We start from the raw sequence: 72,089 nt of genomic DNA on the forward strand, positions 1-72,089 counted from the left end.
AAACTTATAAGCAATAAAAATAACAAATTTTTAATAAGGGTGACCTAATCAAACACTTATAACAAATAATCGTTTATGAATGTTATTAAATAATGGGAATAACTTGGCACATATATATCAATTAGGATAATAGTGTGTAGATGAAAAATAGCCACACATGTAATTAAAATTTATTAAAATCCTCTTTCTAACATGGCTTATAATCAATCTATTCATTAAAAGATTTTCAATGGCATAATTTGTAAATATTTAAAACAGAGTTGTTAAAGTAGATACTGTATCTAAATATAAAAATGTAGTATCTGTATCTAGATATTTTTTTAGAGGTATCTGTATCTGTTTTAGATACTTTTTAAGATACATTTTATATACCCCTTTTTTTATTATAAATAAAAATATTTGACTGTAAAATTTATTTTATTTCATCTGTTTACCACTCTTAGATGCCTTACTTAAAGGGATTGAGGATAGGTAAATTAATATTATAAATTAAAAATATTTAATAATTCTAGGTTTATTGTGACCTTATTTGAAGATGATAATATAATAGCAACCATGCTCCACCCTTTTTTTAAACTTGATTGGACATGGTTGCAAATGGAAGAAAATCTTAATAAAAAAAACAATTGATACAAAGATAAGCTGGTGAATTATCAAAGTCATCAACTGACTGCAAGCAAATAACCTGCCAAAAAAAACAAATAATTTAATTTCAGATTTTTTTCAGTACCCTACAGCAGATATAATTTCTAATAATGATTTAAATTTTGATAATCAACAAATTTTAAATAATTTTTTCAAAAATGAATGTAGAGATTTTAGCATTTTTAAAGAATACCCTGATATAAAATTGTTATTTATTAAATATAACACTACAATTCCTTCAAGCGCCCCTGTGGAAAGACTATTTAGTGTTGCTAAAAATGTCTTTACAGATAAACGAGGATGCCTAAATGATCAAAATTTTGAAAATATTTTATTACTGAAATCTAATAATTATTTATAATTATTTAATCATATATTTTCATATATTATATTAAAATCATTATTTTAGTTATATTCTGATAAATTTTATATCGCCGTCAATAAATTTTTTAGCTCATTTCATGAATTTTCACAATATAATATTAATTTAGCTTTATGCAAACCTATAAGAGCATAATAAAAAATGTATCTGTATACAGATACATTTAAAAATTGTATCTGTATCTTGATAACTTTTTAGACGCTGTATCTGTATCTAGATAACTTTTGAGACTATGTATCTGTATCTAGATCCATTTAAAAAGTATCTTTTAACAACTCTGATTTAAAATGTTCATATAAACATGTTTCTTCTATATAGCCCACTTGTCATCACTTCCAATTAATGCATTCAGCAAGGAGACCTACTTGGGCCTCTCATATTTTTCTTGATATTCATAATCTCACCAATGATCTTAAATCTGAATTCAATTGAGACTTTTTGGACTCACTCTTAAACCTTTTAAACAAAATATAACCACATTTAACTAAATTAACATAAATAAATGGAAAATTGGGATATTTTAAAACCCTACTAATCAAATGATGATGTCTAAGAACTGAAAGTTAGAAAAATATTTCTCAGAGCAATGGAAAAATCCCTAATTAGGTATTGTATCAGCCTTCCAAACTAATATTAATAGCAACCTGTTAAACTTAGCAGAAGCCAAAAAAATTAATACCTTTATATTCTCCCCAATTGCAGTGTACACAAATAAACAAGTATATTTGTTTTTTTCAAATTTAGCTCATAAAATAAAAATACAAACAGGGAATATTTAAACCTTAAGCAGAATTATATAATAACAAATTTTAAATTTAAATATTGTTCCTCTTTAGGAACCAGAGTTGTTAAAAGATACTTTTTAAATGGATCTAGATACAGATACAGATACATAGTCTCAAAAGTTATCTAGATACAGATACAGCGTCTAAAAAGTTATCAAGATACAGATACAATTTTTAAATGTATCTGTATACAGATACATTTTTTATTATGCTCTTATAGGTTTGCATAAACCTAAATTAATATTATATTGTGAAAAGGTCATGGTAAAGCAATAGAACTTGTTGTTGCTTCCTCTTTTTCATCGATATAGATCTAAATTAATATATAAACTTAAAAATTTAGTTATAAAATAAAATTTACCATTTCCATATTGTAATATTAAAATTTGTATGGTTTATTGATAAACTCGGACATAATATTTAAATTAATGAATATTTATATATATTTTTTATATATAAGTTTTAATATTTTATGTATATATAATTCTTTATTATAGTATTAATAAATATTAATATATAATATATATATATTTATTTATTTCATAAGCTCATATGAAATAAAATAAATTTTACAGTCAAATATTTTTTTTTATAATAAAAAAAGGGGTATATAACATGTATCTTAAAAAGTATCTAAAAACAGATACAGATACCTCTAAAAAATATCTAGATACAGATACCTTTCTAAAAAATCTATCTAGATACAGATACTACATTTTTATATCTAGATACAGTATCTAGATACTTGTATCTAGATACTTTAACAACTCTGTTAGGAACACTTATATTTTTCTTAAAAAAAACAATAAAATATTAATTATTTGATGGCTAACAGACTGGAATTTTTTCCTTTATTTAAAAAAATTTAAATTTTTTATTCATTTGCTAAAAAAATTGATTAGTTACATTTTTGTATAATTAAATTAATTTTGCTATGTCCAATCATAATTGATATAAAATGAGAATATCAACATTATCAATTTTCCTTTAAAAAGTATAATTTGGCTTCATTCAATTTTTTTTTATAAATAATTGTCATTTGAATGATTAAATGTAGAATTTTTTGAAATTTCTTTCACTTCATTATTGATTTTTTCAATGACCCATTCCATGGCTAATTTCCCCTTAAAATATATATAAATTTATAATAAATAAATTAAAAATTAATAATATATAGATTGGAATTTACTGAGTTAGATTTGGATACCATGGTATTTTCAATAATTTTTTCCAAATAATTTGATAGAGGGACTCCTTTTATTGTTATAGTTGATTCATTTATCATATGTGTCCTAAAATAAATATTATTTTAACTTATATTTGTTTATATTAATGACTTATTGATATCTCGTGGATGTTGAGAATAAATCAATCTTTCCTCTATAGCTATGTTTTGCACCATAGATAACTTTAAAAAAATGAATATATTATCACTTAAATATAATACATTTGTCGATTGAGAAGTCATTATTTTCTTATTGGGATCCAATTGAGATATTTCACTCACATAACAATCAGGATTTATATTGATAAACTTTAAAAAATATTTGTATATAAATTATGTAATAAATTAACTTTCTGTATCCAGGCAGGTATACGCCAAGATGTTTGAATTAATCTATGAGTAATTAAGGCACCTGAGTGAGCATCAACTGATCTGTTAATAACGTCAATTGAATGAACTGAGGTATTCATAGGATTTGGATATTTTCTCCAAGCTGCTTTTGTTACTGTGTCCCATGGATGACTAATATTAAATAGCTAAATAATTTGATTACAATCTTTTTCATACTCAAATGTATGTTCTGATTTCCATATTTTCATTGCAAAGAGATATAAAAAAAGCAAAATCTTGATGGATTTCTACTTTATCCTTTTGGAAAATAAAAACTCTCATTTCAAGGACATAAATAGAAGGTTTGTTAAAAAGCTATATAGGTCGATTTATAAAACGAACCAAATTAAATTAAGTTAAAAAAGTATTATGTAGGCCTATAAATTTTGTTCTTAAATGGCAGAAAGATTTAGATTTCTATTTACAAAATCTAATCTTGAAGCATATAAGATTAATATTTTGGCTAAAATCTTAATCGAGTAGTTTTTTAAATCAAACAAAATCATGCTTTTACCAACACTAGACTTACCAATATTATATATATAAAATTGTTTTTTAAATCACTAATGTAATAAATTAAGGGTCGTCGCTAATAAATGCTTTGAGTGCTAACGCACCTCCCTTTCAAAATAGGAACCAATTTTGAAAAATCTATTAGCGCCTTTTTTTAAATTTGCTCCCTTTATTAAAACATTTAAATAGCAATCTTACGAAGTATATAAAATAATTATTATTTTTCAATTTGTTTTATATTTTTCATCCTATCCCTTAAAAAAAATAAAATGGTAAGAAATCAAATGATATTTATAATGTGAAAAAAGATATATAATCTATTTAAAGTTATTTATTAGTTGATCTTCTATATCGAAATGAAATAAAACCCACTACATATAATACGTTGAAGTTGTTTGAATTCAAATTAGATTCATGTACAGTATTGCATATTTTCCAATTCATTTATTGTTCATTTTTAAATTAGTCTCACTTTAGTTTTGAAAAAAGGTTGGTAAAATATTTTCTTGATATTTTGCGCTATTTTAGGCCGCATTTAAAGTGGAGACGGATCTTTTTACATCCGTTCCATTAAGAATGATATATTTTGATTATCATTTTTAAAAAATTTGCCGGATCAAAAAGTCAATGTTTTGACTTAAAAATTTGTCGGATCCGTTTTTAAGACAGAAGGTATCGTAACGGACGCACTATGAACCTATATATCATTTTTAATGAGATTAACTTTTTACGGAACGGATGCAAAAAACGGATCCGTCTCCACTTTGAATGCAGCCTTAGGATTTATTTATTGGTTAAGAGAGGAAAGCATTTGATTTAGATTCCATGATATAAATCCGGCCACAGAACGGGCAAAAGCGAGCGGAAGGTCTACCCCAAAGGTGGGTATGGAGAGTGTAGCACCTCAGATATATTAAGTAAATTGATAAAAATAAATTACAACTTTATGCAACACCCAAAAAAGATACCCGGAATAAATTAAAATAATCTCCTTTATTTATTGGTAGTTTTTGAATATGGTATTTTACAAGACATCTGTTAAATGTAAGAACCTATGTACTTAGTAGTTTCACAAGTTTAACCGAAATTAAATATTCTCTACCTGCAATTATACTAGTGTTATTGAATCAGACCAATTTGGATCGATTTTAAAAATGATCCTATTAAAATCTTAGCTAAAATAATATTTTTAAGCATGGATATCTCTCATAGATGGCGGGAGAGTTTAAACTTCTATATGCCAATTCTGGAGGCTTGCATGATATTATTTTGGCTAGAATCAAAATCTGACTTATTAAATTAGTATTGTTAAATAGTCGAGTTCTCCCGACTTAGATTCCGAGTCGAAGTCGCAATAACTCGTCGAGTTTTGAGTCGATTAGTCGACTCATTTTTACAACTCGAGTTATGAACTTGAGCCGTTATCAAGTCGTGACTCGAGGTATGAATTTGAGTCGTGAACTCAACAGGTTAGCTTAAATTTTATGAAACTCGATTACTTATATTAGTATTGTTAATTGTTGATTGCCTGGCACTTGGCTCTAAAATCTAAATCAGCTATGGCATGAATCCCGAGCACAGATCCATATATTTTAAGTTATTTCTTATTGAACTTATTAAAGTATATAAATATATGGTTATTAATGGTATCAATCGATAGATAATTTTAAAAAAATTGAATAGGCAACAGGCCAAGTGCTACCTCTCGATGGGTGAAGCTATTGCTAGGGGGTGTGGGCAGGATTAATTTTATGTATCGAATAAGCCTAGTTCTACCTTAATATGGTGGATATGAGTATAACATGGTGGAGGGGGAAATGTTTAATATAATTACTCATATAACTGATCATGAAAGACGTTGCTTTAATTATAATATTTTTAAAAAAAATATATAAAAATGTAAATTTTATTAATTCAATGTTAAATAATTATAAAAATACTATAAAAACTAGGCCAAAATATTAGTGTTGTTAAACGGCTCGATTTGAGCCGATTTTTAAAACGGCTAACTCGATATTTTAGCCAGAAAAATATTGTCTAACCCTCGATATTTCGTTAATAGATGTTCAAACCTTTGTGCCACCTATGAGCAAAATCTTAAGGCATGAATAATATTTTTCCTAATAAAATATTGAATTACACTACTGTCGTATTTGTAAATACGTTTATCATATATTTTTTTTACGCGAAATGCCAATCAACCGATTAAAATAAGGTTGATTGGATATAAAATTAGATGTAATAATATATGTTGATATTATTTTATTTTTTTGATTCATTAATTAATTTTTTTTTATATAAAAATTTTTTTTTTTTGGAGAAATGAATTTTCTTTTGAATAAAATTTTTGGATTTCTATTGTAGTTTTATTTGTCTTTTGATTTGATAATTTCATATAATTCTTGACGATTCGTTTTTTAGAAAGTTTGGTTAATTTTCTAGGATTTGTTTAGGTTGATTTTAGATTTGTTTTAGTTTGTGTTTATAGGTTTTTTTTTAGTGGTGCCTTGTGACGCTGATAGTTTCCTAGGAGTTATTCGGTTTAGAAGGTAAAACAAAAAATTTTTAATTGTATAATATTTTTTTAGAATTTTTGACTGCGCCTATACGATTTAGCTAGTTAAGTTAATTTATGGTGCTGTTTTAATTTTTCTACAAATATTTAAAGTGTTTGTAATTGAGTATTAGTATTGACTAATAGATTCATGACCAAATGGTTCATTTTTTTAGGTATCATGATGATTACAGTGAGGCTGCTAAGATTTCATTATATAAGAATTTGGGTCTTAAAGTTTTGTATAAAAAGTTTGATGAGTTGGATTTAATTAAGCAGGGCATGGTAATTGGAATATTGGTAATAATTTATATATTGATCATTATGGTGAAATATTTGATAAAAAGGGGTACTGCGGTACTGGCAGGCATGTATTGCAATTGGAGGAAGGACACTGCGGTGTCAGATGTTTATAAAAAGAAAATGGCAGAAACGTATTTTAATTTAATATCGGATATTTATGGAAAGAAAATAGCAGACTTGGAAAGTAATCTAAAAGATGTTAGAGGAAATCAAGGCTGGAAATGTTGGGGAGAGGTCAGATAGGATCCTCCTGGAAATGAAAGAAGCCATCAATGCGTTGATAAAGGAGAGTAAAAGTCCGGTTAAGAGCCAGGTGGGTGATAGAAATATTAATCAGAAATTTAATGATTACGAGTAAAATAAGGAATTGTCAAGAAATAAAAGATTTGTGGAAATGATCATTTGCCATCGTTGCGGATGGCGAGGACATAAAAGGGATACCTGAGTAGTCCCAGAGCAAAGGTTTAAAGATGGATTTCCATTAAAGAGACCTGAAATGGGAAATGCTAGTGTAAAGGTGGTTCGGGTGAATGAATCTCGAAATGTTTTAAATGTAAAAGACCGGGACATGTAGCTGTGGACTGCATGGAGGTATCACGAAATTCGTGTTGACTATATGATTGCAAGGTGAATCATATAGGAGTCGAGGCTCCGAGAATTCGGAAGATTTTGTATAATAAAACATTTAATATTATTAGTCGAGATGAGGGGAATGATAGAATTAGAATAAGAAATCATTCTCGTAATTTCTCTGAGAGGGAGGTTAGTCGATTTAGGTGGGAACAATATCCGAGGAATATTGTCCGTTATTCTCTTAGAAGGGATGTTAAGAATTTTATTTGGGAAAGATATCCCACAAATCTTGTTAAAAGAAATGTAATTGTCAGTAATAAGAATTTAAATTCCGAGTTGAATTTAAGGGGCAATGAGAATGCCAATGAAATTATTATTTTAGATAAAATAAACGCTGATTCTCCGATTAAAACATATGATATTTTAATGACGGAAAAATTAGATGGACCATGTTTGTGTCCGAGGGTTAGTTTGAAGATTGATCATAGGAATATAGAAATGCTATTTGACACCGGGGCTAGTATTTCTTTAATGTCGCAGGAGAATTTTTATAAGTATTGGCCTGGGGGTAAACTGGAAAAAGAGGCTATGTGTGTCAGACAGTTTGATGGGTCGGAAGACGCTGTGTTGGGAAAGGCCAAATTGGGGGTTAATCTTGATGATACCATATTTTTCCTTGATTTATGGGTAGAAAAGGAAAATGTTGAAACTGTTATGGGGTGGTGGATTACCAAGCTTGGTCCTCCCAATAATTATAGGAATATTTTTAATACTAGCGATAATGTAATAGTGGATGTTGAAGAGAGTGGAAATTTGGATAATACCGATAATAAAATTTGTCAAATTTCGGAGGAGATGATGGAGAAATCGAGTAAGTTGAATTTTAATGATGAGATAGATGAGAAGCAAATTATGGTCGGGGGAAAAGAGGATTGGAGTAAAGTTAATCAAGCTATTCCTATTCTAGTGAGGCAGTATGGCATCATTTTTGATGAAAAATTAGGTTGTTTAAATGATTATCAAGTTGATGTTCAACTTAGGGAGGGTTTTTCACCGATCTTTTTGGCTTGTCGGCGAGTTCCTTTTAATGGAGGAAGGAGATCGATGAGGAATTAGATAGATGGGTGAAAGACGGCATTATTATTCCTGTAGGATATAGTGAATGGGCGACTCCTTTAGTGCCTGTTAAAAAGGCAAATGGTAAATTGAGACTTTGTGCTGATTTCAGGGTCACAGTAAATCGATGGGTGGTGGAGGTTAAATATCCATTGCCTAGGATTGAGGAGATTTTGGCTCAGTTGAAGGGTGCGAAATATTTTTCCAAGGTGGATTTTTCGTCGGCGTATTTGCAGTTACCTTTGAGAAAGGAAATCCGTAAATTATTGATGATAACGACTCCAAAGGGATTGTTCGCGTTTTGTAGATTACCATTTGGATTGAGCGTATCTGCTCCCATTTTTCAACGGACCATGGCGTCAGTTTTTCAAGGATTGGAAGGAGTATTTTATTATATGGATGATGTGTTAATTACTGGTGTGACGCAGCAGCATAATCAACGTTTGGAGGAAGTGTTTAGGAGAATTCGTGATAAAGGCTTGAGAGCCAGTAAGGAGAAAAGTGTTCTGGGGGTAATGGAGGTTGAATATTTGGGTCATCAAATTAATGGAATTGAGGTGAAACCTTTGGATAAAAATTTGAAGAATATATCGAATATGAAACGGCCTGACACTAAGGCTGAGTTGCAGTCTTTTTTGGGTATGGTCAATTATTACCACAGATTCGTGGAAGATTTTGCAAAGGTTGCGGCTCCGTTATATGATTTATTGAAAAAGGGAATTCATTTTGAGTGGAAGGATGTACAGCAAATTGCTTTTGAAATTTTAATGGAAAAAATTGGAAAAGAGCCGGTTTTGGTGTGTTTTGATAATGAATTGGAAATTGTTTTGGCGGTGGATGCCTCAAATAAGGTGTTGCATTATGATAATTTTTATTACAATATAAATTTTATTTTTGTTATAATCTAATTTTTATTATTTGATTTTTATTATGTGTTATAATCTAATTTTATTTTATAAACGGCGTAACCTTACTTTTTTATATTATTTTACTTTTTTATATTTCGTTTTATATTCTAATTTATATTTTAGAAAATGTATATAGAGTGTGAATCGAAATTAACTAATGGGCCAATCAACAAAGCAAGTGTCAAGTTACATTTAAGAAGGGATGCCCAACCTAAAATTATACCGCCTAGACGTATACCTTATTCAAAAATTGATCTTGTTAGTAATGAACTCAAAAAAATGGATACATGATAAAATAATTGAGCCGGTGAATGATGTCCGATGGGCAAGTCCTGTTACCGCTGTCTATAAAGAAGATGGGAGCATTAGGCTTTGCGCTGATTTTAAGGATACTGTAAACCCAGCTCTAGAAGACTTTAGATACCCTCTACCACGAATTAATGATCTAATTGCTAAACTTTCGGAAGGAAAGAAATTTACGAAGATTGACTTTAAAAATGCTTTCTTACAGATTCCAATTGATAAAAGTTGCAGAAATATTTTAACCATATCTACGCATAAGGGATATTACCAATTTACTAGACTTCCTTTTGGGCTTAAGACCTCATCTGCAATTTTTCAACAGATTATGGATCAAATCTTCGGTGACATGGATGACGTTATATTTTATATTGATGATTTACTTATAACTGGAAAAAACGATGAAGCCCACCTTAACAACATAAAAAAAGTATTTGATAGGATATCATCGTATGGGCTAATACCTAACTTTAATAAAAGTGTGTTCTTTAAAAACAAAGTGAGGTTCCTGGGTCATGATATTGACGCTAAGGGGATTCATGCTAATCACGACAAAATTGAAGCAATAATTAATATGCCAGAACCAAAATCAGCTGCTGAATTATCAACATTTCTGGGAATGGCTGGCTACTATAGAAAATTTTTGAACAATTTTGCGGAAATTGCCGATCCTCTTTATAAGATTGTCAACAAAGAAAAATGGGCTTGGAACCTAGAACACTCTAAAAGTTTTAATGATCTAAAGAAGTTAATTAGTCTTCCACCTGCTTTGACATATTTTAACCCTGAATTACCTATAGGGATAGCCACTGACCCATCAAAATGTGGTTTAGGAGCTGTACTATTTCATATTGAAAAAGATGGTAAAGAAAAACCTATAGCTTTCGCGTCGAGAACTTTATTAAAATCTGAAATGAATTATACCAATATTGAGCGTGAGGCTCTCGCTATAATGTTTGCCATAAAGAGATTCCAGGAATATTTAATCGGCACAAAATTTACAATTATTACTGACCATAAGCCTCTAGTTCACATCTTCACCAAGGGTCTTAAGGATAATAGCACCATGTCGTTAAGACTCCAGAAGTGGAATATTACATTAGGGGGATATGATTTTAATATAAAGTATAAAGCCGGTAAATATAATGTTGTTCCTGATTGCCTTTCGAGATTACCACAAGAATGTCGTGATGAAACTATTGAAAACGTAACCATTATAAATGAATATGAGGATTTACCTAATAACTTTGATCAAATTCGTGATGAAACTTTAAAAGATACGGAATTAAAACAAGTCATAAATGATATTAATAACAACAGACCTATAATGAATAATATTTATAAAAACATTGAATTGGAATTAAGTATAATTAAAGATTGACTTTACAAAAGCAATAAAATCATAATTCCGTCTAATATGAGAAAAACTATACTACAGTCATTACATGAAGGTCACTTGGGAGCAGGAAAAATCAAATCCTTAGCCAAAGATTACATGTGGTGGCCTGGCATAAATAATGATATTGTTATGGAAGTGAAAAGTTGTGACGATTGTAATATATATCACGATAATCCTATAAAGATACAAAAACCATGGGTTTCGGCAACCAAACCGTTTGAAAGGATACATATAGATTATGCGGGTCCGTTTTTCACAAAAAATTGGTTGATAATAGTCGATGCCTACAGCAAATTTTCAATTATTATTCCTGTTAAAAATATTACGACTAATGTTACTTTAAAAGAAATCTTTAAAACTATTTCGCTATACGGAATACCTGAAACTATAGTTACTGATAACGGCACTAACTTTACGAGTAACGATTTTGAAAAATTTTGCAACAATTTTGGTATTAAACATGTGCTTACATCTGCTTATCACCAGCAATCCAATGGCCAGGTTGAACGCATGGTTAGAACGTTCAAAACACATATGAAAAGGAATATTAAAATAGACCCAGATATCGCACTTAGCAAATTTTTACTTAATTACAGAAATACGCGTAATGATACTACAGGAGTTACACCATCACAGAGAATGTTTAATCGAGATATTAGAATTAAATGGGACTTATTAAAACCGATGGAGGAGAAGAAGAATAAAATAAACGTTACTTTACCACGAAGTAGAACTTTTAATGTAGGAGATTTTGTTTGGTATAAAATACAAGGTGATGATAAATGGTGCAAAGGTATGATCACACATAAAGAAAGTGATATGATGTTCCAAATTAAGACCGAGAAAGGTATTTTGAGGAGACATTTAGATCATATAAGAATTAGAAACTGTTTTAACACAATTATTAACTATGACTCTAAGGATTCTTTTAAGGAGGGAAGTATGGACAAAAATATAAAAATTACTGATAATAACGATATAACACCTATCTCTAGACCTGTGCGAATAAAAAAAAAACCTGCTTATTTAAAAGACTATGTAACTTAAAATATAAAATAAATGTTAAATTGCATAAACTAAATTAAATATTAAAACGCTTACATTAAAACGCAAAAAAAATTAGAACGCTAAAAATATAACAATCTTATTGATTTATCATTCTTCATTTATTCTTATGATGAACTATTATTTCTTATTCGCAACTTATTTATGATAATAACAATTTCGGAAAAATGATAATAACAATTGAGTACTATCAAACAAGCTATGATTAATGGAGACAATTTACGATATGGATATCAAGCTTGTGATTAAACAAACCAACGTGCAAAATCGAATTGATCAAACCAACGATTGGGACAAGCCAACGTTATGATGATTTATGATACAACTTGATTACCAAAATGATAAACCACTTGGACAACAAACTCTCTATGACTTCTCCGATGGAATTATCAGAAGAAGGAGAATGTTGCATTATGATAATTTTTATTACAATATAAATTTTATTTTTGTTATAATCTAATTTTTATTATTTGATTTTTATTATGTGTTATAATCTAATTTTATTTTATAAACGGCGTAACCTTACTTTTTTATATTATTTTGTTTTATATTCTAATTTATATTTTAGAAAATGTATATATACCTTAAGAAAAGAAATTAGTTAATGAAATATCTTTTTACTGACTCGAACCTCGCGCTATATCGTTAAGAACTTTATTCTTTTCATAAGGAAGTGGGTGGAGCGTTATTACAGGTAATAGAGGGCTTGGAGAGACCCGTATTGTTTTTCTCGCGTGTTTTTCGTGAGGTAGAGACCAGGTATTCTGTGATTGAACAGGAGGCCCTGGCTGTGATTTTCGGGTTTACAAAATGTCGTGAATATTTGATTGGTAAAAAATTTGTAATTTTTACTGATCACAAGCCGTTAATTCACTTATTTCGGAAAAACAATCGGGAGTTAATGATGTCTCCCCGATTACAACGTTGGTTGTTGTTGGTGGGCAGCTTTAATGTGGAGATCCTATATCGTCGCGGTAAAGAGAATTGTTTGCCTGATATCTTGTCCCGATTAGGATTAAATGAAGTAAATGATGAAGGGTACAAGGATAAGGTTCGAAACAGTGAAAAGGCTCTGGTTTGTTTGCTTTCGCATATGCTCAAAGGGGGTCCTACCAATTGGGAGGATCTTAAGTTGAGTACATTGAGAGATAGAGAAATGACTAGGATAAAGTTATGTGTAATGGGGAAAAAGACTTGGGAGGAGGATTGTAAAGTTTTTAAAAAGGTGGAAGAGGAATTGTCGGTGGTGGATGATTGTTTAATGAGGGGTAATCGTGCCATAATTCCGTTCAAATTACGGGGTAAAATTTTAAATTTGTTACATGCTGGACATCAAGGTCAAGGGAAGATGAAATCGTGGGCCCGTGAATATGTTTGGTGGCCGGGTATGGGAAAAGATATTGAAAATATCACAAGGAAATGTGAGCCGTGTATTTCGTGCGCGGCGATGCCCCGAAAGGAGGTGGGTCAGATATGGCCCAGGTCGAGAAAACCGTGTGGGAACGCTTACATGTTGATTTTTTCGATTTAGATAAAAGGTCGTATTTTTTAGTAGTAGATTCGTATTCGAAATTGATAGAGTACGAGGAGGTACATGGATATACCACTAAAATTGTTGTAAGGAAATTGAGGGCATTAATGGTCAGGTTCGGATTGCCGGATACCATTGTATCTGATGGAGGACCTGCCTTTGATATGGCAAATTTCAAGCAGTTTTATAAAGAGTCTAGGATTCGACACATTTTGACCCCGCCCTATCATCCCAGCTCAAATGGTCAAGTTGAGAGGATGGTAGCAATTGTTAAGAATTGGATAAGGAAAGCCGGCAATCAAGGGAATGGGGCGTGTTTGGCCCAGTTGTATTACCTCAATTTTAGGAATAAGGAGGGAGTGACACCTGCTGAATTGTTTTTGGGCCGGAGGACTAGGGTTCCCCTAGATTTTCTAAGGGCCGAGAGTCACGAGAAGGGAGTTCGGAAGGACCGAAAGATTAGGTTTGAAGTTGGAGAAAAAGTATGGACTCGTTTGTTTGACGGGAGGGGCAGGAAATGGGCCAAGGGCATTGTTGGGGAAACAGAGGTTCAAAGTTGAATTTGATTCAATTAGAAATGGGCGGCTCAGTTATGCGCCACAATGATCATACACGACCCCGTGAGTAAACCTGAGGTACCTCATATGATAATATAAATATGAAAATATATATATAAATATAATGAAGGTGCATCCCGAAGGATTAGACTCGTTTCCGAGCAGTTATATAATGTAGTCATGTGATAAATGAAGATTTGGGTAATGTAGTTTATGTGGGAATGGGAAGTTAAAGGATCAAATAGGAGAGGGGCTCATCTTAAAGTGGTAAATATATATATTTATGCAAAGTTAAAGCATAAAGGAGTAAAATGTACGTGAAGTTGGTAACCTTTTTGTTTGAGTTTATGTATTATTATATGATGGTATTAGAGTTTATTGATAGATGTTTATGTAAAAAAGTGAAATTGAATAAGGAGGTTATCTCGGTAATATTACGAGAAATTAAAGTATATGTATGTTAAACTGGTTTAATGTTCCGGCTGTCGGTAATAAACAAGGAAAAAAGATTGAAATTGTGGTAATATATGTATTGTAAATGAAGAAATGTAAAAAAATAAAAGGAAAAGAGTTAGAAAAGTTGTAATTCATTTAGTGAATACATTTTGTTCATAGCCTTATAGGATAAATCACGGCTGTTGAACATTAATATTGGTATTGGGAAGATATTTTTGTTAGAAAAAAAAAGTATTAATTAATTGAAAAGTTTTTTTTTTAAAAAGTTTTTTTTGGGTTAGATTCAAATTTTTTAAAAAATTTATTCGTTTGTTTTCTAAAAGAAGAAAAATATTACTGCTTCCCATTTAATATTTTTTTTCTGTGAAAGTTGAGTAAAAGGCCATATATATCCCTAGACAAGAATCTCCTCATAATTTCAGAGTATAATATTGGGGCAGTATCTAACGATATATTCATAAATATTCCCACGAATCCGCGAACGGTATATCCATAAATCTTTCCCCAGATCGGAGTAATGGAAACAACCTCCAAGTTAATTGATATGGGGGATTTTTATCTTCAGATCACGGTAATCAAGAAAAATAATGGTATGATTCTGAGCTCAAGGTCCAATAATGAAAATCAACCACCGATTCAGGAGACGCGACGACGTAGATGTTTTAATTGTCAAGAGGTGGGACATTTACGGCACCAGTGTTCTCGGCTATCGCGGGAGACGCGTGTACCCCTGGAGGCCATATCTGAAAATCGTATCTATCAAGGACAGAAGCGGGGACATCACGATTTGGAGGGAAGACAACCAACAGACGCAGCTCCCTCAGGGTTGGATAGGGAGATGGAGAGACCTTCCGTGGATATTCGTCGTGGGGATGTTCGAGATCAGTTTGTGAATGGAGTTCGAGGTACAGAGGGAGGAGATTTTTTGCAGAGATTAGTGACCAATACACTAACAGTTGATGCTTCGCAGACGGCACGAGCTGATGATTTCTGGGTGAATCCAATGTCTATCTAAGAAGATTATTCTTTAAATAATGTCGTAAGTTTTTTTTTGTAGATATTTTGTTTTTTTTTGCGCGTTTTTGTTTTATTTCTAATGCCACGATCCCATAAAGGGGTGGCATGTCGTATTTGTAAATACGTTTATCATATTTTTTTTTACGCGAAATGTCAATCAACCGATTAAAATAAGGTTGATTGGATATAAAATTAGATGTAATAATATATGTTTAATTTTTTTTATATAAATTTTTTTTTTTTTTGGAGAAATGAATTTTCTTTTGAATAAAATTTTTGGATTTCTATTGTAGTTTTATTTGTCTTTTGATTTGATAATTTCATATAATTCTTGAAGATTCGTTTTTTAGAAAGTTTGGTTAAGTTTCTAGGATTTGTTTAGGTAGATTTTAGATTTGTTTTAATTTGTGTTTGTAGGTTTTTTTTAGCTACAAAATATCTTCAGGTCATTATTTACCGCACCTTTGTAATATATTAAAAATATATACCCAAAAAAAAATAAGGGATTGGTTTTGTTGTTTTTATTTTATTAGAAATTTACAAAAATAAAAAGTTTCTGGAGGTATAATATTATATTTTATTTATTTTGTTATTTTTTTATAATATTTTCTATTTTTTATTTTTTATTATTAATTTAATTGTTTATATTTTTATTAATAATTCCTCAAGATAATAAAAAAAAATATTAAATAATTTAAACTATTTTTAGTTCATATATTATATTTTTCTAAATCTCTAAAATAATAAATTCTTATTCTTATAATTTGTTAACACCTAGCTGGCACCTAATTAAGGGAGTGGGGGAAATAATTTTATTTTTTTGGATATAAAATTTATTTTTTTATTTAATTTTTTTTTATACTACGTGGGGGGGGGGGGGGGGCATTTTATTTTACTTTTAAATAAAGATATTAATTTTTAGAATATACTCATGGAAAAAAATATTAATTTTTAGAATGTAGGGAAGACCATATTTTTATTTAGATTTTTTTTAATTGTAGAATTTTAATTCATGATTTATATTAAAGATCAGAACAATATTTCAGGAAAAAAATAGTTTGGGGTTCATAAATAGGATTTTTTTAAAAAAATATATATTATTAAATATCTTAATCTTCAAAATTAGCCTCGTAATTAGCTAATCGATTATGTCTAACACTATTCTTGAAGATTATAATTTTCCATATTTAAATCAGAAAAGAGCTCAGGCAATAATAAATAAGATAATTTCCATGCATAACGTTTTTTTCAAACGATTTTTGGATAATGTTACGAGGAATTCTTTATTTGCAAACAAAGGATAATAATTTTAGGAATTTCGATTAAGTTCATGTTATCAAAATTTCCGTTAAATAGAGTTTAAAATTCCTGAACTTGAATTAAACCCTAATTTGACAATCTAGCAAATATTTTTCTCTTATTATTGTACAAAAGTTAAAAATAAAATGTTAAGATCTAAACATGCCCATTAAGAGAAATGCGATGGTCAAAAATTTTATACCAGTAACCATATTTATTTTTTACCCCCGCTCCCAAGTCAAACTTATATACGCCATATTAAGGTAGAACTAGACTTATTTGATACCCATCCATCATATCAATATTTGGTGCTGATAAAATTAATCCTAACCTACGTACGTAGTAATTGTCATAGAGAAGTGGCTCTTGGTTTGTTAATTATTCAATAGTTCTAATTAGCTATCTATTGATGCCTCCAATAATCATATATTATATACCTTAATAAGGTCAAGAAAAACTTAAAATATATGGTTGTGCTTGGGGTTAGTGCTCATAGCGAGTTTAGTCGTTTTTTAGACTCAAGCCACGGATAGGAGTTTTATACAATTAATCAATAAATAACAGTTATATAAGCAATCGAGTTCATAAAATTCAATAAACTATTTATAGAGTACACGACTAAAGTTCAAAACTCGAATCGTAAAAATGTCGACTAATCGACTCAAAACTCGACTTGAGTCGTAGTTAAGCCGACTCGGCTGAGTCTTTTAACAACACTACATTAAATTAATCCAAATATCTCGCTCAAAAATCTTCAAAGAAGATCTTTTGTACAACTCTGGTTATTATTGTTTATAAATACGAAATAAATATTAAATCCTATCCTAATAAAAATATAAATCTGGCATACCTAAGTAATGAATATAATTATTAATTCCAATAATAATCTCACTAGCAAGATATTTTAATTTTATACGAATATAATATGTAATTTTTCTTCGGATATAGAATTGCTTAGATATAGATCAGTTCTTATTAATTTGCATAAGCTGGCAGGCTCTGTATAAAACAATTAAATAATTTCTCCATTTAATTTTTTTATAAATAATTCTACATTAAAGCAATAAATTTATTGATTTTTTACTATTGTATTTAGCTAAGCTATTTCAGGTAATATTATAAAAATGATTTTATATTGAAATTTATCTTTATCAGACTCAAGGGTTTAAAGAATACTTATAATAATTTGAATAGTATTGTGTATATGTATAATATATCCAATATATTTTATAAATATATTAATTAATTAGTAATTGCAAATGAATCATGTTAACATTTATTTTATTCTAGGGTTTCTTCACAATCTCGCATCGCATATGGATGGATGACAATGGAAATTAATGAGATTCGAGTTATTGGTATGAGATCTGCGAATATATAATTTAAATAATGTTGTATTTTAGTGTGCGAAGCTAAAAATCTGAAAGGAAAGAAAAAAGGTAATTTTAATGCATTTTTCTTATATATTTTGAAATTTTGCCTTTATAAATATAATAAATAATTTAAAATAATTCAATTATACGAGTTATTGGATGTCTGATCTGCTATATAAGTAACATTTATTAGCCCTGATTGTTTTCTTTTAAATCAGTCTTTTAATTAAGTTACAATGAGAGATATGGGTTATTTATTAATTAAATAGTTATAATATGATTATATATTGTTTAGAAAACTATATTTATATGCATAATAAAATTTAGTATGTACGATTTCAGCAAAAGTAATATATAATTTATTGTATATAGTAGTGTTGTTAAAAAGCCTGATTCAAGTCTACCTTCAAAAAAGGCCCAATTAAGATTTTAGCCAAAATAATACTATGTAAACCTCGAGATTTGTTTAAAAGATGTCCAAATCTTTTTGCCATTTGTGAACCAAATCTCTAGGTTTACATAATAATATTTTGGTTATGATCTTAATTGAGCTGTTTATTAAAATCCACTCGAATTGGGATTTTTAACAACAATGGTGTACAGGAATAATCCACCAGCTATTACTTTGTATAGATAATTAACATGTTACCTTTTTGAAGATTTATTATTTTATATTAAATTTTTATAAAGATTAATTGTATATTTATACCCTCATTAAATCTATCATAATGATATGCATTGGGCCTAATTTTTCAAGCCTGGCCCTGCCCGAAATTTTTTTAAAAAAGATTTGCCGGCCTGGCTCGAACCTGGAATTTTTTTAAAAAAGTTTTGCCAGCCCAACCCGAACCCGATTTTTTTTAAAAAAAAATTTACTGGTCCAGTCCGAATTGATTTAAATAAAGAAATTAATTTTTATAATTACTCAAAATTAAAGAGATATGTTATATGTCATTTAGTTTCAATAAATAAAATCAAATATTTTTATTTTACATAGGGCCGGGCCTAACTTAGCAGATCTCTAATTGTTATACCTTTTTTTTATCTCATTAATTATAGACACCTGCAACTTTTTAAAGATATGAAGGTGATTTCTTTGCATGTGATTTATATATTTGATTGATCTATATTTAGTTTTTGAACAACCAATTTATTTTAGTTATTTTGTTTAAAACCAAATGAGTGGATCCCTTAATTGGGGACTAAGATTGCAGGAAATGAATTTAAAAAAAGGAATGGAATGTTCCCTTTTGTGATTATTTTTATTTAACAATTAAAGTATTTCCTTTTGTTAGTTGTTCTTTTCAAATATACCTACAAAAATATGAATCAAAACAATAATTTACTTCATATTTTTTAAATAAAATTGCATAATTATATTTTTGAATTTTATAAATTAAAACATTATTTTATTATCGAATATTGGATTCAAAAATAGAAAAAAAAGTCATATAGTATAGATGTGGAAATAATAAAAAAATGAAAGTTCTCTGTTAAATACCCAATAATTTTGAATATTTATGATAATTTTTAATGATTTTGTCAAATACTAAATAAAAAATGATTTGACAAATAAAATATTTTCCTTATTTGAATTTTTAAATAAATAATTTTGTTATGCATATTCATTCAATTTTTATTTCATTCATCTATTCTATTATAATTTTACATTCAATTACATAATAATTAGGGATGTACTGACATTTTTTATTGGGTTGGATTGGGCCAATATGTCACCCATTTTAAAATATCGGTTATTGGCCAATAAATAAAATTGAAATACATTTTTATATTTATTTATTAATAATTAATTATTAAACATTGTGCCATATTGTTATTTTTTTATGCAACCTGTTTATAAAAGTGTGTGATAACTCTTCAGAATCAGTTTTTAGTGAAGCTGGTGATATTGATAGTCCCCAACACCACAGCCTCTGATAAATTGGAAATTTTGATATTTCTAAAAAGAAACCTTCCATATATTTATTTTAAATATTTATTTCAAATTTTATAATATATTTGTTTATTATTTATTATGTAAATAGATAAATGTTATTACTTATTATATAAATAAGTGATTTATCAATAAAAATATTTTATATACTTTTAGAATTGAATTGAATATAAACTATAACTGATCATTATAATATATTTAAATGATATATGTTATGGTATAGTTAAATTATAGATGTTATACTAATAAAAATTATATTAAAATTTAAAACCATTGATAAGATATGATATTGAATTGGTAATCAGCCGATATCAATTTAATATGGGATTGGATCAGCCACCAAAAGATGGTATCAGTACACCCCTAATAATAATTAATTTCCTTTGATAACAACAACATTTTGGGGAATTAGAAAATACTATATGAACACAACACTCAAAGGAAATCATAATGATTGAAGAATCTCATTTGGGCTAACCTTTGCGCCTAGATTTATATATAGATTATTAGCTGAAAGATTGTCAATTACTGGACTTTATAGTTTATATTAACTATGTCATCATGTAACATTTCATCAATCATAAAGCAGTTTTAAAGTTGTTACAGGGAGTAGACTTTAAAACAACACTGGATAAAATAAAAAATTTACAATATACTGTTTTGTTTTTAAGGGATATTGATATAATCAGAATTTTTCTGAGACAAGAAAAAGTCAAAGCGATTTGGAAGAATGGGCCCATACTGATAGTGATTTTTTTAAATCTCCACACTCAATGATTAATTTAACAATTGAATTGTTCAAAATTTATTAAAAATACTTTTTATCTTAAGATTTTGATATGAAGAAATTGATTATCGAGAAAAGAAGACAAACACTAACCTTAAAATTTGCAGAAGAAAAAAATACAAATCAAACCTTTTTATCCTCACATTGGCTCCAACTATCTTAAATGTGGAGCTGGGATATTTATTTTTGAAAAAATAAACATTTAATTGCTTCCCTGTTTAAACTCTACACTTCATCATTGTAATATATGATATCGAATGGGCATACCTTGTAAAGATGGTTGTCACTTGTTCCTGCAGTTTAAATTTTTTTAAAAAAATTTCGAGCCCTTGAATACCCATTTTCTTTCTAATTGCACCAGTAATTTTAAAATAATTTTTTGGAGATGAATTTGCATGGCAATATTTTGGCTCGATCTTATCTGTATATAGCAATTTAAATAAAGTGATAAAAAAAATGAAGTAAAATGTAAATTAGTGTCAGTAAAGAGTTCAATGAATCATATAAAAAAATAACTCAATATTATCCCCAAACTATTTTACAATTTATTGAAAAAAGGTATAACTTTTATGACAATAAATATAAATAGCTCTATAGTCAAAAATGGCGATTTACCCCTTCAAAAAATAGATAAAAATTTTTTGAAAATTTATATACAACCAAGCCTTATTAAAGTTAAACCGTTCTTATTTTTCAATTTCTCGTTCAAATGTCTCTACTGAGCATTTTAGGTTTTAATGAATAAATCATAAAGAAAAAATCGTTCTTAATCATTTGAATTATTTAGAATTTATTTCACACAAACGCATTATTTTAAATGTAATAACGTTTATCCCGCGTAATCCCTTTTTAATAATTTAATCTTCCGCCATAAATTTTATTGGATATATTTACTCCACATCCTTGAAGGCCTTTGGTCGACTACTTTTTGGAGGCAAATTTATTAGTGGAAGGGGGGGGGGGTTAGGATTTCGAGTTTCCGACTTTTGATTTTTACTACAATATGATTGATCAATTTATATAAAACAATTTACGAAATACAAAATGAAAGAAGTATGAAAAAACACCAAAGCTGGGATTAATTTTTTTTATAAATTTAATCCGGGCGAGGCTTGAAAATGGATTTTATCAAAAAAATCTGGGGTGGGCCTAAGAAATCGACATCGGCAGGTCTCTGATTTATCTAGTCGTCGAATGAGTATTAAAGTGTTTTATATTCCACCCATTTATAATTTCAATGAAATTACTATTTACTTGATACCATTAAATATTGACAAAGTTGTTAAGGAGCGCTCCTTATAGGGTTGGAGTGCAAATTTAATGTATAAATTACATTTTTTAAATATTACAAATCTATTTATTTGTTATTTAAATTCAATAAAAATGAAATTCTATTTTATTTAAATTTATGCTATATTAAATGTTGAGCCGAGTTTTATATTGGTTTTTCATCTAATCAATTATTAAAAATCAAGTTTTTTTTTCTTTTGATATTGAAAATTGTAAGTCATATTTATATTCATTTTATATATAATAAAAAATAGTTTTTTATATTATGAATCCAGACGAATAATTATCTATTTAAATAACTTTATTGCAGATTTTCAAGTTTTTAATGATGAAAATATCATTTCGGCTATTATCCATCCTGCATTCAAATTAAATTGGGAATGGATAAAAAATGCCCAAAATATGGAACTAAAATACAAATTAATTAATTTTTTAAGAAAACAAATTCCTGATGCAAAAATAGCTACTAGTTCACGGGAACCCTGCGATGATTTGGATGATTCTTTTGGATTCCATGAAAATGATCATCGATAATATATTGGACAAATATTTTTTTAATAATGATATTACTATTTTTGATAAATTTCCTGAATTAAAAAATATTTTTATAAAATACAATACCCCGCTTCCCTCTAGTGCTCCTGTTTAGTATTGCTAAACAGGTTTTATGGGAGAGGCGTGGATGTTTGTTGGATTCAAATTTAGAAAATATTTTACTTTTAAACGTTAATAAAAGATTATAAATATTTTGATATATTATTTAATATAAATAAAATTTTTTTGATAAAAAAATATGATTTTGTTTCGTGTACTTTCTAAAAAAGATTAAAATCAAAAGAGCGGCTATAAGGTGGACACTCTATTACTTGTAGCGTGAGCTAGCTACTTTTAAAAAGGAATGTTGACAACTCTGAATATTGATATCGATAACAATATTAATTTTTAGCATTCTAACTTAAACCGCCATTTCTATACATAAATTATATATGTTAGCGGTAATGTTTTATTTTTTCAACTTAAATCATTTTCTGAGCGGGTTTTTTTAATTTAAAAATCTGATTTTGTAGATATATTTCCATCATGTTTGAAATTCTCATCTTACGAATTGTATTTGAGTCATTTATGATTCATATAAAAAATATATAGAAAATCGAATATAAATTATATTAACAGGTTAATGACAAAATTGTCTGATTTTCATAGGGTAGGTATTCCAAACATGGTGGAAAACATTTCCGATAAAATCAGGTAAATATGATTTAAAGTTGTAAAAATAACACATTGTCGGTAAAAACACAATCACTTATATATATATTTTAAATCTAAATTTTATTTTTAAATTTGATAATGAAATCCATCTAACAAAGTTAGATTGAATTCTTTTTATATAAAATAAAATCCTTATATTTTACAATCATTAAAATGAATAAAATATTATAGTATCCGATAAGGGTTAGCCCAAAACGGTTAAACCGGTATTAACCGTTATTATTTCCCAAACTATACAAAATTTGTCATTCGAGCCTCTAAAAATGTCACGAACCGGTTTGAACCTTTGATATTTTAAGTCTTTCAGTTTTGACTAAAAAGCATTATTAATTATTTTTAGGTATTTTTCTATATTGCTATTTGACCGTGCCAGCTACCCAAGTTAGCATATAGAAGTGTATTCAGCCCTAAAATTTATTCTTCCTCCTTATAGATATAATTAGACAGATGAGAATCGTGATAATATTTTATTTCTTTATATATGATTCGTATTTTTAGAGAATAAGTGATAAATTTAAAAAATATTCTTTTTTTTGTATACATAATTCTAATACGCTTGTATGCGAAAAGGTCTGAAACTGGTTTAAAGTTACGGGAAATTATATTTTTGCGAACCGAACCTAAACTGTTATTTTTATCTGAGCCGAAGCGATATTTGTTAGTGTTATTTCTGACTTGTTTTAAATGTTAATAAATATCTTATTAATTCGAGTAAAAATAAATGTATATCAAAAAATCGATAATATATACATTTATATTTGAAAAAATTAATAAATTACTCCTATTAAATCAAAAATATTTTAAGCGATCTGTAATATCGAATTAATTTATTAAAATATATTTTTAAAAATCGCATATTCAATATTTTCAAGAGCTATAATTTTAATAGACCTGTATTTATATATATATTTATCAAAATATTCAGATCAATGTCGGGCATCTGTTATATTTGGAATTGGAAATGATAAATTTAGGACTTCAATTATCGATGAGCCATCTGGGAATATTGTTTGGAACGAAGAACAGACAATGTAAAAATAAAAAAATGTTTATTTTAATTTTTTTTCCCGTAATTTTTTCTCTTTTCATTTTACAAAATTACAGAAAAGTTGTCAATAATAATTCGCACTCTAGTAGATCGATGAAATCCCAATTAGATGGTTCTTTAAAAGGATACAAACCATTGATATTTACGGTAATGGACAAGACGCATGTTATCGGAAAAGTTTTTGTACCTTTAGCCAAATTAACGCCCACTTTGAAAAGATACACTTCTCAAATACAATTGGAAGAAAAAATGTGGTCTTCCCTCGAAGGCAGTGAAAAAATATCTGAAGATACACTGAACGCTCACAAAAATGCGCCTTTGCTCATATATGAAGCTCTGATAACCAAATATCACATCAACAGCACAAAAGCCAAAGATTTAAATCACTCACGTCACGTGGCTCTGAATGATACCAAACAACTTCCAAAGAACTTAAATAACGATCGAATTGACAAGACCAAATCTCTCAAGAGGTCGTCACCCAATGAGATGTTCCGATATAATGATATATCACTTATGTCCCATAAAGACGGGTCCGATATACCCCGGATCTCTCATTTTGAAAATGACATTAACACCGATAACACATCTTTAAAAGAGGATAATAAAGATAATCCCGAAAAGAATCCATTTAATGTTCACAACGACGATTCCAGCTTAGCCACTTTTTTAAATCCCAACAATGATAATCAAAAGAAATCAAATTCCTTAACGAGAGTTCTCGGGCAGTTAGGGTCAGTAGGAGGTCCCTTCGCTTCTAGAAGCCCTCACTCCTTTGGCGATTTTAAAGTGGACAAGAAGAAAGAATCTCACAGAAGAAATTACTCCTCTTCTAATGCATCCACTTTTTCCGTTTCCTCGTCTTCCACCACAAATAAAGAAAGCAAATTAGCCGGCATATCGTCAGCTATAGCCCATTCTTCTTTTTCCAACGTCGTGAAATCTTTCTTCACAACTGGAGAAGATAGAGATAAGGATATAGAACGTGATACTTCTATAAGCGGTAATATAAGTAAATCCGGGTTGGAGGATTTAAGTGATCATTACTTCGATGCCACAAAAATTAATGGAAATATCAAGGACCTCCAGGAATGTGATATTTCTAAAAATCCTATAATAAGTGGCGTTTCTCCGATGGAAGCTGCTATAAATGTGGAAACCAAAATAATTATAAGGGGTCAGAATTTGGGACTGTACAAAGAAGATATATTATCGGTTCATGTATGTAGTGTGGAATGCTTACGCTCTTTGCATTATTTTGCCCCTTACAAAATTTCCGTGTTACTTCATCCTGACTCGACATGTGTTGGAGTGGGGGAAATTTTGATGGTAACAAAATCTGGTGGAACTAGCCGGTGTTTAGTAAAATTTCGAATATATGACCCGGTAAATGCGGTTATGACATTTTAAAAATTGATAAAAAAAAATTTCAGCCCAATTTCTTATATATTAATATTGCAATTAATATGTTTTATACTTTTAAAAGAAGAGCGCAGCTCAAATATCTGACGAAAACGTAAATGCTGAAAAGAATATTTCCGGTTGTAATAAGCTTGTATCCAAAGATCTTGAAAATTCGCGCAACAATTTATCAGTGTGCGGTTATGGTGGATTATACTACCTCGATTTGATGAAACAAAATATGACGTATAACGATACTAACCAACAGCCTACTACATTTAGTTCCACCTTTACTCCAATTAATGCTGCACATAACAATGTCAACGAACAAGTTTTTTTTAATAAAAATAATATAATATTCGTTAACAAACCTTTATTTATATTTATTTTGAATTAAAGAATACAAGCAAATTAGAAAATATCGGACCTCAAAATAATCCTTTCAACAACATTATTAATTTTATTCGGCAAGAAAATAAAGAATGTCATTATGTCCCAGCTAAATCTATTAAACCAACTACGCTTGATTTGTATTCATTGGAAAATTGTATTTTTTTAAAAAAAACTTAAAATTGAAAATTTCATTTTACGTATTTACATTCTTAAAAGGTTCGCACGATGGCTTAATTGGCGAAATATATAATTTGAGGAAGCACATTGAAGGTTTAAAAGTCTACTTTATCCTTATCTTACATGATTCTATAACAGATTTGACAATGGAAAACAAATTAATGAGGTATTACGTTGATTCATTAGTGCTAAGGGTAATGGAGGTGTGTCCTGAACATCTAGAAAAATCTCGATTCAATCCAAAAAGACAACTTTAAAATTTTGCATTAGACAAATCAAAGAGCTACCAAATATTATCGTGCAATTTTTTAAATATAGGATTTATAGTTATATTTTAAAGTCTTCCATTTAAGACATTTACTAAAAATAATAAATAGCATTTTTAAAAATTATTAATTTTACTTTATTCTATATTTTGGTTTATATATTTATCGAAATGTGATAATAATATGGATTAATTTAGCAAATTTAACCTATTTAATTATACCTATTTAAAATATCAACCTTAAAATTAATTTATTAAACCTAATAAAATAGTAATTTATTTTTTAATTATTTGACCTTTGAATCATGCTATAATATCTAAACCAGCCATATTGTTTTCAATTTTAACTGATAACAACCATAATAATTAACCCTTATTTAAAAAATTGCCTAATTAAACCATGAGATAAGAGGAAAAAAATTTATCATAAAAAAAGAAGGAATAAAGCGGTGTTAATTCTATTTATTTATTAAAATCTTATTGCAGAATTACATTATATAAAGATAAAACAATTACGGCTAACAAGTTCAATTTGAAAGCCAATTTTATGAATTAAATAATTAGAATTATATTTTTGTGGAAATAGGGGCTTTTTTCAAACAAAATAGGTACATCTCTGATCTAAACTAACAAAACATAGTGTTTAAAAAAGTGAGCCACTGATTTTGAAAGCGTCTTTTTTATAACGACTGGGCAAAGTCGGATTTGGGCATTGATTTTAAAATTATTTCGAATCTCGACAAAATTATAAATTTGTTTTCATAAATGTTTTTTTTCTGTTAATACTAATTTCAAAAAATTTTATTATCAATCAGCATTTATAATTTTGAATTTCATTAATTTTTTTTAAATCGAACTGGCCCTAATATTGACTTAAAAAAATTTAAGGAACCTAAAACTGGAATAGTTTTTTCGCTTCTTTGAATTTATATTTTTCGATTAAAAACTTTTGGCCTGATAATAGATAAAAATTCAAGCTTGGTATAGGGCCTAAAAATAAATTTTTGTCCAACATAAGTTGAATTTGCATAGATGGCTTTAAAAAGTTCTATTCGAGCAAAGCCTTTTTTTTTAACTTAAAGTAATTTTAAATGTTTTAATTTATCTTTTCTTTATTGAGCAAGAAAACACGTAAGAAAAATAATATATAAATAAATAATCTTTATTTTCATTTTTAAATCATACATAATAATATAAACGAATACATTATTTTTTTTAAAAAAACCCGAGTTATTTATTCCAAAAAATTTATCTAAAAATCACTTTTAATAATTCATAAAAATATTATATATTATGCATATTCATATTGTATTTGCAATTTAAAAATTGTCATGTACAAAATATTTGGTATCAAATTAGCCTTAATATAATAAATATTTTTTTAATCCACGTAATTGTTGCATATAAAGTATTTATTTTGTAGGATAAAACGATAGGATTCTTCAAATGCATTATGTTATGGCTATGTAGCTATTAGTGAAAATTATTTGGCGCCAAATAAGCCCAATAAATATCTAAGTAATTGCATACATTGTTTATAAAATTTCAGGGAAAAAATAAAATGTTAGTATTTAAGCTTCTAATGTATTTTGACTATTTAATTATCACGATAATAAGGCAAAAAAATAAAGATATATCAAGCTTTTAATTCCGAATCTGATTAAGCCAAACAAGATTTCAAGGACCAAAAATTACTGAACACGAATTCATAAAAATTGGGTAAGGATTATAAAATAATCATGATTTACGGTTGTTCAAAAAAATTACCAGCCACTAAAGGTATTTCTTCGAGAATATGAGAAGGGAAAAGGGCCTTACCCTTAGTTTTACCGTTTTCCAAGATTTTACCTAGCGAATACCCATTTTTTTCGTCTCCTAATAACTCCAATTTATTACCGGCTTTTAACTTCCCGTATGGGTATACTGTTTCAATTTCATTAGGTGTTATGGGTTCCTGATCTCTGAGCGCTTTGTAATATAGTCCTCGACCGCCTCCGTAGTAATAAATATCGTCTAAGGAGTAGAAATTATCGGAAACATCTGTTTTGAAGTGCGCATTGGCAAGTTCGAAGGCTAAACGGCATACCTTATGTTTAGAATAGGAAAAAAGAATAAAAAATTAAGTCTATACTATCTAGTAACAAAATTATTAATTCTCTATAAGTTTTATAGTGTTTGAAAATAAATCGTATAATTATGAAAAAAAACTAATTTAAAAGGCCATACTTGTGAAGAAAAGGTGCAAACTAGGTAATTGCAACGAGCTAAGAAATATATGTCCAAATAGACTCCTATTAATCCACCTAAGGAATAACGAGTGGCAGTATTTGCCGACTTAGCAGCTTCACGATTCCCTAGCACAATGTAATGGGGATATCTGTGATGAATCGATCATTTATTTACAAGTTAAATATTTCGATCAATAATCTTCATGCCATTAATACAAATCGAAACTTCTTTGTACCAATAATAAAGGGTCTAGATTCAAATACTGATCATATTCGCTCAAATATTATGTTTGATATTTTTTTAAAAAATCACGTGATGTATGAAAAAATTTGAATGCGGCCAAAAAATAAAAAAAATTTCTTAATATGAAAGCAGTAAAGTTATCCAATAAAAGTAATATAGGAGTAACTTTTTAGTGGCTTCATTGAGAACGTTTATATCATCGGTAGCTATATATACGCGTCGCTGTATTTTTGAAATTTGAGTGGGTGATGAAGATAATATCGAAGAGTTATAAATTCTTTTGAGATCCAAAATATCGAAATAATCATCGACATGTTTCATATATTCGGATATATCGTGGAAACTGGCTTCTGTGCCTATTTTATCTGTTCGCCTTACGTGTATTCTGCGAATATTTTAAATTGTATAATATATAAATATCCGGAAACCGGGAATAAGGCACATTTTCATTCCAGATTTTAGAACGTTCCTTGAAAAATTTTCATTTAACCAAAAAATCTTATTCATCAATCTAGCATTTAAACAATAGTCACATTTATTTTCCAGAACTATTTAGGGAAAGATTATGGAATGGAATTTCTGTTCCCGTTTCACGTCCCTATTAAGGCTTAGGTGGGCTCTTCCAAGCCAATGGAGTAAGCAGGGGGACAAATCCCCCCCCCCAAGCCAAAAAATGTAGATGCCGGATATATTTTTCAAAAATATTATTGTTTATATAAATTTATATTTGTTATTTATTCGTATCTCATATTAAATATATATTTAATTACATTTATTATCGCATTTATCAACTAAGTTATTTTATCAATTAATTTCGATTTCAAGTTTTCCGGCGTAATATTTACTTATTATTTTCAAATTTTTAGTGGCGTAATATTTATCTACCATTTTCAAATTTCTAGTCAAATAATAATTATTTCTGAAACTTCTTGTCCAACAGGGAAAAAGAAATTGCAACTTTGTCCAACGCGATAGAGTCTCTGCCATCAAGCAGTAACAGCTTTTAAGGAGTTAGAAGAGCCATTTGCTATTACTGAAATATCACAATGGCCTGAAAGAAATATTTCCTCAGAAGCAAGAAAATTATTGGATTCAATGCTTATTCCAAATTTTATTTCTCATTAGAATGTATTATTTAATTATACAACTATTTTAAGTATTACTTTTCAAAAACATGACATTGACTCGATTAAGAAGATGAGAATAAAGGAGAGCATTTTATCAGAACTCAAGGAAATTAGGACTAATGTTGATGAAGAATTTCATATTTTATATTTTATTGTTGAGTCAAAAGCAGACTATACGTGTTTAATATTTTTCTCCCTCGACTTGTAGCAAGGCAAGCTCATCGTTAAAACATTAATATAGAATTAGTAGAAGAGTGTATCTTAAATACAAATACATTTATAACCCAAATAAATGAATTTTTAATTCATTATGCAGCACTTACTAATCTGCAAATATTACTTCCACAAAAGCCTTCCCACTTTTTCAGATGGTTATAGAAAAAAAAATATTTGTTAGATTCTTATTATGAAGATGTTAAAGTATCTTATGATGCCTTACTAGCTGAATAAGATTAACTATGGTTGATATAGTCCCAAAAAATGCTATGGATGCTCTGCATTATTTCAAACACATTTTAGATTAAATTCCCAATGTATTAAAAGGGTTTATAAACTCTTCCCATTAGTAAACTATGAGAGAACATTCTCTTTTTTAAGAAGAATAACAGAGGCCTACAGAAGTATCATTTGCAGGGCACGGCATGGATTTTTTTAAAGATTTTATACGGCCCGTGGGTTTTTTTAAAAAATTTTCAGGCTCGGCCCGGCTTTTTTTAAAAAAATGTTTAGGCCCGACTCGGCTTCTTTTAAAAAATTTCAGGCCCGGCCCGGCTTTTTTTTAAATAAAATTTTCAGGCCCGGCCAGGATTTTTTAGAAATAAATTATATTTATTTTTGATTTTTATAGCTAATAATAACGATTTCAAATATACGCTGTTTTAAAAAATACAGCCCGGATTGGGTGTTTTTTTAAAATAATTCAGGCCCGGCTTGGGTGTTTTTTTAAAAAAATTTCGGGCCCGACCCGGGTAAAAAAATTAAAATACTGTCCGGCTCGGGGGCCGGGCCTGCAGGTCTCTGAAAAACATACCAAGAAGTACAACATCTGAAAGTAGATTGAAAGGTTTGGATCTTTTGAATATTCATAGGTACTTGACGACAAGCAAGGATGAGATAATTGAAAAATTAGTTCAATCACAACGAAGATTGGATTTTACATTGTAAATATATAACATACAAAATGCAATTATTCCTAAGAAACTTTTGGTGTAAAGGCTCAAAAAATTCCAATTTCTATTTTGAGTCATTTAAGTGATTCTTTACATATAATTTTTTTATAATTCACATTAATTTAAAATTTTGTATTAGAAATATATTAGTCCTAATAAATTTATGCTTGATATTTTTTAAAAAAAAATTATATTTCTTAAAAAATTTTATTATCCCCCCCCCAGACCAAATTCCTGCATACGCGCCTGTTCCAAGCCATTTTACCTAAGTCGCCTATGCGTAAATTGGTTAGCCTAAAGTAAGAATAACAAATATTATAGTGATTGAGCAAATTTAGAAATAATGAACAAATTTAATATCAAATGAAAAAATGCAGGCTCAAACGACAAAAGTCGACATTGCACACAACAATTTTATAAAGACCTCACTAAAATAAATGACGGTATCATATAAAAAATTAAAGATTCTGAATTATCTGTATAGGACGCTTAGCATGCTAGAATCGATATTATATATTTTTTTTAAAGTTTTTTTATATCTAGAATATTCAGTAGCATCATTAAATATATTTTAAACGATTTTGGTTGAGTAGTTTTATTTTACCCCTTTTTAGATAATTTTGGCATGAGTTAATTATCCTCAACATTTTCATAATTTAAAATTGGACCTTATATTAAAATATCAAATCAAAATAATTAATAGAAATGGAAATATATCTATTCAAAATTAGGATTTATTAATCCCCACATTGGATAATTTATTTACCGGAGTATTAAAGGGTTATTAATATAATGTAAAATTTAAAAATATGATTTATTTTTAAGCAAATGAGAAGCATTGTCAGTAAATAAAAAAAAACTCTTTTTAAAAAATAAATCCCCATGATGCACTTGTTCGGCATCTTCTATAACATTTAATGAGCGCTCTCCTTATTTTGAAATATCTAATATCTTTATTGCCAAAGATGATAAAATATTCATATATATTTATTTTAAATTATTTTTCAAAGATAACATATATTCTGAGTAATAATATATTTACAATTTTAAACTTTACAGAAAAATTGATCATACCTATGCTGCTAATATTTATTCCTTAACTCAAAAGGTTAAACATTATTACTTTATAAAATATAAAAAATATTTTCCAAAAACAATTGACACCCTAAATAATCTTGAAATTCGAAATTTGGAGGAGCCAGTTAGCCATGTAAGCCTTATTTATTAAAATTCCTATCTATTTTAATATTCATTATAAGATAACAATATTTATTTTATATTATATAAAATATTTTATAAGAAAAAATATCTTTCAAAAACAATAAATATTTGCCATGATCAATCATCGGTTTCAAAGAACAATTTAAACCAAAGATCATACAAGAATGATCCTATGCCAATTATCAAGATGTTCATAGATAGGCAGCCAATTTATCAGTTTTATCAAGGAAGGTCAATTAGCATGATATATAAAGTCGTATTGGGGTTCGGAATCCGTGGAGATTCGGAATCTCTTGATCTTAAATCCTTTACCGAGAGCGATTTAAAAAATTTTAAAATTCGATTTAACCGGAAATGTATTCTAGCATGGGTAGAGTACTCAAACTATAAATTTCAAACAATTTTGCCATGAACTTTAGAACTACTTCTAATTTATATTAATTTTTATATGGATTTTTCATATAAATTAAAAAATACTAAAATGTCTATCGCTGAAATTGGCTGAAATTTATATAGGTAAATACTCTACACATGCTGGAATAATTCCTGTAAAATCAGAATTTTAAAATCCAAAAATCGCCCTTAGTAAATGATTTAAAATTGAGAGATTCCAAATCCCCACGCCGAAACCCCATACGACATATATATTCAAATTAAGAAAATAAAAATGTGGGTCTCTTTTAATAGGGAAACTAGAAGAAAACAGAAGATTATCGATTTAAAGTCTATCATGAAAAAACTAAAGACTAAAAATTTGATATTTGGTGAAGGAGGGGATGGAAATTTTTTTTACAGGCATCCCTTTATAACCTTTATCAAAATTCAATTACGCAGTGGAGGCGTAAAAAATCCGTGGAAAATAAAATACACCACAACAATTTGTTGATTACCTAAAGGCATATAATTACCTAAGGGATCAATTCTGCTTACCTTCAGAGTCTACATTGAGAACTTGGAGCCAACAAATTTAAATAAGGCCAGGTTTATCTTAATAAATTTTTTTTAACTGTTAATTAACTTTATTATACTAATTAATAGATATTTAACTTTCATATAATGTCCATTTGTTATAATTTCGTTATATCGACAATTTATATCAAGGTAAGTTATAATAATAGTAAAAAAATATAATATTAGTAAATCACAATTATATAAAATCATTAATTCTTGCTATTTTTTTTAAAATTTGAATTTAGGTTTTTTTGTTGTTTCCAATAGGATTAAAAGTTTCAATCAGATTCAAAGTCCAATTATTCACCATATTAAACCTTGATTAAATATCTATTCGTCGTCATTACATTGGTACAAAAAGGAGTATCATGGATATGTCGATTTAGGAAATAGAATCAAACCATCAGAATCTCTTCCTGAGGCCAAACAAGCACTTTTTCTCAGGGCGACATGTCTTAATGGAATATGGAAAATTCCAATTGGATACTTCTTAGTTTCATATGTTACTGCAAACTTGTTTGCAAATATAGTGAATAATGCGTTACATTTACTACATAACACGGGCGCCATCTGTAAAGCTATAGTATGTGATCGTCTGTCAGTAAATAAAAATGTGCTAAGGGCATCTTACTGCGTTCCTTATTTTAGTCACCCAAGAAATTGTGATTAAAAAGTATACATATTATTGAATGTATGTCATATGATTAAGCTGCTAAGAAATATTCTCGGTAATCAAAAAATTTTAATTAATAATAATGGATCAGTAATTAAATTACAATATTTTTTATAAATAGATAGATAATAAATTGGAAATATATAACAAATCTTCATGATTTATAGGATAAGAAAGGACTACGTGCTGCTAATAAAATTCATCAATCTTATATTGACCATCATTAGCATAAAATCAAAGTACAATAAAAAATACAATACTTATCTTTTTTAAAGGTTAAACTTGCTGTTCAAGTTATGAGTAGCTCAGCGGCAAAAGGTATTCTTTTAGAGCAATAGCTAAAAATTAATGGATTTGAAAATTGTGAGAGCGCAGTTGACCTTATTCATATGATTGATCAGTAATAAGATATATTAATATTTTTAATAATATCTTCCTGAATGTTTGACTTTAAACACGCGTAACATACGTGCTAAAGGGTTTAAAACCCCACTAATTAAAATTTTTTATCATACTATGAAAATTTCTTTGAAAAGTGTCCCACAACTTTAATATCCTTAAAGTATGAAAATGGAAATTATGTTTATAAATCAAATAGAAAAGTCTGCATTATAGGTTTAATCTTATCGATGAAAAGCATTTTGGGCATTTGCATTAATCACAGGCAATTGTAAAAAAAAATATTAACACTATTATAAAAAGTGAGGGGGTAATCATTTATTAGAGCGAAAGATCCTTGGGTCAGCACAAACTCGAAAAGGACTATTTAATTAAGATACTCAATTATAAGGGGAAAGTCTTCAGGGAGTTAATCCCCTATGGTTCCCCTCCTAATGATTATGTTGAATGGATTAAGATTATTAAATATTTATATTATAATCATACATCCTGAAGAAGGTAGGGTTTATTGAAAATGGTAGGTATAGATCCTTCCATTAAACTACTAAACCTTGTAATAGATGATATAAAGCAATCAGTGATAAAATGAGCTCCACAAAGTTTTGTATATTTGGTCAGAGTGAAGTTTCTATTGATTGCCTTTATCCATTTTGATAAATAGGTTTTATAACTGAGAGGGAATTTGGAGATAAATTTAATAATAAAATATTATATATAATAAATAATATGATTAAAAACTAACATACGAAAAGTTTTTTATTATTATTAATAGATTTTGATTTTGTTGCATGATATTGCACAACAAAGGCTCATAGTCTATTTTTATAAAAGAAAAAAGAAGAATTATCATTCATAAATTATTAATACACTTTTTAGGAAAAATGAGTCGCAAATATCATCAAATAGTTCTTTTTAGAAATATATGAGAAAGAATTACTAGAAAATAACAAAGATGTAAAAATTGAAAATAATCATAAATAATGGACTATTATTAATAGATTTATTTATTAAAAATCAACTCTGGGAAAATAGTGATTTAAAGTATATCTTCAAAATGAATTCATAAAAAACCATTATTAATCCTATATATTATATATAAAAAAATATGTACTTTGTTTGTGAAAAATCTTTTTAAAATAACACATTTCCAAATAACATCAATATGGATCATTAAATTATGATAATATATATTTGTTGTTTTAATTTTAAAAAATTATATATAGTAATTTATAATATGAGAATAATTAATATATGAGTTACCAAAATAGCGGGTTCAGCTGATTTGCATTCAACCACGCTTTCAAATGCAATATTATATAGTGAGTTTAGATATTATTATATGTCATTGAAAAAAATAGAATTTATTTAAAAGAAAGAGTTGCTATAAAAAAATGTGTTGGTATATTTTACTTATTATTTGCAACTAATGTTGTTAAACGGCTAGATTTTAGCCGATTTAAAAAAACAGCCAACGCAATATTTTAGCCATTGCCTAAATCTCGTGATTTGGCTAATAGATGTCCAAACTTTTTTGCAATCTTTGAGCAAAATATTTAGGCTTGCTGAATATTTTTCAGGTTAAAATATTGAGTTAACCCTTTTTAAAGATTGGCACAAATCGAGCAGTTTAACAAAATTATTTACACCAGGCAAATGATTTTTAAAATAATTAACGAGGCAGACAGATTCTATAAACATTGCCCATATTTTAAATGAGATGAGATTTAATTTTTTGAGGGAAAAAAAAATTATCTTCATATCGGATAATGCCTCAAATAATATCATCTTGACGATGAAAAACGTAAAATATCAAAGTGTTTCCTTGTTTTGCCCATTGGTTTAAAAGTAAATAAAATTTTATACATATCAGATGGGTACTGGTCATCGACTTGGTTTTGTATGAATATAGGTTCTGATAGGTTGAAAAATAATTTGTGGATAGACACAGTACCTAATGACTCGTAATATTATGAACAATTTTCTGGCGATGCTTATCGTATCTAGTATAGTTAGGTAATGGGCAAATGCCGCTCAATCTACAAGCGAGCGCCGTAGAAAATCCGCTAACATTAAGGTTTTAATTTATATTAATTCCTTTCAAATTTAAACTTATATATTTTCTTAAAAATTCCTAGACCAAAGTGTTGCCGCGTTTTTAGCCGGTTAAAAATATAGTAATTACCCAACTATAGTGCCTAGTGTGATTATCGTGTCTTCTGAGTAAGACTATAAAGCCCTAGCCCAATTCAGGGCCCCATATGCTATTTTTTTTATTTATATAAAAAATTCATTATTGTTATAAAAATTATTTTATAGTTTTTTTTTCTTTCCATATAAAAATTATTTTATATTTTTTTTTTCTTTCTGTTTTATAAATATAATAATTTATTTTTATAAAAAAATTTTATTATAGTTTCGTAACTAACTATATTTATCTTATTTACACACCATTTTAAATATATATGCTCTTATATAAAGAGTATAAATATTAAAATTTTTCATAAAATAAATTCTAAGAATATTTGAGGGGCTTTGGTATATAAATTGATCGAAAATTACAACTCACCCAACTATTGGATGTTGAAAAGGGCTTCGATTCGATTTGCTTGGGTTAGAATCCTGATGAATAGTATCGTACAAAGCTTCAGCTATTTTCGTCAGATGAGGCGTGGGCCTAATCACGAAGGAGGCGAATTGAGCTACCCACCATACGTGGGGTCTACTGTGAAAGGTGGAGACTATTTGCGATAAGTCGGATGGAATGGAAAGGGGAAGGAATTGAGACTGTGGACTCATAATATCGATTATTGGTAAAATTATGACACGTGGTTCATCCTGTTGCGCTATTTCGTCACCTATTATTTGAAAAATAAAGCTAAAGAGTCGAAGAAAAATGAGAGTCCGATGAGGTTGTTAAAAAAAATAGATATTTAGGTTTCGATTTAAAGAATTGAATATTTTATGTTAAAAAAAGGTGAAACGACTGAAGATATGGTCATCGAGGGAATTCTGGACTTAATTAGTATTGAGGGTATGTCCTTGTTCGACTGATTTTTGATTAGACTAAACAGCTTTTGAACTTGTTTTAAGTGTTTTGTAGCATTTTTATTTTTCGTAATGTTTTACTTGTTTTTTTGAGGTTCTTTCCTCTCTTACTTTTTAAGCTATTTAGTCGAAGCTATGTAGCCGGTTAATAAGTCGAAGCTATGTAGCCGGTTAATAAGTCGAAGCTATGTAGCCGGTTAATAATTCGAAGCTATGTAGCCGGTTAATAAGTCGAACCAGGACACACCCTGAATGTTTATATATGAAATATTTCGAAATACCTATTAATTTTATTCAAAATAATGTACAATAAAAATCTTCATTGTTTTATTGTATGCTTTTTTAAAATAATATTATATCAAAAAAATAATATTAATTCATCAAAGCGTTATAAAACTTTAACCTGTTGTCTAAACACATTTTAAACGTAAAATATTAAATATTTAAATAATTAATAAAAATAAAAATATGCATTTCCAATCATATTAAATGGTATAATATTATTTTTTAAACCTCGCCATTCAACGGGTCGATCTTCCCCTTCCTCGTGGCTGGAACACGCGCTAAGCGGTAAAAACTCGTGTTCAAAACCTAAGGAATCGTATTTCCAATTTTCGCTTTTAAGTATTAGGGTACGTTTGGAAGAGAACGCGACTACAAGGCAATAGATTACGTGATGTATTTGACAACCGAACCCGCAAGACTTATCGACGTCGCAGATCAGCTTTCGGGCAGTGGTACAATTTTTGGGATTCTTTTTTTTGTTTCATGGGAGTTCATTATAAATAAAAGTCACAACACGAACGCCACGTACAAAAAAATTTATCTTTTAAAAATGACGAGACCATGTCAAACTTTGCAAAAAATCTTATGTCAGACCCTAAAGTTATAGAATAAAATAATGGAGATCATACAAAACGACAATGCTTTGAAATTTTGTGTATTTATTTTATTAATTATAATTGTTATTAGTATAAATATGCATGAATCGGCCCACCTGGTATTCTATAATTCTTTGATTAACAAGTTCGGAGAGACGAGCGTTTAACCGAGTTTTCCATAAGTCATCTGAAATATCTTTCATTAAATCGGATTGACTGAGGAGATCGCTATAATAATTTTTGCGTTATTATTTTCAAATTAATTAATTTATTTATATAATACAATCTCTAACACATCAATTAGTAGGCTGAGTATAGTGTATGCTATTTTTTTGATAAATCAAAATATATTAAAACTATTATTAATTATAGTGTGATCTCCTATTTAAAATACAAGAAAAAAAAATTTTTTGTTTAACCGTTCTGAAATTTTAAAAAAAAAATGGATATAGAGAACATAAAATCCTAAATTTAGTACATAAATATTATGCTAACCTAAATGAAATTTAAAGTGTGCCGACGATATATATATATACTTTAAAAATATCAGATAATAACTTAAGGATTTGTTTGATGAACACGTCCATGTGATTTAACTTATCGTTTAGCAAGTTGGCATTTAAAGAACCAGAATTTCCGGAGGATATTTGTTTGTTTAGACTAGATTTAAAATCGGAAAAACGGTTCGATATAAATTTGTGCAAATGGCCCAAACCGAGTTGCACTTTTCTTCGATAATGCTCGGATTTTATGTAGGGCATTTGGGATATATTGACGTATTTTGGTTTATTAACGAGGTAATCATCGATATCTAATTATAATATATATATTTTTTTTAAAAAAATATTAAAATCAATTAATCTTTCTTTCATTCTCTTCTCCCCCCCCCCCCCAAGTGTATTAGCAATATTCAAATCGAAAAAATACTTTTTAAAAAAATCTAATTAATCATATTCAAATATGGTACCCTATATTTTCAACAACGAATTAATAATATTTTTTTTAAAAAATGTAATTGATATTGATTGAATAAATTTAAATATTGGTAATTAAACCAATTGATTTATGAGCGTTATGTTAATTTATTTTCAATATAAATATAATTCAAAAAATATTTTATTTCTAAAAAATATATTACTTATTTAATTTGATCAATATTTTTATGAGAGTTAAAGTAAATGAAGGGATGACACCCATAAAGTATTCTATATCTGGTTAAATGATAAGTAAAACGCTAGCACGATGAATAGCCACAGCTTGTTGATTATAAAGGAGAATCATAAGGACATTAGATAAGTATTTATCTCACAGACCTGCAGACCCGGCCCGTCCGTATTTTAATTTTTTAGAACCGGGCCAGCAATAAAAAAATTATAGAAGTATGAAAACCCCGTTTTTTCGAGATAAAACAAACTATATTTATTTCGTTAAACAAAAAGTAATTTATTGTTTAGTATATTTTTTCCCTTTTTTTATGCCTAGTTTATTCAACGAGAGGTGCTGTTTAAATAAAATTCTTCCGTTTATTTTTAAATAAACAATTTTAATTTTAAATCGATTTTATATAATTTTTATATATATTAACTAAAGTTATCCAATAATTTAATAAAAAAATTGTCGGGTAAGTTAAGAAATTTGTAAAGTCTGCCCAGTCCGAAAGCCCGATCCAAAAAATATTAAAACGGACCTGCAATACATAAAAAATATGGGCAGGACAATAAATACATTAAAAAATCCGGGTAGAATAGGCCAGCTCGGGCACTAAAAATTTGATATATATTTTTTTTTTCAACTTCAAGCTAAGATTTGGATTAAAATACTATTTAAAAATAAATTATAATATGCTTATTTCTTTGTATTTTAAGAGCTGTCTAACTAAAACACTATACCTATAAGAATAAGTAAATTAACAAAAAATACGTTATTTATGATATGATACCATTACAAATAGGGGAGACCGGGGATAGTGTGTTCCCGGGGTAGGTATTTCCTTCTCAAATAATTTAAAAATTAATAAAGTTTAAGATTTGAAATTTAAGCCAAATATATATTATAATAAGGTGATTAAGTAGGTCCAAAATTGTTTCGGACAAAATTGCTCATGAAAAATTTTAAATGCAAATTTAAGTTTCAACATACCCAAAGTAACTTTTTTATATTTTACATTTTCACGAATAACTTTTTTTATAAAAGTTGTTCAGACTTAATATAAATACTAAATGATAAAAAAATCTCCATTTTATCATATATAAAAATATTGACAATCATTATGTTAATTTAATATTCTAAATTTAATTTTTAAATGATCCTGTGGACCTGGGGAAGGTATTAGCGGGGTGCGTCTTTTCCTTTTACATACATTCATTAAAATATTGGTTCTGATTTTGTAAAATGGTTTGAACATATATTAGAAAAACTAACAAAGAAAATAATGATAATCAAAAGGCAAGTATTCTTCAAATGCTGAAAGATAAGATACCTTTGACAGTTATAACCATGAATACGAATTTAAGTTATGGGAGGTATATTTATATATTTAAATTAGTATGTATTTAAGAAACTAAGCATTAAGAGGTATAATAAATTGTTCAAAAGGAATGAAGATTTTCAAGAGCGATATCTTCACAGATCAGTATTTTCTCCTATTCAAGAAGCTAAATTAACAGATTATTTAATTAAAGGATCAAGATTATTTTCAGGATTATGCCCTAAACAAGTATTTTAATCCTTTGTTATATCATATATCTCTGTAAAATGAATTTTTTTATAATCTTTAAATTTATACCATGGTATTTCTTTAGTTAAATAATAATAAACTTGAGAAAATTTTTTTAAAATTATTTACATTATATGTTAATGAAACATCTTTATTAATTTTAAAATACTTTAAAGTAAGAATTTAATTTATACATTAGAGTGACAAATATCTAATAAGTGCAAAATTGCACATCGTCGGTAAGATGATATTAAATTAGCAAATGTAGAGATTTAAAACGAAGAGGCAATTTGACTTAAAAAGGTCAACTCAATATTTTAGTCAGAAAAATATTGAATTTCGTTAATAGATGGTCAAATCTTTGTGACGTTTGTGAGAAAAATCTCCAGGCTTGCGTTATATTTTTCTGGATAAAATACTGAGTTAGCCATTTTAAAAAACTGGCTCAAATGGAGCGATTTTGCATCACTCATGATATGGATGTTATGAAATTTTTTTAGAGAAAAGAGGATCAAGCTTTCGAATCTTTACAGGTTAACCAAAAAAAATTTTTGTGTTCCGACAAATTAGCAAATAAAAAGGAGTTTCTCTATGGTCTGATTAACGCGGAATACAAGGAGTCCTTATGTCCAGCAACTTAAAATAAAATTATTTTTATTCATGCTAACAAATTACAAAATTGAGTTTAAATTTATAATTCGTTTTTTTTTCAGTAAAAATAAAAATATACGGATATTTCTGTAGTATGCACATCATTTTTAATTTAATTTCGCTTCTCTTAAGAAAAATTCGATTACCAATTTAAAAAATTTATGTCAGTGCGCCGATTTAAGCTGGCTATGTTAAAAGCGGCGCGTCAACGATTAGATTTATAAAACTTTCGTCTGTTGCCGATAGTTTCGTCGGGGCACAAGTTTAGATATTAAAAATGTTATGGCCAGAAAATTCTTATAAAAAATTGACCGGGCGAATTACCTAAAAATTTAACGGGCCGGTCCAGATAACTTGTAAAAAAATTCTTAATGGGCCAGGTTTTGTTTATCTCTACTATACATACTCTGAAATATAAATCGCGTAAAATAAAGTTTATGTAAAAAATGTGCCATAAAATTTAAATGTTAAAAATCCCAATAAACCCTACAACGTATATATATATATAATATACAGTAAAACCAGTCTAATTTGGGCATAGTTGGGACCAAGAATTTAGCCTAGACAGTTGCCCAATTTATTAACACTAATAGTGGGTTATAGAAATTTGATTGGAATTCAAAATTTTGGTCAAATTAGGGACGAATTATCACGAGCCTAAATTAGACAAGTTTTACTGTAAACCAAATCATATTTCCACCCTTAAAGTACATTCATTATCCCAGTTTACGATAAAATAAAATACACCAAAATTAAGAATTAAAATAATTAGTTAATTTTAAGTTATAAGAATAATTAATAAAGGTTAAAATAAAACAGTATTAAAATTGGAATAATGAGGTTAATGGGGTTGCTGTGACGTGTAACAAAATCGATAAGAAAGGAGTTTAAAATATGACAAGTAATTATTTTCACTTTTCTAAATTGCATTGTGGGGAATCGGAAAAATTTTATACAATTGGAAATCAGGTTTTAAGATTTGAAAGATTTAACATTCAATTAATAATTAATGAGTAATTAATTTTAATCGATATGAAAAATTAGGCAGCAAATTTTTAATTTTTTTTAGTTTCATTTTTAAATATATTTGAATGAATATAATATGAGGTATTGTGCTTAAATATTTATATGAGCCATTACATTGACATAAGGATTAAAGCCTACTATGCATTACCAATTAATGTTCCGGTTTCATTTATGGATTGACACTTGTTCTTAAGGTGAATAACCTTTTACCCCCACCCCCAAACAAAGCCAAAAAATATGGAACAAGGACCCAAAATGGTTATAAAATCAAAAATTGCCAATTTTTAACCAAAATAAGTGTTCGCGTTTTAGGTTTTTTATATCGATTTTTTTTTAAAAAAAAAAGATGTATATTTATATATTTTAATATAAATTTAGATTTATATGATAATTTTTTAGTTTTAAGATTTTTTTAAATCCATTTTTCTAGATAATGCCGCGTTTCTCAGATTGATAAACGATATCGGCAATTTTTAAAACTACTAAAGTTAGAAAAAAGACCCGCGAATATATGAATTTTTATCGCCATAATACACATAAATTCACAAGAAAGTTTGTTTGAAATTTGTAGGGTGAATACTAGTGTTGTTAAACGGCTCTGAGTCGATTTTTAAAAACGGCCAACTTAATATTTTAGCCAAAAAAATATTTCATAATCCTCGAAATTTCGCTAATAGATGTCTAAACCTTTAAACCATCTTTGAACAAAATCTTTAAGCCTACGTAATATTACTGAAATCAGGGATTGGATAAAAAAAAAAAAATTTTTTTCAGTTATCATTGAATCCCTTAATTTATCCGATTTTAAAAAAAGGTAAACTCACCCATGGTGAGTTGCCTACAAATGGTACAAAGGTTTGGCCATCTATTGATGTAATTTCGAGGCTTATTAGGTAATAATATTTTGCCTAAACTTAATTTAGCCGTTTCTTAAATGGTAAATTTTGGAGATGAGAAAAACGAAATACACTGAATCATTCGTAAAAAGTAGTTGCTATCAGATCTGTATCGGTTATCGGATAGGTTATTTAGTAACATCGAAAAATTTCGAATCAAGTTGAATCGGTGAAAAATTTGTGGATGGGCAAAACCCTAATAAATAACTCTGTTAATTTTTTATTTTGAATTTACTACTAAAGATTTAATATTTTAGTTAAAATAACCCTTAAAATACAAAGGAAAAAAAGGCAGTTTTCAAATAGTACTGATCAAAATATGCGTTTGAAATTTAAAAATTTTATCAAAAAATTTATGCCCCGTTAGGACTATTAAAATTTTACGAAAAATTGTCGGGCCTGGCCGGGAAATTTTTTATGTACAAATTGTCCGGTCCGTTATAATTTTTTTTAAAATGCGAACCGAGATCTCTAATACTGATTTAAAAGATTTAATCAAAATAGCAATCAAGTCCAAATCCAAAGATCATATTTTAACATAAATCTTTAAATTACATTTCCATTTATTCCAAGCGGACTCAGTTAAGTCATATTTCTCATAATCAAGCGTGTAAAGATGATATATATATATATATATTTTTGATATTTATTAAATATTTAATACACATAATGGAAAATCTAACAAATATAAAAACTTTAAAAAAAATGGAATCGATTAACTTTCTTTAAATATAATTATATAGGTTAATTTCCACCATTAATAAATTACTGTTGCTATTATAGTTTTTATTTATAATATAGCATATAATTTCGAAATCTGGAATAATATATTAATCTATTTTCACAAATATTTTTATGACAAAGTTAAACATATAGGGTCGATAATTCTATAAGTATAATTATGTTTAACTGAAAATTATCAGAGATGGTGTTATCATTTCAATTTATATTTTATTTATTATTATAAAAATAAATTTTTATTAATTTTAAACACAATTCAAAATAAATTACCAGATCAGCAATTTTTTAAAAAAATATATATGTATAAACTAAAGCTTTGTATTTTTCATCCTTTTAATTAATTTATCTTGCTTTTGTGTAAATATTATTTTCTTTTTTTTTCTTTTTTCTGACCTTTGCAAAATTTTACTTTGGCATCGTTTCAATATTATAAAATTTAAGCTTTTAAATGTTAAATAAAATATTCGTTTACACGTCATATCAGGATTACCAGGTCAAAATTTTCAAATTATAGAGAAAATTTTATTGCAGACTTTTAGTCCACAAGAGTTCAGCTTCAAAACGGGTAAGGAAATAGGGCTTTGACTCCCTTTTTTATTCAGTTTTTACTACATTCTATTCTTCTACATCGTGTTATTCCAAAACTAGTTGGGGTCTTAAAAAGGCGTCACTTCCATAGGTTAGTCTTGGTTACGTCTACATCTTGTTAGTTGGCCCGTAACTTTAAGATCGAGAAATTGTCAATTCACTTTAGTTGGTCAGTCTTTGACATAAGTTCATACCATTTCAGTCTGCTCTCCTGTATCTTTTACGACAAGGGAGTGACATCCATCTTGTCTTTTAGGTTATCATTAGTCATACGATCCAGCTTGGTATATCCTAGGCTTCGGATCATTAATATTTCGGTTACATCTCTTTTTCTCAACAGCTTACAATGCCCAAGTTTCACATCAAACAACAAGACCGGTCTGACGTGGCATATTATTTTATTATTTATAGTGTTATCAAATTTAAGGCGTTTTAAACAATCGCTCAATTTGGAAGCACTAGTAGTTATTTTTTTCAGATAATATATACTCTCCGATAATTTATATTTTCCTTTTTTTGTAATAGATTAGCATTATTTCTTTAAGAAATTTTTTGTAATCTAAAAAATGTGTTTTGCAGGACCAAATTATTATGTATTTTTTAAATGTATTTCTTTAAAAACTTAAAAATCTGCAATATTGGAAAAATGTCTTGGCTGCTTATATAAAATGTGATACTTTTTATAAGTTGGAAATTGAACTTTGAAGGTCTCTATTTAAAAGATAGTAAATATATTGATAAAATTTACTTGAATTTATAATTACAAAAGATAAAGAAAATAAATGTCATGTTATTTGTTAAAAGATATTTTATGATTATAATGATTTCTTTTAAAGCACTCTGCCAATAAAGGTGCATAATTTTGGGTGATCCTAGGGAAGGTTTTCACCAATGAATTTCAATAGAAATATGATCACATAGAATATCAAATTCATAGTGACATTACCCAAAGGCACCTTCACACGTTTTTTTAAGCATATTTTATTTTTATGTGGCTTATATGGTATCTTATATTATAAATAGTAATCTTTTTTAAATTAAAATAAAAAAGTCATTATATTTTTAAAAAAAATTTAAACTAACTTCCAATAGAAAGAGGAAGGGTTCTGGGATTTAATTTAAGGATACATTTCTATACTTTTTTTAACTAAAACACACTAGAAATGTTTATTGATAATTTTATTTTAATTTATTTTTAATATAAAAAAAAGTAAACAAATATCATTTCTAAAACAAATAATTTATTATTTAATAATGTTAAAATTTTTAAAATTGTGGGAAAATATGAGATTTATGATAGAGTTCTGTACACATTAAGGAAAAATAATTATGAAATCAAAATTCCTGCCCTGAGAATTATAGGGAAGGTAATTTTAAGAAGTTTTGGAAAAATGTCTTATCAAGTTATTTTAACCTAAAATGAATAATCCTTGACTCCAATATCTAATTCATTAAAAATCAGCTAATATAAAAATGCCTCAAGAAATCAAAATATTGTAATAGAGTACATATATGATGGATAATCTTTTTAATGTATTTTGAAATTTTTCTTATGATTAAAATATTCGGAGTTAATTAACAATATTCCTGGAAATTTTAATGGAGATTTAGAATTATGTTCCTGGTAATGTTCATAAGAATATGCCCAAAATTCCCAGGAATATGTCCAGCCTTTTATATTAGTAATCATGCCTCATTTATTATCTTTTTCTTTGTAATGTATGAAAGTTTTTTGATGAGGAAGCCATGCATAAAGGGGTTAAATTATAACATAATATTATATTATAGGCTAGTAGTATTATGAAAAAAACCATTTATAATATCTAATCAGGGAGCCATTATTTTAATTGATATATATCATGCCATATATTTATCCAAAACTCTTTTTAAATTAATTCATTTATAAAATATAAATCACAAAATATTCCATTATACTTTATAATGGTAAATAGTGATGTTAAAAGGCTCGCTAGCCATATTACAAATGTATGTAAATTCAATTGTAAAATTTATCTAGAAGGGTGGGAGAGGGGAGGGTTCAAATTAAGAAACTCTTGAAGATTTAATAAAAATAATTTAAATAAATCTATTAAATAATGATATTTATTAAATACAATTTGATTTTAATTAACAAAATATTGTTATTCATGCATATAGTTAAGTAACTATAAATAATAAAACAAATGTTAGCCTTTCTGAAACATATCAAGTTATGTTTATAATTAAGTAATTACCTAATATCGATTGTAATTTGAAATGAGTTTCTACTGGTTTATAAGATTGAAATTTTGAACGTTGATTTCTAAATTTAGAAATATCTTATTAGTTAATTTTAATAAATTACCTTAATTTTATAAATATATTGTATAGTTCAGAATTTTGTTTTTGCAATGCTTTAATTTGATTTTCAGCTAATGTCAATTCTAAGTTGTACTCCTGGAAAAATAGGTATTTTTTGGATAAGAGCAAATATATTGCACAAAGACCCCATATTAAGAGAATAGATATTATAGTGTATTTAAGTTTTCCAAGTATCATTATAGAATATTTTTTGTACATCTCATCACTACAACATTATTTTATCACAAAAAACTGAAAAACAAAAAAAAATTTGAAACATATCATCATGTTCATGATTAGGTTGCGTTTAGTCGAATCAATAACAATATGTTTACTCAATGACATTAAAAATTCTTCATAGAATCTAAAAAGAGAGAAACTAGATGTAATAAAAAATATATAATAGCTAATTAAAGAGTTTATAAACAAAGTATATAAGATATATGTAGGGATTTTAGGGATTCAATTTGACAATAATTAAGGATTTTTATTTAAGTAATAAAATAATTATTTCGGTAAAAGATAATTTTATATAAAAAAAAACATTTTAATATAATTTCAACAGTAAAATAAATTAACTTTTACAATTATCGTTACTTTATATATTTGATTTATAGCCACAAAATAATATACAAACAGATAATAATATAAAGTATTTTATATATAATATTATTACATGAATCAAATAAAATTTATAAAAATAAGAAAAAAATGTATATTACATGGGGAAAGGATGAACGTGATTCCGTATTAATATATTAAATAATAAGGGTCTTATTACATTTTAATAAATTTTGGTCGGTATTTAGCAAAGGTTGGTATTTAGAATATTTCCATAGATTCACTTGAGAATAATTGGCTGTCAGACTTATGACATTCTAGCCAATATTATTGCAGAAATCCATAGGTCTTACAAAATTCAAAACAAGGTTAAGATGATTACGGATAATGGGTCTAATTTCCTGAAGGCCTTCAGGTTTTAAATTTATTATAATTTTTTTATAATATGATAATGTAATAGCTGCTATCGTTCATCCTAGTTTTAAGTTAAATTGACCATACATTAATTTAACTGAATCTAAAGGGCAACTTGATAGGCTGATGGTAACGTTAAAAAATGGCATGCCTAACTACGATACCATAGCAAGATCGAAACCGCAGCCTTCCATAGACGATTTTTTTGAAATAAATAATAATAATATTATTATTGAACCTCTAGATGCTTTTTTTAAATCTAAAAATACTAATTTAAATATTTTTGATGATTTTTTTCATATAAAAAGTTTGTTTATTAAATTTAATACTGCGTTGCCCTCAAGTGCTAGTGCTGAACGATAATTTAGTATGGCAAAGCTTATACTTTCAGATCGTCGCTCTAGACTTGGGGATGACAGTACCGAAATGTTATTATTATTAAAGTGCAATAATAAATAAATTATATATATATGTAACAAATTATAGTCATGTTTTTCAATATTTTATTTGTGGAAATAAAGATACGTAAAAAAAAATATTTTAAAAAAAAATCAAAGTAGCGTAAAAAGTAGCTTAAAGTAGCTAATAGCGCGCTACTCATTTGAAAACGATAGCGGTAGCGATAGCGAACTACTTTTATTATAAAATAGCGGTAGCGATAGCGCGCTACTTTTAAAAGTAGCGTTTAACAACACTGCACGACACCCCCACTGGACATATTTCATCACCTCTGACAATTCCTACCACCATGCTGTAAATTCCATATATAGTAAAATACTCCTTCTAAACCCTGAAACACAGTCGCCATCTATATCTGAAATATCGGTGCAGACACACTCAAACCAACAGCAACCTCCGAAATCAAACAACCCCTTTGGTGTAGTTATAGTCAACAACCTCTGCATCTCTTTCCTCACCCGTAATTGCAAATATGCATTCGAAAAATCCACTAGAAAACATCTGTCCCCATTCAAATAGAACAATGTTTCCTCTATCCTGGTTAACGGATACTTCACCTCAACCACATATGATTCAAACGTTACCCGGAAATCCGCATACAACCGCAACTTCCCATTGGCCTTCTTCATGGGTACCAAAGGCGTCGCCCACTCGCTGTACTCAACCGGGCTCACTATGCCCTCTTCTAACCAGCGATCTAACTCTCTCTCCACCTCCTGCCTCCATTCAAAATAACTCTATGCACAGCACAATATTTTGGTTAGTGTTGTTAAACGGCTCGTTTTGAGCCGATTTTTAAATACGGCTATCCAGAAAAATATTACGCAAGCCAAAAGATCATAGTAGGAACATAGACCAGGGCCTTAGCCAGAAATTTTTCGCTAGGGGGGCCTGCTGCTTACTTAAGGGGGCCACTATTTTTTTTTAAATAAAACAAATAATTAAGCATTTATATAATTTTTATTTTTATTAGAAATTTATTAATGTAATATAAATACAAAATAATATTATATTTACAATTCTTTAAATGCATGATGATATTTTTTTATTCATAATATTTAGGATAAAATTATGTGTTTTTTTAACTTCTGCAGGTAATAATCCTTATGCTATTTTCATTTTATAATGTAACGTTTCAATATTTAAGTTTAATAATAATTCTAAGAGGCCATTTTATCCGATATAAAATAATCAGGGTCAAAGTGGGATAATGTATTAAAACATGATAGAAGATTATAGTCATCTTATGTAAATCTATCTCAAAAACGATCAACACAAAGTAATCAATAATTTCATACAATCAAATTGTAATTTGGTATCGACTAAATCTTAAAAATTTATAAGCATTTTACGTACCCTTGATAATTTGTTGGGAGTGAGATTAAATTTTCTAAAAATTTTCAGCCTTAATTCTAATCAAATCAAGATAATTGTCGCTTCTTACTAAATTAATATCTACTGACTGTAGATTCCTATTTAGTGGATCTTTTGTTTTTATATCTCATAAATTATAATGGCGAATATAACGTAATTTATATTAACGCATTGAGATAAAAGACAAACTCAATCATGAGTGGAAACCTTTGAATTAAGAGTTCTATTAGTAAAGTAAATTAAAACTTCACCAATAGCCTTTAAGAGAGATGTTTCTAAATGACCAGTCCACCTCTGGTCTAAAAGTCTCTCAAGAGTATGGCTTGAATATCAGGATACGCTAAAGCGCCTCAAAAATTATATAACGCATTGGATATATTAAAAAAATTAGAAATGATAACCATAATATATTTTGAACCACAAGATGCAATATTGGTTGTAGCAATGTATAAAAGGAACTTTTTTATTAATTTTTCTTTTGAAGTACGGTTTGCACCTCTTCATTTTAGCCAGAAATAACGTTTGCCCCATCATATGCCTGGCTTATTATATTCATTTAATTAATATTTAACCCATTAAGTTGCTTTAAAATGCAATTAGTAATGCTTTCAGCAGAACAGAAAGATATTGTAAATTAATAATTCCTCTTAAATTTTCTTAGAATTCTCTAGAAAAAATATAGCAAATAATAATACTCATGTTTTCCCAACATTATGCATCTTTTATCTCATCAGCCTTAAGACAAATAAAGGCATCTCACTTTTGTTATATTTATCTGATATTCAAACACCATATCTGCTATAAGAGATATTACTTCGTATTGAATCTGGGGTGATGTATATTGGGCATTTTGGGTATAAATTTCAAATTTTATTTAATTCAGGATCTTTTTGGATGGTGTATGATAATATTACTATAAATAGTTAGTGTTGTTAAACGGCTCGTTTTGAGTCGATTTTTAAAAATGGATAACACAGTATTTTATCCAGAAAAATAAATTTTGTTCATAGAAGGAGCAAAGGTCTAGACATATAGTATCGAAATTTCAAGGCTTACTCAATATTTTTCTGGCTAAAATAATGAGTTTGCCGTTTTTTAAAATCGGCTCAAAACGAGCCATTTAACAACATTATCTAATATGTTTGCTAATTAAATAAAAATACTCGCCGAAAAATATGATAAAATACCGAATAGGTGAATTTTTTGTTATACCATGTCGAATATTATTTTTAAAAATTCCATGCCAAAAAATTTTTTTTTTTAACACGGGCAGAGCCGGGCCATAAGAAATTTTTGAAAAAAAATATGCGCCAGGCCGGGCCGAAATTTTTTTTTAAAAAAAACGTTCCGGGCCGGGCCGTGCAAATGGTACCTTTGCAGGTCTCTGATATATATTATAAATAATAATAATTAAAATTTTATATTAATGTATTATATTAAATTATAATAAACTATTTTAATTATATAAATAAATTTAAATATTAAATATAATATTAAATATAATATTAGATATAATATAAATTATACTAATTATGTAAACTAGTTTAATTTTCTATATATTTTGTTGTCCCAGAAGCCGACCAAGGTCGGCTCATGTTGCCCATTGGGTCGGGTCTGAATGGCTAAATGGGTTGGATCGGGTTTAAGGTTGTTTTTTTCGGCTCAAACCTTGTTGGGCTATTGGCTAAACCCATCCGACAGCAATTTAACAGCACTACTGCAGAGAAATCAATATTAGTTTTAACTCTCTTGCAATTGTGGGAATATTAATAGATATTGATAAAGCATTTATTATTTTGTATGATTGATCTTCATGTATTCTGTTGGGTCTCGTGATCAATATAAAAATTTATCAATAAGATCACCGCCTACATGATAAGATTTTTATTGGATGTAAACATCCCTTTATAGCCTTTATCTACCCCCCTAATATTCCCACCCTTTTTGGTGGCGATGTTTTAATTATACCTTTAATAATAATAAAACTTCTTTTATAAATTTTAAAAAGAATAACTTAAATTATTTTAGATCTACTACTAACCAAAATATTGTGAATATAAAAGAGTTATTTTTTAGATCATGAATTCAATTTTAAACCATCTCTTTTTCAATGATTTGGCATGAATATGAGTTTGCCGAAAATGTTCAATCCTTTTAAATGCAGAAAATTTTTTCATAGAAAATATTATCTGTTTACATGTAATATATAGATTTGGTCGATGATGAGATATTATTATATATTATAGGTCTATAAAAAAAGTATTAATTTTAGAGCAATATATATTGCCCTATTTCTTATGACATATATAATATATAGACTGACGATTCATTTATTAAGTGTAGGGCAGCATTTAAAAATGATATATATTGATTTTGATTTTAAAAAATTATAAGTAACGTTATAACGCTCAATAAAATTTGCTAGATCAAAGTCAAAATGTTTTGACTTCAAAATTTGCCGGATCCATTTTACGGAAGGTATCGGAACGGACGCAATATGAAGATGTATATCATTTTTAATGAGATTGACATTTGACGGAACATATGTAAAATTGGATCTGTTTCCACTTTGAATGCAGCCTAGATCAGCTGGAGATGCCATCTTGGTTACACTAATAATTATTAAAATTTTAAATGAGAACATAATTTATTCCTATATCTTATGCAAGCTTTTTTAAAGAATTACCGGATCATCGAGATATTAAGGTAGAAAATTATCAATTTAATAGTAGTTTTAAACATGCTATATGTGTTACCAAAATGGCGGGTCCAACCATTTTAATGAATAAATTGTCAGTCTAGGTATTATATATGTCATTGCCTAAATTTCCCCAATAAAATTATACTAGCCCCTTTAAAGGCGCCTACCCCTACCCTTTCAAAGAAAATTGGATGTAAACTGTTTTCACACCCCTCCATCTTATGTAGACACGGACCAACATTTTAATTTGGAGCAAAGTATGTAAGTCTACCCTATACACAGGATGTTCAATCAATTCGCTCATTCAGCGTCTACATAACAGCATTTTCACTGGATGCAAATCCCCTTCAAAAATCTTTGCCTACCCCCCTCCCCCCTAAAAATTCCGTCGCCTTCGGCGGCGGTGTCTCCCTATTATTATTTTTAACTTTTTAATTTATTGATACTCTTTTCAGAGACTTTATAAAGGATAACTTAAATTCAGGGATCCAAACCGAACCTGAACCGAACCGTTAAACCACTAAAAACCGGTATTTTTATCAAACTCAAACCGAACCTAAACCTCAAAAAAATTTCTAGCTGAACCTGAACCGAACCGCTAAAATGCCTCTGAACCAGTTTGAGTCTCATAATTTTATGCTTATAAAATAATGTGTAAGTTATTACTAGTAGTATATAGCAAAAATTTTAATTATATTCAAATTGTTTTAAAAATTATTATCAACACATTTAATTGATAAACGTCAGTCATAATTTTTATAAACTTTAGTATATTGCCATTTTACAACATTTTTTAAATATTTTAAGCTTGTAAATTATGATACCTAGAAAAAAATTTAATCTAATATATAAATTATTTACATATAGTACTAATGTGATCATACTGTCAATGCCAGTTACCCAAGTTAGAGTGGAAAGATGTTTTCCAACAATTAAATTTATTTTATCTCCTTATAGATGTAATTTTAGTGAGACGAATTTTGAAAATATATTAATTGTGCGGCTTAATAAAAATTTTTTAAGTAATTGTTCAAATTAAAATAATTCATTGATATATTTATTTGTTATATTTATAAATTAAATATTATTTTATAATGTGCAATTAATAAAAATGAAGGTTTTTATTTTAATTATAAAATAAAAAAAAAATTTCCTTATACAATATCCTAAAGTAGGTTTGAATACAAAAATTTTCAAACCGGTTTTTAGATGTTTGAACCGAACCGATATTTTTATTTTTTGCAAACCGAACCGGAACCTTGAACCGTTATTTTTATCCGAACCTGAAACGAACCGATATTCGTTTCGGTTTGGATCCCTGCTTAAATTAATCTATCTCTACTACCAACTATCGATATTTTGTGAATATAAAGAATTTATTTTTTAGATAATAAATTCAATTAAAACCTCCATTATTTACAATGAATTAATTATTATGGCAATATGAGCTTTCTGAAATATCTAGACCTTTTAAATTACATTTAAAAGGATAGCAGAAAGTTTTATTTGGAAATGTGAATGATTGTTTGCAATATATAGATTTGGTAGATGAATTGTATTATAATAATTCTATGATAAAAAGTATTAATTTTTACAGCAATAAATTTTGTACTATTTGATCTCAAAATTTAATAGATAACCCCCAAAAATTTATCTTACCATAATTAAAGCAGCCTATCCCCTACCCCCCTTAAAAAATAGGATGCGAATTGTTCCTACCCCTCCCGCTCATGAAAATATAAAGTTAAGATGATCTCTGGCATAGGCATTATAGTATCCCTCGTTGGGATCCTCGGTAGTAGAGATCCGGTGCCCCAGCTTTTTAAAAAAGGCCAGGTCATGATAGCCGAACGACGTTAAAGTAGTGGCGATTAATAGTAGGAATGTATAGTTGACAGGCAGCGATGACGAATATTTAGCATATTAACCTCGGTGTCTAGTACAGCGTCCATTTATTTGGAGGGGCAAGATGATCGATGCATCAGAAAGCCCATGCTAGGAGTTCCCTACTCTCAATGGGATCATGGTAGAACAATCAGACCTTTAATCATCGAATTGTAACGACTGAAATATATAGCGGTCATGTAATTTTCATAGTAAAAAATAATATATAATAACAAACATTGATACTCAGTATACACATATAATTTCATTAAATAATCACACAAATGATGAAAATATAATCTTTAATATCAATATTAATTGTAAATAATATTTTATAATATTAAATACAAAACAATTCTATAAATATTAAATGCAAAACAATTTTATAAATATTAATTGCAAAACAATTTTATAAATATTAATTACAAAACAATTTTATAAATATCAGATATAAATCAATTTCATCATTCATAAAAGGTAGGGTGAGCCTGATTGACCAAATAATTCACATGATAAACTAGACAAAATCATTTAGAAACTAATTGTAATAGTTTGTTCACTTCTTTAAAGAACATTATAGAATAATAATTCATATTTTACTTTATATCTTTTTTTATCCTAAGAGGTATAATTAGTTATTGCTAACAGTTTTTGAAAAAAATATTTGAAGGAATTATTTCCAAAAATTCTTAAAATATAATATTTACAAATTATAAATTGAGCAATAAATAAGCTTAAGATATTTGAGCATATAAATTTTAAGCTTAAGCGAAATTTAGCGAAAAGTTAAGCGACAAAATACCTAATTAAAACTTAAAAATAGTAAAGGCGGTACGATACGGATAGACTCTACCCATATTATCAATTTAACATGGAAACGGGAGATTTTAAAATATTTCAGGATAAAAAGCGAAAGAGTCTTGATACATTAGAAAAGATAAACATAGAACCATCATATAAAAAATCACAGTTTTCTCTTGCATCAAATTCATATCAGGTAATATTTCTAGTTTATTAATTTAAATTCCATTTAGCATTCAAATGATTTGAGAAAAATATATATACCCTCTCATCGATATACACCATTGAAAGAAAATTGGAAAAAAATATATGTTCCCATAGTTGAACAATTAAAATTGCAAATACGTTTTAATCTTAAAACTAGGAATGTTGAAATGAAAGTAAAATTAAGATTTAATTAATATATTCTATACTGACTTTAGGCAAGTCAACATACAGAAGATATTAGCTCTCTTCAAAAAGGTGCAGATTTTATTAAAGCGTTTGCTCTAGGATTTGATGTTGAAGTAAAATAATTATAATTTCATTAATATGTTTTTGTTAAGGATGCATTGGCCCTGGTTAGAATGGATGAATTGTTTTTAGAGTCATTTGAAATTCAAGATGGTACAATAATTTTATAATTACATTAAAATGGATACCTGTGGGTTTGGAGGAATAATGATGTGATATTTAAAGCTAAGCAGAGCCAGACCAAAAAAGATTAAACAGGCTGGGTTTAAAAAAATAAAAATCTGGACTGGGCTAATCTCAAAAAAATTTTATATTAATTATTAGAAAATCTTAATGAAGTGTTTAAAACTCATGCTTATATCTTTTATTATTGCAAGATTATCATTGAATTTGAAGCTGGCTGAGAAGTTAAGAAAATGATATTGTCATTTGAAAAAAATATGAAGAGGTTGGGGTTAGATTTCATTTTACTAATTTTCTTTTTTTCTACTAATAGATTGAGGGGTTAAATTGTCATTGGCTTAGGAGATGTAGAAGTTCCTGTTTCTAGATGAATATGATATTAAATACTCAATTTATTATTCTATTGATGATTTCAGAGTTTGGCAGCTTTGTGAATACTTATATCTAAGATATAAGATTTTTTAAATATCTTGTACTTTATATCTATAAAAATTTTAATAATACTTTATATATTTTTGTTTAAAAATTTCAACCATTCTTTTCATATATTTTTTTATTAATATTCTTTATTATTTCATATCACACTAACCTTTTTTTTGTATGTAAATTAGACAATTCAATTTTATGATCTTTACATATTCTTATTAATCATTTAGTTATTAACTTATTTTATAGGGTGGAAGAATATATTTATTTATATCTCATTGTTCAACATTTTGGATTGCCTTTTGGACTCAGTTTACTAGCTAGTGTTGTTAAACAGCTCATTTTGTAACTCAATTTTTTAGCTAAAAATCTTGCCTAAGCTTCGAGATTTTGATAATATATGTCCAGACCTTTGTTCCTTCTATGAGCAAAATCTTCAGGCTTGCGAAATATTTTTCTGGATTAAAAGTTAGCCATTTTTAATATCAGCTCAAGCCTAATATTTGAGTAATTTTGATTTGTTTATTGTATATGCCTAATAAAAAATTGTTTGTTTTGATTTTTAATTATATTTAGATTTTATAATCGTCAAAATATAATTTGTTTACCAGTGTTTTTGAACATTTAAAACAATTTTTAATTGATTTGAAAAATCTCATAAAAGTTATATTGAGATTTTTAAAAATGTCAAACCCAATATTTTAGAAAAAAATATGCAACCCATTGTGCTTATAGATGGGAGAAATGTTTGGGCATCTATTAACAAAATCTTGAGGCTTGTATAATGTTTCTTAATAAAAGGCTGAATAGCCATTGGATGACACTACATTTGAATATTAAGTTATGGAATTTGATGTCATTTATCTCTCAACCTTTTGGAGTATTTTTCTCTATATACTTCTGTTGGTAGGGTTCTACATCTCTCCATTTCTTCTCTTATTGCTGGGCACACAAATTTCTCACCTGGCAGATGAATTGAAAAAGATTACAAGTGAATACTGTTTAAAAAAAATGGATTCCATCTACCTCTAGTTATTTTTTATCTAGGAATTATTAAGTATTAATCAGGTACTAAATATTAATACAAAACATATTTAGTTTTTATATTTTTTCCATTCTAGCTTGATACCAATTTTGGCATATTTTTTAATATTTTGCCTAACTTTACTTCTTCTTTTACTGTCTATTAAAGTCGATTAAGAAAACAATTATGCACCAAACTTTAATTAAAATTTTCAGAATAAATTCTTTAAGTCACTTTTTAACTGTATGATTCAAAATTTTATTACTAATAATTTTTCTCTTTATAAGCACTAATAAAGTTCGAAACATTGGCATAAAATTTCAACTTAAATGGAATCCCAAAGATTTAGTTAAATATTTGAGTGATTCATGACAGTTTTTTTGGAGGGGGGGGGGGTCGGGTATTTTTTTCTACCTTCTAAGTTTTTTCTAGCATATTTTAAAATATAAAAGTAAAACGTTATTGTTTCTAGATAAAAAAGTAATTCTGTTACATTTATCTTATGATATTTCTACAATAATTAGGATTTTATTATCCCCTTAAACTTTTTTTTTTACAAACATTATTCACAGAGTTGTTAAAAGATACTTTTTAAATGGATCTCGTCTAAAATAATATCTAGATACAGATATTTTAATCAAAAATCTATCTAGATACAGATACCACATTTTTATATCTAGATACAGGATCTAGTCCTTTAACAACTCTGATTATTCATCTTTATTAAAAATTTATATCTATAAAATTAAAAATACAATTTTATAATAATATAAAACCTAATTAAAAATATTATAATTTATAATTATATAATTAGAAATAAAATTCTATAATTGAGTCCCCAAAAAGGAACCATAATTGTGTCTAAAAATTTATATTTGAATTTTTTGTCGAATAAAAAGGAATTCTATTGGTTCATTTGTGAAAAGTCGTATTTTATGATTTTTTAAAAACAAAAATGTTGAAGGCGAAAAATGCCCGTTAGTAGAAGTCACTACTGAAGTGAATAAACGGTTTTTAAAATTTTTGTATTTGTTTATCTTTTTAATTTCAGCCTGTGTTATTAAATTGAAATTTATGTTTGAAGGGAATGATGATAACACACGTGTAGTCCCATATGAGTGATTTGCCGAGGGCCCAAGGTATGGTTGTCATATCATCAGATCTTAAACCATCTACTTGTAATAAATTTGATGGTTCGAGATTGTTTGGAATGTGTGCTAAACTATATTCATAATAAAAAATAATAAATATATAATTCACATTTTTTATAGTCAAACCATTAAAGGGGGATCATTTGAGTCGTGCTATTGGTAGGATAGCAGGAAAGCATGGCAAAACAAAATTTACTATTGAAAATGTCACAAAAACTAGAATAGTTTTGGCTGAAAAGTATAATTTTTTTAAAAAAAATTTTCATTAAATTTTTTTTAGCAAAATTCATATTCTAGGCTCATTTCAAAATATACGCACAGCAAGAACAACATTATGCAATTTAATTCTAGGTACGAAATTTAATGTATTTCTATCTCAGCTATTTATTTTAAATTTAGGCAGTCCTGCTAATAAAGTTTATGGTAATATGCGATCAATTGCGGCAAGACTTTCTGAAAGATATTAAATTTGTACTATTATTATGATATAGAACATAATAAAATGTGTGATTATATGAATGATTTAAAATTTGTTTAATTTTACTCTGAAACTAATATATTATGATAGAATGCGGATCAGTTACACTTTCTTTATACATTTAAAACTCAATATATTTTTATGTGTTGCTGATTACACGTTACTTTCCAAAGATAGTAACGAATTGGCATTATTTTTTTCTTCGCTTGGCGTTTAAAATCTTTATAACTCTAAAACATTTCACTCGCTATTATATGAAATTTCTTATTTTTTTAAAGAATATATGGAATGTAATATCCTTCAATTTTTTTAAATAACTAGATTAAGTTGTTTTTTTAGGAAATTAAAAATACTAATATTTAACAAAAATAACCTATGACCCTCATTTATTTTTATTTATAAAAATGAGCTAGAAGGGTTCCCATTATATTGATCTATAGCTATACACTCGTCTTTTAAAAAAAATTTTTTTAATTTATAAATTATTATGCAAAATACAAAGCATACTTTAAGATTCTATAAAATTATCAAAATAATAAATATAATATACTAATGTAATATTATTTTAATCTATCCTTTTTTTCTTGTATAACGCCTAAAGATCAACACCAATTTGATTATTTCTTGCGAAATGGGCGATATTTTACCAATTTTTTTTCCAAGTTTATAGGATTCAAAAGGTAGTAGCCTATTACTTGATCATTTTTGGGTATTTGAAACATGTATTTTGAGGTCTCTATTAAAGTCCGTTGAACTAGATGAATTTTCAACTTTTTCCTAGGGAATTCAAGAATCAAACTTGGTGCATTGCAAATTTTCTCATGGCATAATAAAGTCCGTTGAGCTAGATGAATTTTTCACGTTTTCCTAGGGAATTCAAGAATCAAACTTGGTACATTGCAAATTTTCTTATGACATAATTAATCATTATCAGATCTTCTCTTGATAACATTTTAATTTAAAAATTGTCGTATGGTTTTTTATATTTTTAATAAAGACATTTAATAATAAGATTTGTTTGATTACCAAAATATTTTGTATTATAATTTGATTTAGGAGAAATTTAGAATAAAGCGAGCGTCTAGCTACATTTTTTGATTTTCTAAAAACTGACTTGTTAAAATTTAAAATATTTTGAGAATATTAAGATACACAATAATATATTAGATTTCATAAAACGAATGACACGTTTCAGAGTTAAAAGCTTAGTTCGAAATTAATGGCTAAATATCCACAAATATAAGACTAGTATATTTTAAGTCATAATATAAAAAAGGTACCTTAAAAATGTTTAATTTGAGTTTTTGATTTCTTAATATTTATCTATTTTAACGTCAATGTGTTTTTCCGGCAATGTATTATTTTTTTAAGTTTAAATTATTTTTTTAAACGCGTTTTAGAAAATTCAATTTTACCGGAAATGCATTCCATCATGTTTGGAATACCAACTATGAAGTTTTTCAGACAATTTATTCATGAACTTTTAAAACATAATTTATCTTTATCCTTATATATTTTATATAAATGACTCGAAGGTTAACAGCAAAATTGTCTACAATTCATAGAATATTTCTGGTAAAATCCGTTTTTAAATACGAGCTCAAAAAATGATTTAAAGTTGTAAAAATAGCACATTGCAGGAAAAAACATATTGACGCTAACATCATAGATATATATTTATAATATAAGGATCTGAAAATGGCAAAATAATATTTTCTTATTTTACAATAGAGCGAACTTACAGGTTATATAATAGAAAATAACGTATGGTAACATTATGTAGGTATGACTAAATACTGCATTGCTAAAAAGCAATTTCTGATCGGTAGGGCAAAATTTTTTATGTTTTTTATTCGGGTCGGGTCTGCCCCTAAATAAAGATGCAAGCTTTTACAATATTAGAAACCAGAGTTGTACATTTGCTCTTTGAAGATCTTTTACTTTTGAAAAATTTTGAGCAACGATCTTTTATTTTTAAAAAATTTTGAGCAGTGATCTTCAAAGATCTTCAAATTTTATAATGTTATAGTAAATTATTATTTTTTTGATATTATTTTTTGAAGTAAATGGGTTAGTAAGCATGTTAAAAAATAAAAATTCAATAAAGAAGTACCGACAATTTTCATAATCGTTTATTTTTTTAGACTTTTTTTGACATATTTGGGTAAAAAAAAATTTAGCTCCGTGAAGTTGGCAAAACGACTTATGTGCAATTGACAAAATTTATGCCATTATTTAGAGTCTTAATTGCACTTCTATCCAGGCATCAGCAGAATGAACCGTTCCTGAGTTATAAGGAAAGTGAGAAATTTTGATGGTGGCAGAACGACTTGAGGTGCAATTAACAAAAGTTACGCCATTATTTAGAGTCTTAATTGCACCTAATTGCACTTCTATTCGGACATCAGCAGAATGAACCGTTCGTGAGTTATGAGCAAAATAAGAAAGTGTTGGCACTTTGCCAAAACCGAATCCTTTTTTGAAACTTAACAATAATGTAGTATTTGATTTACTCTTTAATATTATCAAACTCGGATATCCGTATGTAAAACCGTAACCGAGCTATAGCTATTTAAAAAACGTGAAGTTGGCAGAACGACTTGAGGTGCAATTAACAAATATTATGCCATTATTTAGAGCCTTAATTGCACCTAATTGCACTTCTATCCGGACATCAGCAGAATCAACCGCTGGTGAGTTATGAGCAAAATAAGAAAGTGCTGGCACTTTGCCAAAACCGAAAATAAATTAGATTACCTTAACTTGGCAATTATTTAGTATTTAATTTGTGCTTTAATATTCTCAAAACCGGATATCCGTATCATCAACCGTAACCGAGTTATATTAATTTATTTGAGAAGCGGAAATGAGCGGAATTCTTTGTAAATGTGAGGTGCAATTAGCGATTCTTATGCCAGTGTGTAGCCCTTTAATTGAACATTAAGAATCTTTAAACGGCATATCAGCAGAATTAACGGCTAGTGAGTTATGAGCAAAATAAGAAAGTGTTGGCACTTTGCCAAAACCGATAAAAATTAAGAATAACTTCCGAAACTTGGCAATTATTTAGTATTCAATTTGTGCTTTAATATTCTCAAAACGGGATATCCGTATCATTAACCGTAACCGAGTTATATTTATTTATTTGAGAAGCGGAAATGAGCGGAATTCTTTGTAAATGTGAGGTGCAATTAGCGATTCTTATGCCAGTGTGTAGCCCTTTAATTGAACATTAAGAATCTTTAAACGGCATATCAGCAGAATTAACGGCTAGTGAGTTATGAGCAAAATAAGAAAGTGTTGGCACTTTGCCAAAACCGAAAAAATTAAGAATAACTTTCGAAACCAATTATTTAGTATTCAATTTGTGCTTTAATATTCTAAAAAAGGGATATACGTATCATCAACCGTAACCGAGTTATATTTATTTATTTGAGAAGCGGAAATGAGCGGAATTCTTTGTAAATATGAGGTGCAATTAGCGATTCTTATGCCAGTGTGTAGCCCTTTAATTGAACATTAAGAATCTTTAAACGGCATATCAGCAGAATTAACAGCTAGTGAGTTATGAGCAAAATAAGAAAGTGTTGGCACTTTGTCAAAACCGAAAAAAATTAAGAATAACTTTCGAAACTTGGCAATTATTTAGTATTCAATTTGTGCTTTAATATTCTCAAAACGGGATATCCGTATCATTAACCGTAACCGAGTTATATTTATTTATTTGAGAAGCGGAAATGAGCGGAATTCTTTGTAAATGTGATGAATTATTTACATAGCTTTTAAAAAAAATTATAATGGGGCTAAACATATTAAATACGAAATTTAACTAATAAATAACTATATAATGGCAAAAATAGGATATTTTCTTCTGCTCTAGATTTTGTTTTGGTGTACCACCATTTATTTGTTATTAACTTTCATTTTTATTTGGGCTATTAAACTTATTAAAGTGCTCAAGAAATAAGTTTCATCGTTAAAGAATACAAAATCTTATTGTTAATAACTCACTTTTCTTTATTTTTTTAGACATGATTTTAAAGAATGCGGAGGATCAATTGAGGCACTAAATATTGGCTCTAAATAAAATTCGAATTTTAGATTTTGGTAAAATGCCAAAACTTTTCTATTTGGCATATAACTCACCAACGGTTCATTCCGCTGGTATGGGGTTTATAGATTCTGGAGGATCAATTAATGTACTACACTTTGGCCCAATTATCGGTAATTGATCCTCACTTTCTAAATTAATTCTTCTAACTTAACGTTTTTAAAACGGTTATAACTCGGTATTGGTTAGTGATATCGATATCCGGTTTATTGATTGTTAATGTACGTATTGAATACTACATAATTGCCAAGTTTCAAAAGATGATCTTTTTTATTTTCGGTTTTGGCAGTTTTGGCAAAGTGCCAATACTTTTTTGTTTTGCTTATAACTCACGAACGGCTCATTCCGTTGATATGCGGTTTAAAGATTCTGGAGGATCAATTAACGCACCACAATTTGGTATAGTTTTTGGTAATTGATCCTCACTTTTTAAAAAAATTCCTACAACTTCACGTTAAAAACAGGTCATAACTCGGTTGCGGTTAGTGATATCGATATCCGGTTTGGAAATTATTAACGCACAAATTAAAGCCTAAATAATTGCCAAATTTCAGATCGTGATCTTTTATATTTTCGGTTATGGCTAAGTGCCAACACTTTCTTATTTTGCTCATAACTCACTAGCCGTTAATTCTGCTGATATGCCGTTTAAAGATTCTTAATGTTCAATTAAAGGGCTACACACTGGCATAAGAATCGCTAATTGCACCTCACATTTACTAAAAGTTCTGCTTATTTCCGCTTCTCAAATAAATAAATATAACTCGGTTACGGTTAATTATACGGATATCCCGTTTTGAGAATATTAAAGCACAAATTGAATACTAAATAATTGCCAAGTTTCGAAAGTTATTCTTAATTTTTTTCGGTTTTGACAAAGTGCCAACACTTTCTTATTTTGCTCATAACTCACTAGCCGTTAATTCTGCTGATATGCAGTTTAAAGATTCTTAATGTTCAATTAAAGGGCTACACACTGGCATAAGAATCGCTAATTGCACCTCACATTTACAAAGAATTCCGCTCTTTTCCGCTTCTCAAATAAATAAATATAACTCGGTTACGGTTAATGATACGGATATCCCGTTTTGAGAATATTAAAGCACAAATTGAATACTAAATAATTGCCAAGTTTCGAAAGTTATTCTTAATTTTTTTCGGTTTTGGCAAAGTTCCAACACTTTCTTATTTTGCTCATAACTCACTAGCCGTTAATTCTGCTTATATGCCATTTAAAGATTCTTAATGTTTAATTAAAGGGCTACACACTGGCATAAGAATCGCTAATTGCACCTCACATGTACAAAGAATTCCGCTCATTTCCGCTTCTCAAATAAATAAATATGACTCGGTTACGGTTGATGATACGGATATCCCGTTTTAAGAATATTAAAGCACAAATTGAATACTAAATAATTGCCAAGTTTCAAAAGTTATTCTTAATTTTTTTCGGTTTTGGCAAAGTGCCAACACTTTCTTATTTTGCTTATAACTCTCTAGCCGTTAATTCTGCTGATATGCCGTTTATAGATTCTTAATGTTCAAGGGCTATTAATTGGCATAAGTATCCCTAATTGCACCTCACTTTTATAAATAATTCCGCCTACTTCACTTTTCTCAGATAAATAAATATTATTCGCTTGCGGTTAATGATACGGATATCCCGTTTTTAGAATATTAAAGCACAAATTGTAAACTAATTAGTTGCCAAGTTTCAAAAGGTAATCTAATTTATTTTCGGTTTTGGCAAAGTGCCAACACTTTCTTATTTTGCTCATAACTCACGAACGGTTCATTCTGCTGATGTCCGAATAGAAGTGCAATTAGGTGCAATTAAGACTCTAAATAATGGCGTAACTTTTGTTAATTGCACCTCAAGTCGTTCTGCCAGCATCAAAATTTCACACTTTCCTTATTTTGCTCTTAACTCAGGAACGGTTCATTCTGCTGATGTCCGGATAGAAGTGCAATTAGGTGCAATTATGACTCTAAATAATGGCAAAAATTTTGTCAATTGCACCTCAAGTCGTTATGCCAACTTCACGGAGCTAAAAAATTTATATTAAAATTTCAATGAAGATTTAATGCAAAGTAAGACAAAAAAGTCACAATTGTAATAATCGTTATTTTTAACTTATTTATTGTGTCTTAAATAGGTTATAATTTTTATTATTAAGATGTAAAAATAAAATTTCAATGAAGATGTACCATAGAAAAGTGACAATTGTCAATCGTTATTTATGAAATTTTTTTTAAAGTATAGATATTGTTAACATATTAAATTAAAATTTCAGTGAAGATGTATGAAAGTGAAAATTGTCATAATCGATATTTTTGAACTTTTTTGAATTTTTTTAAGGCAAATGGATAAAAATAGTTATTGTTAACATGCTAAATTAAAATTTCAGTGAAGATGTACTACAGGAAAGTGAAAATTGTCATAATCGTTATTATTGAGCTTTTTGAATTTTTTTAAAGCAAATGGGTAAAAATAGATATTGTTAATATGTTAAATTAAAATTTCAGTGAAGATGTACCACAGGAAAGTGACAATTGTCATAATCGTTATTTTTGAACATTTTTGAATTTTTTAAAGCAAATGGGTAAAAATAGATATGTTAATATGTTGAATTAAAATTTCAGTGAAGATGTACCATAGGAAAGTGACAATTGTCATAATCGTTATTTTTGAACTTTTTTGATTTTTTTAAATATATAACATAGAAAACTGCCAATTGTCATATGTAATATTTTTAAACTTTTTTAAAATTTAAACAAGGATAAAATAAAGATTTTTTGGAAATTATTTATTATTTCAAAATTATTGAAAAAATATAGTCTTAACCGGGTTTGTTGTTAGGAAGGTCCTACCCCATCTAATTTTAAAAAATAACCGTTTCCAATTAAATTTTTTTTTAATAAAAAATATTGGCTCAGCATATTTCTTAAATCTTTGATGGCTTTAGATTATAAAATATTAAATAGTGGTGCCTTCTAACTTCCATAATTTGAGCGTTATTTAAGTAAAGTCGGGCTTTTACAATGTACAACGACATTAAACATCAAGCCTTTGCGAGCTATAAGGCATAGCTCAAATTTATATTAAGAGTCCAGATTTTTTAAATATATTTATGGATTGTCAAATTCTTGGCTTAGACAAAATAATAAACCTGACCTAACTTATTCAATTGGGTAGATCTAGTTTTTTTTATTCTGAAAATATTTTATGTTACTCTATCAATTCGAGTCGCGAAAAACAGTTTTAATTATGAATATTTATTGTAACCTAGCAAATAGTTCAATATTAACATCGAAATATTTCTCCTTTTAAAATTCAACCCATACTATATGATCCTTCACTACAAAGTTGGAAAATAATCCCTTAACTACAAAGGTGGGGTCTATTTTATCCCAAATTTTGATTAGCTATATCTCAGAACATATTAAAATTTGAGATCTACAATTTTGAATATATATTAAAATATTATTGGAAATAATAAATAGAAAATCTTAGATTAATAGTTACTTCTAAAAAGTTATGCAAATTTTACTAAAGTTGCTGAAATAAAATTTTTTTTTCTGAAACCTTCCTTTAATTATAGTTTTATCACCAAAAAAAATTTAAAAAATGCAAATTTTATTATGTATTTTATTAAATCAATGTTGAATATAGATAATTATATAAATTTTATAAAAAGATATCAAATATTAAAAAAAATATTAATTATCAAATATCATGTAAATTTTTGTATTAACATTTACAACAAAATGTATGCATATGATCTTTACAAATGAATTTTGAACAATTTAAACAAATAAAGATTGTTTTTACACCCTTCACTCTTGGACAATCATATTATCTTCCCTTTTTATTTGGTGGAATATGTTTTTCATCAGTTATATTGGGAACATCCCCAATGTTGTTACGTAATAATCTACATATACTAAGGTTCTCAGATCTACTGATCATATATGGAGTTATCAGTTCCATTGCTAATAATTTTAATAATTTTTATATTCGATGAATTATTAGCTTTATAAAGTATCAGTACATTTATTATTTATAAATTTACTATAGTATAAAAAATGGTCATGGCCATTTATTATATTTCCTGGATATATAATATATGGAGGATAGTTGATCAACTGTATCAACTCCAGTTTTTGTTAAATTAAAAAAAGTTATAATTTTTGGTTTTTTAAACTCACCAGTTGATGCATCAATTTTGTTATCATAATGTAGTGCGTAGAAGGCAACACTAAATTCTTATACTATTTTGGTATGTATGAAACTGGCAGTTCTATTTTCTCTAAATGCAAAACTAAATTTTTATCTCTAATCATCACCTGACTCACAATCTAGATAAATAGAACTTGATGATATAAAATTTTCCATGTGCATCTTTTATAGTATTTAGCTCCACAAGAAAAAAAAATTAGTATTAAATTTTAAAATTTTGGGTTACAATACAACATTGAAAAATTTAAAAATAAAATTAATTTTTCAACAGTTTCAGAGTTGTTAAAGTATTTATATACAAATATCTAGATATAAAAATGTGGTATCTGTATCTAGATAAATTTTTGATTAAAGTATCTGTATCTATATCTAGATATTATTTTAAAGGTATCTGTATCTGTTTATAGATACTTTTTAAGATACATTATGATATACTTTTATTTAACGCTTTTTTATATTATAAATAAAAATACTTAAGTGTAAAATTTATTTTATTTCATATGAGCATATAAATTAATATTAATATATATCAGAGACCTGCAGGCCCGGCCCTAAACCCGGCCCGGGCCGGACCGTATTTTAAATTTTTTAAATATAGGGCCGGGCCTAAAAAATTTTTTTTAAACATATCCGGGCCGGGCCTAAAAATTTTTTTAAAAAATATATCCGGGCCGGGCCTAAGATTGTTAAACCCGGGCCGGGCCTTAATATTTTTTATAAAAATTTTTACATTATGAGTTAATGGTTATAAGATTATATTATATTATAGTTATGATTAATATAATATTGGGTGATGGTTAACACTACCTAACACCCACAGATGGATCTAATTATAAATTTCCTGCAAATTTATTCAAAGTATTAATATATTTTATTATAATTCATATCTAAATTTTTACAACATATTTTACCAAAACAATCAAATAAAGGAATATCTTAAATAAGCCCCAATATTCAAGTATTATTAATATATTTTTTTATAATTCATATCTAAATTTTTAGAATATATTTTACCAAAATAATCAATAAAAAAATATCACTTCTTGAAGTTTGTAATATACCTTTCAAGGCGAAAAAGGAGAAATAAAATTGATTTTACTTAATATAAAGCATTTTTTAATTAAAAAATTTGTTTTACACAAGTATCATTTTATTTCTCCTTTTCTCTGTCTCAAATTCAAGCAATTACATATGTTGTCAGGGACAGATCGCAAGATGACGGAAAACTATATAAAAGATTATATTAAATTACAAGAGGCTCAGGAAGTAAATGAAATACCATCGACCAGTCAAATTACGACTGTTGTTGAACAAACTGAATCGTTTTATGACAAATGGGGCGATGGTAATTCTGGTAATATGTCAATACCCGATGATGAATATTATAATTACATAAATAAAAAAATAGATGAAACATTTAAGATGGATAATTTGTTAGAGTGGTGGGCGGCTCATCAAAGCGAATTTCCAATTTTAGCAAAATTGGCAAAACGGGTATTAGCAATTCCTGCTTCAAGTGCAAGCTGTGAGCGGAATTTTTCCACTACTGGGAGAATTCTTGAAGAAGAAGAAATCTTCAACCTGAAAAGGTAGATATGCTTCTCTTTCTTCATGATAATTTGTGAATTTTTAATATCTTTCTTGAGTATAGGGTTTCGTCAATCATGCTGGTTTTTTACTTTGCAAACTGACAAATATTTATTGCATTTATTATATTTTACCTTGAGTCATGAAAGTTTTTAATCCAACATTTATTATTTTTTTTACAATATTATATAATACAATTATCTTCTTTTGTTAAAAATTTATATTATAAAATAAATTATATTAATATTGTGCAATTAGATTATATTTTCAAAATACTATTTATTATACATGCATTTTTTTAAATAGCGATTTATTTTTATTTTATAAATTAAATAGTAAATTAAATACAATATATTATATTCTCAAAATATTTTCCATTTTTATAAATTAAATTAAATATTAGTTTTATTTTTTTTAAATGCAATATAAAATATAGTATAAGCTCAAAATATTATTACCATTTTTATGAATATTAGTTTTATTTTTATAAATGCAATATAAAATATAGTATATGTTCAAAATATCCATTTTTATAAATAACAGTTTTATAATTTTTATAAATTCAATATAATATTCTCAAAATATTATCTTTTTACATTATTTTTTAAATAATAAGCGATAATACTCGCTGAAAAATATGGTAAAATACCTCATAGGTGAATTTTTGTATATACTAGGTGGAATATAATTTTAAAAAATTCCGAGCCGGGCCTGAAATTTTTAAATCCGCGGGCCATAAAAAATTTTTTAAAAAAATATCCGGGCCGGGCCTTTAATTTTTAAATCCGGGCCGGGCAAAGCCGTAAAATATTTTTTTAAAAAATATCCGGGTCGGACCGTGCAAATGGAGCCTCTGCAGGTCTCTGATATATATTAAAAAATTATATATAAATGTAAAATATTAAAACTTATATTTAAAAAAGAATATATAAATATTAATTAAATAGTAATTAAATATTATGTCCGAGTTATCAATAAAGGAATTTGCCATTTTTAATTGCAATGGAATTGGTATTTTATTATATTTTATTTTATTCTATTATATTAATTTTTAATGACAAAAATGACGAAATTCCATGGCCAATTTATAGACCATATTTTAAAATAATATATCAAAATAATGAAAACAAATCTCTGTTAGTAAAATGTTTGCCATGTCCAAAAATATGAAAATTTCAGTTAGCATTACCTCAACTTGCAACATTGTAAAACATTTAAGGGTATAGATACTAAATAAATGTTTACAATTTAAATTTTAAATTTTAAGAGAAAACATCAAACACTCTTAATCCAAATAAAAAAGGATAAGGAGAAAAAATTTATTAAAGAAAATATTGGACTAGGCTCAACGTCCAATGATTTTTTTTTCAAGAGACCTCAGACTTTAACCCAAACCATTTTAGATCATTTAATATCTGATTTTATTATAGATAGCATTCAGCCATTTTCAATTGTTGCAAATCCATCATTTATAAAAATGATCAAAACATTAGCTCCACAAAAAAAATATGATTTGCAGACAGACAGTGGTTGCTAGAATTTCCCAAAGATGGGAGAATGAAAAGAAAGAAATCATTAAAAGTCTAATAGAACTATCGTTAATATGCACAACAGCAGATTGTTGGAGTGCCTATCGCCGGTAAACATATTTCCCAGCTCATTATTAAATTGAAAAATTTTAAACAATTGAACCTAAAATTTTGTTTACCACTCTTAAATGCCTTTCTTAAAGGAATTGAAGATAGGTAAATTAATAATAAATTAATCAGTATTTATTAATTCTAGGTTTATTGGGACAATTTTTGAAGTTGAAAATATTTTGGCAACTATGCTTCATCCTTTTTTTAAACTAAATTGGACATGGTTGCAAATGGATGAAAATTTTAATTAAAAAAAACAATTAATACAAAGATCAGTTGAGGAATTATCAAAGTCTTCAAATGAGTGCAAATTAACCTGTGAAAAAAAACCCAATAATTTAATATCCGATTTTTTTCAGTATCCCACAGCAGGAGATATGATTGTTAATGATATAAATTCTGATAATCAACAAATTTTAAATAGTTTTTTCAAAAGTGAATGCCGAGATTTTAGTATTTTTAAACAATATCCTGATATAAAAATGTTATTCATTAAATATAACACCACAGTCCCTTCCAGCGCTCCAGTTTTACAGATAAACGAGGATGTCTTAAACCAAAATTTTGAAAATATTTTATTACTGAAATCTAATAATTATTATAATCTTTAATCATATATTATATTATATTATTTTATTAATGATATTTAATAATTATTTATATTAATCATATATTATATTAATATCTAATGATCATTACTTTAGTTATATTTTGTTAAATGTGATATCGAG

The 72,089-nt window shown here is 27.7% G+C and overlaps 5 protein-coding genes across 6 annotated transcripts; 3 read left to right on the forward strand and 2 right to left on the reverse strand.

Annotated features, from left to right (window-relative positions):
• Window positions 1-2,672: 2,672 nt before the first annotated feature.
• On the reverse strand, window positions 2,673-3,729 carry LOC135931925 (PRELI domain containing protein 3B-like). The gene is made up of 6 exons (XM_065469244.1): window positions 3,605-3,729; window positions 3,388-3,559; window positions 3,260-3,346; window positions 3,150-3,220; window positions 3,002-3,104; window positions 2,673-2,936 (listed from the first exon to the last, which is right to left on the reverse strand). The coding sequence occupies exons 1-6, from the start codon at window positions 3,634-3,636 to the stop codon at window positions 2,835-2,837; spliced, it is 567 nt and encodes a 188-aa protein (XP_065325316.1). The 5' UTR covers window positions 3,637-3,729; the 3' UTR covers window positions 2,673-2,834.
• A 10,124-nt stretch (window positions 3,730-13,853) lies between these two features.
• On the forward strand, window positions 13,854-14,249 carry LOC135930805 (uncharacterized). The gene has a single exon (XM_065467594.1). The coding sequence runs from the start codon at window positions 13,854-13,856 to the stop codon at window positions 14,247-14,249; it is 396 nt and encodes a 131-aa protein (XP_065323666.1).
• A 4,044-nt stretch (window positions 14,250-18,293) lies between these two features.
• LOC135931197 (uncharacterized) lies at window positions 18,294-27,082 on the forward strand. 2 transcript variants are annotated; one of them, XM_065468140.1, is made up of 8 exons: window positions 18,294-18,376; window positions 18,422-18,457; window positions 24,617-24,722; window positions 24,796-26,125; window positions 26,229-26,471; window positions 26,540-26,687; window positions 26,750-26,803; window positions 26,849-27,082. In XM_065468140.1, the coding sequence occupies exons 1-8, from the start codon at window positions 18,343-18,345 to the stop codon at window positions 26,965-26,967; spliced, it is 2,070 nt and encodes a 689-aa protein (XP_065324212.1). In that variant the 5' UTR covers window positions 18,294-18,342; the 3' UTR covers window positions 26,968-27,082. The 2 variants fall into 2 exon arrangements, with proteins under 2 accessions (XP_065324212.1, XP_065324211.1); XM_065468139.1 differs by having other exon boundaries at window positions 18,295-18,376; window positions 26,226-26,471.
• Window positions 27,083-28,282: 1,200 nt separating this feature from the next.
• Window positions 28,283-48,103, reverse strand: LOC135926547 (alpha-(1,6)-fucosyltransferase-like). The gene is made up of 9 exons (XM_065462465.1): window positions 47,876-48,103; window positions 47,766-47,833; window positions 39,472-39,724; window positions 39,030-39,141; window positions 38,546-38,786; window positions 37,554-37,842; window positions 29,614-29,832; window positions 29,202-29,352; window positions 28,283-29,061 (listed from the first exon to the last, which is right to left on the reverse strand). Exons 1-9 carry the CDS (start codon window positions 48,088-48,090, stop codon window positions 28,720-28,722), a joined length of 1,890 nt encoding a protein of 629 aa, XP_065318537.1. The 5' UTR covers window positions 48,091-48,103; the 3' UTR covers window positions 28,283-28,719.
• A 7,967-nt stretch (window positions 48,104-56,070) lies between these two features.
• Window positions 56,071-59,880, forward strand: LOC135931554 (RNA-binding protein pno1-like). Its single transcript, XM_065468759.1, has 7 exons — window positions 56,071-56,261; window positions 56,299-56,445; window positions 56,488-56,571; window positions 56,611-56,671; window positions 59,423-59,540; window positions 59,583-59,653; window positions 59,702-59,880. Exons 1-7 carry the CDS (start codon window positions 56,136-56,138, stop codon window positions 59,767-59,769), a joined length of 675 nt encoding a protein of 224 aa, XP_065324831.1. The 5' UTR covers window positions 56,071-56,135; the 3' UTR covers window positions 59,770-59,880.
• Window positions 59,881-72,089: the final 12,209 nt, after the last annotated feature.

This window comes from Gordionus sp. m RMFG-2023, chromosome 1 (assembly GCF_954871325.1).
Source record: "Gordionus sp. m RMFG-2023 chromosome 1, tfGorSpeb1-WG-v2, whole genome shotgun sequence".
NCBI classification, from domain to species: Eukaryota; Metazoa; Nematomorpha; class Gordioida; order Chordodea; family Parachordodidae; genus Gordionus; species Gordionus sp. m RMFG-2023.

What these genes read in the sequence shown, in the direction of transcription:
- LOC135931925 (XM_065469244.1), bottom strand. Translation starts at nt 3,636, where the DNA reads ATGAAAATATGGAAATCAGAACATACATTTGA. An exon ending in TACCTGCCTGGATACAGAAA is followed by an intron (nt 3,347 to 3,387) that starts GTTAATTTATTA and finishes TATTTTTTAAAG; the next exon opens with TTTATCAATATAAATCCTGA. An exon ending in TGACTTCTCAATCGACAAAT is followed by an intron (nt 3,221 to 3,259) that starts GTATTATATTTA and finishes ATTTTTTTAAAG; the next exon opens with TTATCTATGGTGCAAAACAT.
- LOC135930805 (XM_065467594.1), top strand. Translation starts at nt 13,854, where the DNA reads ATGGCAAATTTCAAGCAGTTTTATAAAGAGTCTAGGATTCGACACATT.
- LOC135931197 (XM_065468139.1), top strand. Translation starts at nt 18,343, where the DNA reads ATGACAATGGAAATTAATGAGATTCGAGTTATTG. An exon ending in TAATGAGATTCGAGTTATTG is followed by an intron (nt 18,377 to 18,421) that starts GTATGAGATCTG and finishes GTTGTATTTTAG; the next exon opens with TGTGCGAAGCTAAAAATCTG. An exon ending in AATTTCGAATATATGACCCG is followed by an intron (nt 26,126 to 26,225) that starts GTAAATGCGGTT and finishes TACTTTTAAAAG; the next exon opens with AAGAGCGCAGCTCAAATATC.
- LOC135926547 (XM_065462465.1), bottom strand. Translation starts at nt 48,090, where the DNA reads ATGTACAAAAAATATTCTATAATGATACTTGGAAAACTTAAATACACT. An exon ending in TCGACCCGTTGAATGGCGAG is followed by an intron (nt 37,843 to 38,545) that starts GTTTAAAAAATA and finishes TTCAAATAATAG; the next exon opens with GTGACGAAATAGCGCAACAG. An exon ending in TTTGCACCTTTTCTTCACAA is followed by an intron (nt 29,062 to 29,201) that starts GTATGGCCTTTT and finishes TCTAAACATAAG; the next exon opens with GTATGCCGTTTAGCCTTCGA.
- LOC135931554 (XM_065468759.1), top strand. Translation starts at nt 56,136, where the DNA reads ATGGAAACGGGAGATTTTAAAATATTTCAGGATAAAAAGCGAAAGAGT. An exon ending in GTCATTTGAAATTCAAGATG is followed by an intron (nt 56,672 to 59,422) that starts GTACAATAATTT and finishes CATTTTTTATAG; the next exon opens with TCAAACCATTAAAGGGGGAT. An exon ending in ATTATGCAATTTAATTCTAG is followed by an intron (nt 59,654 to 59,701) that starts GTACGAAATTTA and finishes TTTTAAATTTAG; the next exon opens with GCAGTCCTGCTAATAAAGTT.